At 41.5% G+C, this 69,901-nt stretch overlaps 6 protein-coding genes across 7 annotated transcripts in view; 3 read left to right on the forward strand and 3 right to left on the reverse strand.

The window, feature by feature from the left end:
• Window positions 1-8,150: 8,150 nt before the first annotated feature.
• On the forward strand, window positions 8,151-11,377 carry LOC309689644 (prostaglandin E2 receptor EP4 subtype-like). The gene is made up of 2 exons (XM_082506215.1): window positions 8,151-9,218; window positions 10,476-11,377. Exons 1-2 carry the CDS (start codon window positions 8,406-8,408, stop codon window positions 10,821-10,823), a joined length of 1,161 nt encoding a protein of 386 aa, XP_082362341.1. The 5' UTR covers window positions 8,151-8,405; the 3' UTR covers window positions 10,824-11,377.
• A 2,001-nt stretch (window positions 11,378-13,378) lies between these two features.
• Window positions 13,379-32,400, reverse strand: slc35e1 (solute carrier family 35 member E1). Its single transcript, XM_082505202.1, has 6 exons — window positions 31,973-32,400; window positions 29,970-30,040; window positions 21,191-21,328; window positions 20,301-20,426; window positions 19,972-20,217; window positions 13,379-16,806 (listed from the first exon to the last, which is right to left on the reverse strand). The coding sequence occupies exons 1-6, from the start codon at window positions 32,298-32,300 to the stop codon at window positions 16,570-16,572; spliced, it is 1,146 nt and encodes a 381-aa protein (XP_082361328.1). The 5' UTR covers window positions 32,301-32,400; the 3' UTR covers window positions 13,379-16,569.
• Window positions 32,401-33,371: 971 nt separating this feature from the next.
• Window positions 33,372-40,325, reverse strand: LOC309689506 (mediator of RNA polymerase II transcription subunit 26). Of its 2 annotated transcripts, none has more exons than XM_082505977.1 (3): window positions 39,688-40,325; window positions 36,608-36,685; window positions 33,372-36,500 (listed from the first exon to the last, which is right to left on the reverse strand). In XM_082505977.1, the coding sequence occupies exons 1-3, from the start codon at window positions 39,757-39,759 to the stop codon at window positions 34,923-34,925; spliced, it is 1,728 nt and encodes a 575-aa protein (XP_082362103.1). In that variant the 5' UTR covers window positions 39,760-40,325; the 3' UTR covers window positions 33,372-34,922. The 2 variants fall into 2 exon arrangements, with proteins under 2 accessions (XP_082362103.1, XP_082362104.1); XM_082505978.1 differs by having other exon boundaries at window positions 36,608-36,682; window positions 39,688-40,323.
• A 2,424-nt stretch (window positions 40,326-42,749) lies between these two features.
• smim7 (small integral membrane protein 7) lies at window positions 42,750-47,942 on the reverse strand. Its single transcript, XM_082504678.1, has 5 exons — window positions 47,861-47,942; window positions 47,598-47,639; window positions 47,464-47,516; window positions 47,252-47,342; window positions 42,750-43,270 (listed from the first exon to the last, which is right to left on the reverse strand). The coding sequence occupies exons 1-5, from the start codon at window positions 47,884-47,886 to the stop codon at window positions 43,255-43,257; spliced, it is 228 nt and encodes a 75-aa protein (XP_082360804.1). The 5' UTR covers window positions 47,887-47,942; the 3' UTR covers window positions 42,750-43,254.
• Window positions 47,943-48,764: 822 nt separating this feature from the next.
• On the forward strand, window positions 48,765-55,834 carry tmem38a (transmembrane protein 38A). Its single transcript, XM_082504677.1, has 6 exons — window positions 48,765-49,276; window positions 52,316-52,472; window positions 52,737-52,921; window positions 53,793-53,880; window positions 54,415-54,532; window positions 55,125-55,834. The coding sequence occupies exons 1-6, from the start codon at window positions 49,153-49,155 to the stop codon at window positions 55,329-55,331; spliced, it is 879 nt and encodes a 292-aa protein (XP_082360803.1). The 5' UTR covers window positions 48,765-49,152; the 3' UTR covers window positions 55,332-55,834.
• A 2,555-nt stretch (window positions 55,835-58,389) lies between these two features.
• The window catches only part of comp (cartilage oligomeric matrix protein), a 13,129-nt gene continuing 1,617 nt past the window's right edge, over window positions 58,390-69,901 (forward strand). The window contains exons 1-17 of the mRNA XM_082506864.1: window positions 58,390-58,503; window positions 62,278-62,351; window positions 62,468-62,519; window positions 62,750-62,898; window positions 63,119-63,256; window positions 63,442-63,519; window positions 64,304-64,456; window positions 64,671-64,775; window positions 65,000-65,107; window positions 65,196-65,355; window positions 66,153-66,271; window positions 66,558-66,610; window positions 66,713-66,906; window positions 66,981-67,159; window positions 67,264-67,312; window positions 67,524-67,720; window positions 69,451-69,623. Of these exons, the coding sequence (XP_082362990.1) occupies window positions 58,437-58,503; window positions 62,278-62,351; window positions 62,468-62,519; window positions 62,750-62,898; window positions 63,119-63,256; window positions 63,442-63,519; window positions 64,304-64,456; window positions 64,671-64,775; window positions 65,000-65,107; window positions 65,196-65,355; window positions 66,153-66,271; window positions 66,558-66,610; window positions 66,713-66,906; window positions 66,981-67,159; window positions 67,264-67,312; window positions 67,524-67,720; window positions 69,451-69,623 (2,048 nt within the window). The 5' untranslated portion in view covers window positions 58,390-58,436. The remainder of the gene's footprint in view (window positions 58,504-62,277; window positions 62,352-62,467; window positions 62,520-62,749; window positions 62,899-63,118; window positions 63,257-63,441; window positions 63,520-64,303; window positions 64,457-64,670; window positions 64,776-64,999; window positions 65,108-65,195; window positions 65,356-66,152; window positions 66,272-66,557; window positions 66,611-66,712; window positions 66,907-66,980; window positions 67,160-67,263; window positions 67,313-67,523; window positions 67,721-69,450; window positions 69,624-69,901) is intronic.

Here is a 69,901-nt window from a genome sequence, read left to right on the forward strand (position 1 = left end):
GGGTTTTCTGGAGATTGAAAGACAACAGGGATTTGCTTTTTTGATTAAGCTATCATCTCAAAAAATATCTTTCAAACAGCCCAACAAGAATTAAATAGAACCACATTTATGGATTCAGCGGATGTTCTCATCCTCATCTGCTGCTCTATGGTGGATGTTTCCTAACTACATTGTTCATCATGAATGTCTTCATGTGGTGTCGCTCTCATCGGAGCATGCAAAGATTAAGGAAGAAATTAATCATGTTCATTAAATACATCATAGTGGTTATAACTGGATGATGTGTCACAGAGAGGCTGACAGAAATATGAGCTGCAGAGAGATTAAAAGGGAGTTTTCTTTGTTATATAAATGTAAGCGAGATGGAGTAAAGCTACAGAAACAACATGTGGTTTTGCAAAAGTTGTTTTTTTTTTCAGTTGAAATTGCTTCGCATGTGGGTCAAGGTGGTTTTTCATTGGAATTGATGAATAGAGGAGTAATGTTTGCGGTCAGTTTGGTGTCATAAGTCTTTATTTAATGAATAAATAAAGAATTATATGTATATGTCATTAAGTATGTATACTTAATGGCTTGCTTTGATAGACTCCATGTCACGGCAAGGTTACGCCGGTGTGTTTGTGAAACGGACCCAAAAAGGACACACAGGAGAAATGAACTGGTGTTTTTAACAAAAAGCGAGTCTGATACAAAAAACCCAGAAAAACAAGGTGCGGTGAAACTAAACTGAAATCTACACTGGGAAAAACCATGACTATCTATGAAGACAATGAAAAGAGACAAGAACATGAAACTGAACAGGAACGTGCAACAACGTAAAATGAAATAATTCAAACTTGAACAGTGGGAATCAAAAACTCGGACTTGACATGAAAACAAACAGACGACCCGACAAGGAACAGAAGGAGACACAGGACTTAAATACACATCTGAACAAGCCCCTAAAAAAGTCAGTGATCACTCTCAAGCTCTCCTGGTTTTTGTTACCACTATTCATCTGCAGCAAGTTTTAAAGCTTAGTTTTTAAAACCTTATGCTGTAACTACAGCCCAGCCCATGCAGCAGTATATTAATGACTAACCTCATATTGATTAATTGATTGATTGTACATTTACAGCATCCTGCCACGCAATTGCATTTGTTCCTAACCTCCTAACCATCGGGAACCCTCACGTTAACTTTTTTCAAGTGGAAAAAGTTGTCGTTCACCCTCTAGCTTCACTTTGGTTATATTATGGTAACCATAGCTGTGTAGGTAGCCATCATTATATACCAGCTAGCCCAACTGCAGTAACCCGACAAATGTCACTGCTGTTTAGTTTTATGTCTTCATTTATGTCAGAAGTGATAGCAAAGCTGTAGTTAATTTTTATTTTATTTTTTTTTAGAAATCTCTCAGTCAGAACATGGTATATTATATTTAAATAAAAACAGAAGATCTGTTTCTGCTTATTTAATCATTTCAGTCCAGTTCTTGTACCTGACCATTCAAGCCACGTAACACTTCTACACTACTATTCAAAGAGCCCATTTTAAGTTATATTTTTAAGCACTTTGTTACTAGCACCTTGTCACAATAGCACATCATGTATGAAGAAGAAATGATGGACTAAATGTTTCTTAATAATAGGGAGAAATTCAGCAAAGACCTGACACAGGAGTTAAGACCTTCATCTGGACCCTCAGTTGATCCATCCACTGTTCACTGTCGCCAAGAGAGGTGCAACGGTGTCCTTACAAGGTAAGGACGTCAAGAGAGGTACAACAGCGAGTGTTTACATCCATCTGTAAAACATGGTGGAGGTTTGGAGCTGTATTTCAGGCACTGCTGTTTCAGAGCTTGTCAAAATTTATGGAATTATAAATGCTGAAAAAGTACCTTCAGATTTTGATCCGCGATGCAATACCATCTGGAAAACAAGTGATTGGCAACAGCTTCATTTTTCAACATGACAAAGATCTCAAACACACTTCCAGTGCAGTGGATTGGCCTCCCCAGACCTCAAACTTCCCCATTGTTGAAGAAGTCTGGAATCATCCTGACAGAGAATGAAACAAAAGACTATATATCCCAGAAACACGACCCCCCTATTCTTCTTCTGAAGATTTTTTTCTTTCATAATTTCTTAAAGGTTTTCTTTTTTTTCTTTGAAACTTCACACTAACAAGCAAACAAGTAATAATATAATAGTATAATTGATTAATTGATTAAAAAGAAACAAAAACAGAAAAAACTGCAGTTTCAGGTTTTGTGGGATTTAGCTAAAAAGTAAAAGTGAAGTTAGTTTCAAGCAAACTGTAAAGGTAAAACTGACATTGTGTAAGAGAACAGTGCAAACTGCAGTAATACAAAGTGTGTACACTATAAAGCTAGGAAATAACCTGAAGTAACTGTTTTCTGTATGACTTGAGCTGTCTCTTACATCTATGTGGAGGAATTTTCACCGACTTTATAAAGCCGCTCCAGTTCATGAGAATTGGGGACGTTCATTTATGCACAGCATTTCATTTGAATAGGTTATTACAACGTCTTGATTTGTTTCCCCCCCTCTCCGCTCTGGTGCACTTGTATTGTTGGGATTGTTATCCTATTGCGAGATCTGATTTCAGCTCAGCTTTCAGCTCTGATTTCAGCTCTCAGACTAGAAGGTTAGGTTAATACGTTTTTGGAAAATGTATTTTCTGCACCAGAGGGTGTTTAACTAACAGTTTAGCAGCTACAACCATTCTTATACAAAGTCTGATGTTTTCAGAGGATGAAACGTAATAAGCTAAGATCATTTAAAATATAATGACTGTTCTTAATACTTTGATGAAAATCCTTTGCAGTCAGTGACTCTGCACATGACATCACCCCTGGACATGTTGTGTTTCCTCCCTTGACAAGCTCTGCGAGTCCTCCACTGGAGCTGGTTTCAGTTGCCGCTTGTTTGTGGGTCTCTCTGCCTCCAGCTTTGTATTTAATAACTGAAAATCTGCTCCATTGGATTCAGATCAGGTGACTGACTATTTCTTTGCCCTGAGAAACTCTTATCAGTACTCTTGGGGTCAATATCAGTTTACGGTGTGAAGCGCTGTCTGATCGGACGAATCTGCTCGGGGATGTTCCACCATTGTGCACTCATCTCAGATTGCTGAGGCTCTCCTAAAGTGTTTTCTGTTTCTCTGATACGTTTATTTTGTTTTTCCAGCCTAATATTATCACCATCCTTCAAAATCTCTGTGGACCTTATTTTGGGCAATTTCAGTAAAATGCTATCAAATTCAGGTTCAACACAATGCCAGACCCTCCTTTTTACTCCTTAACTTGTCAGGCAATAACAAAGGAACATGTTTCATGTAGCCAGTCAAGAGTCGAATTTACTTACTGAGCCTCTGAAAACAGGAAAGCGTGTATAAAAACTGGATGTAATGTTCCTAAAAAGGTATTGCAATGCTTTTATTAAACCCTCTAATTAAAGCTGAAAGTCTGCACTTCAGTCACATCTGTATTATTTTTTTCTAATTCACTGAAAATGCACTGCAGCGGTGTACGAAGATGAAAATGAAAAAACTAACTGTAACTATCTGGATAACCACTCTGTCCACGTTATGGGCAGCTTTCCCCCAGTTACAGTCACAGAATTTTATATTATATTAATAAATGCTCTCCTTTTTATCCTACATCCTGTAGAGACTGACAGCCATACCTCGGCGGTCGCTTAAACATCACCACTGCATGAGCTCATATTAGGAGTATGAATGCCTTTGCTTTCCTGTTATTCTTCCATCGTTTATTTAGAACACAATACTTCAGCTAACTTCATATGTCCGTGGGGGCTGTGATTTTGTTTTCCTTGATTCCCTGATATTTATTTTATTTTTTTTATTTTTGTTACCGTGGCTAACTTAATCTAATGCTTATGTTATGCTCATGCTTATGCAAGGCTTGACCTTAACTCTGAATTCCTTTGTGCTTTCGGGGACCCAGGAGATAATCTTGACTCACTTCCAGGAAACAGCAGAGTCCAATTCTCCTCAGTTTCCCTCCCCTATAAAATCCCCAAACGCCTTTTACACCAAATACTTTGTGGGGCTTGATGAAACTATCACTTGGAATTCATTTGTTGCTGTTAGTGAGTTTACCAGCCACAATGTCCCGTGGGTCGTGTTTAGACTCGCTGGCATCTCAAATAATCAGCTGTAACTTTTGCCTTAAATCTACATATTTATAACTGTGGCACAGTGGGGTGAGTGCTGTGTTCTCATGCCTGTTAAACTCCACAAAGGAGTAGGAGTGAGGAGGGTCCAGATTTAGAAAGGGTCAGACTAAACAGATATAAGACAACAACAATTTGAAGCTAGATGCACACTTCCTGTCTGCTCCTAAAGTGAGAAAAAAAGAAAAAAAAACAAAAAAAATTTTAAATAAAGAAAACCTTGGGATAAAACCTTTCTTATGTAAAAAAAAAAAGTTAGTTAGAAGCTAGTTTTGAATCCAACACACAGATTCCGGTAACAGGAAGATCCAAAGAACTCAAAGACGCCTAATTCTGGATTATTCTTTAGTCCGTTGAGTGGACTGAATAAAATTTCAAGACTTTAATACAGACTTTGGAGACATGTTCATACTAAAATCTGATTATTTTGCATATTCAAGGGAGTATTTATTAAAAAAGAAAACACCTGTCCTGTGTGTCTGCGTAGGTCATCGGTCATAGGTAATCTTAGAAGGTGACTGGGATTCTTTAAGTTTGTCCTCGGTGCATCAACACCTGTATTGCTGTAGATGTGCAGACGTCACCAACATGGCAACAAATGACCACCACACAAGTTCAGTGTTTGATAAACTGCTAAAAATCTCATGAAAATGTCTTCATAATGACTTTTATGTACAGTGCAAGTCTTGAACCAACCCTCATTTCTTTATATTTTGCTAGCAAGAATCAATGCAGCGATTTAATGAAACGTGCAAACACACATGAAATTACAGCACCACCTCTATTCTTCAGCACAGCCTGAACTCTCTCAGACAAGCTTTCTCGCAGTTTCTTGTGATGTAGTCTTCAGGAATAGTTCTTTACTTTCAAAGCTGTTCTTTGGATGTTGGCTGCCTTTTGTTCTGTTTTATTGCGTTTGGGGTGTGTTTTTAATCTGGCATACCTGATGAAGTCAAATCTGATGAAGCTTCGGTGAACAGAAGATAACTTTAAGATACTGTTCATCTGTTCTAGCTTTTGGGCATTCTTTTATGGACACACTCCAAAGCTTGCTGAAATATTCCTGAACAACACTGTAGAAATAAAAGTACCATTTTCATTCCTGTCACACTTATCTTTGTTTTTGTAGATTCGACAAAAGAAACAGGCATACGTGACGGACTACTAATAACAAAGTGCCTAAAGATATAATTTCAACTAGTTCTTTGTTAAGTTGTCTGTTATTGTAGACACAACACTGCCTCATGCCAGTGTTGTGTGTAGTGTAGGTGACTTTTTATGCTGGAATGATTCATAGGTCAGTATTAAGTGGCTTAAAAAAACACAGTGATTCCTCTGAAATGGTCATGCTTACCGACTGGACTGAAAATGAGTGAAAAAGCAGCCAATGTCCAAAGAAAAAGCTTGAAGACCCTTCAGAAAGTCTTATTTTTTCTTAAATACAAGAAAGTTGGAAGCAAAATATGAACAAATGTGTGGTGGCTCAAGACTTTTGCACAAGGCTGGATTTTTTTGTGCTGTTTCCTTACACGGTGAAGTCACAGACACTTTTATAGCGCCAGACCACAGCTGAGACCACAGACAGAGATAATACATTTTAAGTGCATTTACAATAAATGCATTAACTTTACAGCATTCGAGAAGTCTATAAACCACTGACGTCTTAAATATCCCGTGATTCACTGTAGACTGAGCAACATTGCATCTGCTCTTGGAGTTTCCAGGCTTTGGCATCTCTTAAGTGTCTTTGTTTTTCCAGTCTGCCAGCTCCTTTCTGTCTGCATGAGCAGGCATGGGCAGCAGCAGTTTACCTCTCAGAGAGGTGTTTTGTTTTGTCTTTTAAGGTCGCCTGCTGACAGAGACCCCCTCTCCGCTGCTCCTCACTGTAAACATAAGTCACACTGTAATGAATGTGTGACGGCTGGAGAGTCGGAGCAGGCTAAGTGCAATGACGTCCCGGGTGTTCTTGCTGTCTGTCGGGGCTCTGCTCTTCCTCACTACCATTTACAATAACTTCTGTTTGGGACAGAGGTGCGTGCTGCACCCAGAGGTTCATCACTGGGAAAACAGCACCCTCAGAAACCCTATGGAACAAATGATAGACAAAAGCTTTTCCACTTGATGTAATGTTCCCGCTCATATAATTTCTTCCACTGCTGAGCAAAGAAAGAGCATCACACACAAACAGAAACGTTATTAATTAGTTTGAGTTAAAAAAGAAAAAAGAAAAATAGGAAGTAGTACAGATGTGTAGTTAATTTGCTTGGGATTTGTAAGTTCTGATGTTGTTTATTACATCTGCAATTTCTGGAATGAATTAGACCACATGTGGAAATCCAAGCCACCCATTTCTAGTTAAGAAATACTCCTCAGAGAAAGATGATGACATTTCATGGAAAACAATTGCAGTCAACGTGCTCTTATTTTAATAGCTTTCTGTGGCTGATAGTAGTTGGTGTCCAAAATGTATGGGACTTTAATCATCACTGAATATGAACCAACAAAATGGCAATGCATTTGTACAGAGTACAGTATTTATGCTTACACTCATGCACTGGACTGTTTTATGTGGTTGGCCACATACGACGCACTTTGATGTTAAGTGAGCCAGACCTGTGAAACTCCCCTTCCTGTCACTCTAAAGACAGTTAACTACACATTTACGATCCCTGAGATATTTTTTATATAAGAAACAAAAAGTGCATTTTCAACAGTAAATCCTTTTTCTAAATGACTTAAACAGCATGAAGAAATAAATGTGTAAAATTACAGAGAACATATTTATTTTTTCACGCTGCCACCATTTCTTTCATTTACTACAGAATAACAGAAAAGGGCAACATGGTGCTGCAGCACTATGGCCTCACGGCAACAAGGTCCTGTGTTCGACTCCACCATCTGGCTCGATGGCTCTCCACCATGTTTGAGTGGGTAGTCTGGTTTCCTCCGACAGTCCAAAGACATGCAGTTAGTGGGGTTAGGTTAAGTGAATATGATAAAAATTGCCCATAGGAGGGAATGTGAGTGTCTCTGTGTTGATCTGTCCCGGGTGTACTCCACTTCTTGCCCTGTAAAAGTCCTGATAGGCTCCAGCCAACCTGTGACCCTGATAAGGATAAGTGGAACAAAAAAAAAGTTCTGTAAAAGAAAGACAAAACAGAAATTTCTATAGTAAATAAAAAGGTAAAGTAAAGAAATAACAGAAACGTTTCTGTCATTTAATTATTGATTCGTTACTTTATTACTTTAGTGTATTATGATTGTCAGTGGGAGAGATATTTATTAAAAGCTGTCAAACGTATGAAAATACTGACAAAAGTTCAAAACTTAAGCCCATCATTCATTTTTAAAGCCATCCATGGGGCCAAATTGGAGTCCTTGCTGGGCCAATTCTGGCCACCAGGCCTCATATTTGACACCCCCACTATAAACGATTTTTAGTATTAAGTTACTTTAGCAAAAGGTTTACAGTAATATGTGTGGATTATTAAAGACAAAAGGTTTGGAGTACCATGCTCGTAAACATATGTTGCATTTCTTTCATTTAAATATCCATCATCCATCCATCCATTATCAATTAACCTCACATTCATAAAAACAAACGTACAGTGTTTGGGTGGGGCACACTTTAAACGTGTAATTGGCATTTAAATTTTATTTTATTCTTCAAACTGAAAACTTTTCAACAGTGTTATTGGAAGCGGCTATAGGCACAGTTATCATATTTAACTTTACTGTTTGTTTTTGCGCGCATCGAACGCACATCACTTAATCTAGCGGTTGCCTCAAACGTTTAGATCTTTGTTTGTAACCAAATGTGACTCATATCTAACACAGAAAATTCCGCTGAAGTCTCATCTGTGACACTGTCGTCTCTTTACCCCCTTGTTCAGTTCACTTCCTGACAGACATCACTGACGGCTCACTGACAAATGAGAAAGGGAACGGAAATCCTATCCATCACTTCTGTCAGACTGCTGGATGCTTCAGTATATTAGAGACAACCCACCACTTTGCCCACAACTGTGCGCCACGACCTCTCGGTAACTTCTGGATTACTGGGAAGCAGAGGGGATGAGACTACCAGAGAACATGCCCCTGCTGAGTCATTATCTTTTCTTGCAGTAGGCTGAAGAGGAACTGCGCTTCCAAACCCACAACACACCACAGGTAGCGTCTGTAACTAAGGCTATCTCGTGGATAGAAATGGAAAGCTCAAACTCTACGCACGGACCTTATTCAATAAACGAGACCACGACTCAGAATTCACAAACAGACCGTGTCGAGAAATCAATCAATTTACCGATTTTTATGTTTGCTGGAGGCGCCGTTGGGAATTTAATTGCAATAATCGTTCTTTCGGTATCAAGACAGCAGCGCAAATCTTCAGCTTTCTACACGCTGGTGTGCGGGCTGGCGGTGACGGACCTGCTGGGCACTTGCCTGGCCAGTCCGATAACTATAGCCAACTACCTTAACCCCAATGTGCTGTTGGACCAACATGTCTGCGAGTTTCAGTCCTTTTTGTTGCTGTTTTTCGGTTTGACCGGACTCAGCATCATATGCACCATGGCAGCAGAGCGATACCTGGCCATATGCTGCCCGTACACCTACCAGCGGTGGGGAGTGGACCGACGCTTCGCGCAGAAGCTTCTGCTCTTCATCTACATCAGTCACATCTTCTTTTGCTGCCTCCCAATGATGGGCATGGCGAATAGCACACTGCAGCCGTCCGAAACCTGGTGCTTCATCGACTGGAGGAAACACGACCCCGTGTCCACCACCTACTTCGTCCTGTACAGCGTCGTTAGCCTGCTGCTGATCCTCGGCACCATCCTGCTGAACCTGGCGGTGTGCGGCGCGCTGCTGATGATGCGCCAGAGGGTCGTGCAGCTGCCCGTCACCAGAGGCAGCGTCCGCGAAAGGTGGAGAGCTCTGTCCTCGGCCGCAGAGACTCAAATGATCGCGGTGCTGGTGATGACTTCCGTGGTGGTCCTGGCCTGCTCAGCCCCACTAGTGGTAAGAGAAGTCTTTAATTAACGAGTGGTGCGCAGAGAAACTTTGTTGTAACACTGCCTGGCACTTATAAACACGAGGATTACCAGTATTGTACTGATTAGTATCGACACAGCAGTGCGAAACATGCATTTTAACGTCGTTAGCTTTAATTAAAACTGGCCAAAAATAATTTTACCCACTTTCCATCTTATTTTTCCTCTAAAGCGATGCACGCAGTTAGCCTGAATTTCACAGGCAACAACTGCCTGTGAAATAACGAGGAACTACTTAAATCTGTAAAAGGACCTAAAAGTGGACGAACGTAGTGCTTGATTTGCTCAGTTTGCTTGATTCCAGCAAATATGTTCAGTACGTTCAGCATCAGATACTCCAGAAGTTCAACCTAATATAATTGGATAAATATATATCCCACACACACACAACAATATGTATCATTAAAATGACTACAACTGAAAACTTCTGGTGACAGTTTAGCAGGGCTACCTTCACATTTTAGGCATTTAACTTGCATGCCAGTTCATTAAATATTCTTGTATATTTGATGAATATAATCTATATTGTTTTCTAAAGTCCAGTCATTACCTGGTCACAGTGGTTAGCACTGTTCCCTCACACCAATAAAGTTTGAGTTTGAAGTTTGAAGCCTTTCTGTGTGGAGTTTGCTTATTTTGCCTGTGTACTGTGGTATTAAGGCTTCCTCTCACAGTCCAAAGACAGGAGGTTAGGTTCATTCTAAACTGCCTATAGGTGTGATTGTGAATGGTTGTCTGCAACAGGCTGGTTACTGGTGCAGGGTGTAATCTGCCTTTAATTGGATAAAATTTGATCATTTCTCTTCACCTCATACAGGGACTTTATATTTTGGCTTTTCAGAAAAGCCATGAAGTGTTTACACTGTGTTAAACAATGTGGATTTTATTGTGTTAGAAAATAAAGTCCCTGTCTCCAGAACAGACTTTATTAGTCATTTTCTGCTCAAAGCTAACGTTTATTTTTTATACTTACAATGTCCAGCTAAACCCAAATAGCAGAAATTAATAATGCAACAGCTTGCAAAATATTTGTAACCAGAGGTGTAGTCTACATGAGGACAGCGCCTTAATGTTGAGTTTGCTCATTCAATCCAGGAATCCAGGAATTTGATTTGATTTGACAAACTTTTCTTTTTTAAGATGACAAAACAGGAAATCTTTCTGCTTATGAGCGGTTAACAGTCTAAAGAAATATATTATAACAGCTCCTTTCTTCTGTTTTAAGGTCCGTGTGTTTGCAAACTGCTTCAGTGATGAAAAAAACTTCAAAGCAGACCTGGCTGCCATCAGGATAGCCTCAGTTAACCCCATCCTTGACCCCTGGATCTACATCCTCCTCAGGAAGTCCCTGTTCCGCCGGTTCCTCGGTTTATCCAGGCGAGGCAGCAGCAGCCGCAGCAGCTCCCCTCCTTTAACGCAAACCACCCTATTTACTACCAGCATTGTGAAGGACAGCAGCGTGTTCACCCAGCTGATGTGCAATGCCAGCATCATCACTCAGCTCCCCGCTACTGTCACATTCACTTCGCGCGACACGGAGAGAGCCTCCAGCAGACTTGACTCTGCTGAGTGAGCACATATTTGACACCGATGAATGTTTGCTGCATTATGGTGGCATGAAGAGCTTCACACGCGACTCTCTCTCAGAGCCGCTGATGATGAAGATGTGGTGGGCCCACAGCACGGAGGGATCCCCAGAGCACCTGGAGGATTATTTATTGACTGAAAGAGTTGTATGTCACGGGGCTGACAAGAAAAGAGAAACAATGTTTGATTGAGTTGTTGTTACTGAAGTGCAATGATAGATCGAGCCTTTCCATTCTGTCCAACCTCCCCTTGTGGCTTCCGCCTAGCTGAGACACTCTTTCGCTAGATGAATGTCATCTCTCATGGGGCTCACCTCCACCTTTCCCCTTCCACCTTCCTCCAGATGTCTCTGACAGTGCCAAAGAGCCATCAGATGGTTCTTGTGATGGACAGGATCCTCCCTCAGCTCCAACAGTGTTTATGGAAAACTCCCCGATGGTTTGTGTGGGTTTCGTTATTTCTTTTTCATCAAGAGAAACATATGAAATTAATAGAGCACTGACCAAAATATGCTGATGGCTGTTTGTAATAAAGACTCATGTTTGCACTAGAAAATCAGTCAACTGTCTTTGTCCTGGAATGAAATCATGGGCGCAGAAAGAGCCAAGTGAAATAGTGAGAGGTCACATCAACAGGTCACATCAACAAAGAAAAAGTACATAGGATGAAAGAGAAGCAAAAAACCACATCCACTTTATCTCTTTCTTTATGACAAATACATTGAAAACAAAACTAAAAAACCCCACCACGCCAAAAAACAAATGCAGGGAAATCAGGTCATTAGTCATTGTGTGTAGGCAGCTAAGCTCTAAAACACTTTCGCCTTAATGCTAACAGTCTGCACTCCTGTGTAGAGGAACACTAAAGAGCTGTCACTGGTGGCTAACTGAGGCTGCCAGCATCCATCATAACATGGAAAGAGGAGAAAGTGAGCTCCGTGTGCCCAACAAAGACACGCTGCAGATGTGCGTCCTCCTCTGAAAGATCACGTGGAGCCACATAAAAGAAACTTGTGCCTGTTGTTACCATACCGACTTCTTGTAAACACAGTCTGGTGTAAACAAACATGACAGCGTACACTCGGAGCTTCAAGTAAATCATTCAGTTCTACTTAAAAGTGCTGACATTTGTGCTGCATTATTAATTTGTGCCCACTAGGGGGAACTAACTGACATTTTTTTTAAAAATATATCATCAACATGTGGTTTTGCCTTTGGGAAACTGGGAGATAAATAAGGTTTTAGCTCCTAATCAAATACCAAATTGCCATTTTATTCATCACCACTTTTTATATTATCTGCACAACAGTGGCAGAGATACTGGAAAGTTTTTAAGTGAAGAAGCACACATTTGAGGCCAGGAAGAAACATACATGACAGAACAGAGCAACTGAAATGTCATGTTAGATTTATACACGCTCTCCTGAAATTAAGCGCTGCACACACATAATCAAGATACTTGGACCTGATACTTGAAACTGTGCATCAACAGGGAAGAAAGGTGATTTAAGGGACGTTAATCGTGTTTCAGAAACTGCTGATCCGCTGGGATTTTCCTGCACAAAGATTTAAAACATCCAGTCAAGGGAGTTTCTCTGAGTGTAAATGGCTTGTCAAAAACAGAGGTCAAAGGAGAACAGATGTTTTGAGATGACCAAGGTTGTAGAAGAACATGTCTGAATGAAAATTGCTGAACCCTGAGGCAGATTTTATACAGCAGCGGGACAACAGGAGACTGGAAATACATTACCTCAGGGGTGGGCAATTCCAGGCCCAGAGGGCCGGTGTCCCTGCAGGTTTTAGATGTGTCCTTGAACCAACACAGCTGATTTAAATGGCTAAATTAGCTCCTGCAGTTCTCCAGAGGCCTGGTAACGAACTAATCATGTGATTCAGGTGTGTTGAGCCAAGGTGAGATCTAAAACCTGTAGGACACCGGCCCTCGGGGCCTGGAATCGCCCACCCCTGCATTACCTGGTCATTACCTGCTGCAGTATTTGGATGGACGGGTCAGATTTAGGCATCAAAAACACAAAAGCATGGAATCATCCCGCTTGTATCAGTGGTTCAGGCTGCTGGTAGTCTAATGATCTCAGTGCACTTTGACCCCAGGAAAACCCACTGAGCATCGCTTAAACGCCACTCCCTATCCAAGTATCGTTGCCGACAGTGTCCATCCCTTCACGAGTACAGTGTACGCTTCAGAGGATAAAAATCTCAAATCGTCTCATACTGGTCTCTTGAACATGACCGCGAGTTCACGGATTCACCAGATCTCAATCCAACAGAGCATCTTTGGGATGCGGTTTCATATCATGAATAATATATTTCCCTATAACACTTTAAGCAATAGATGGTAATCCTTAACTGCAAGACACATTATCAATATTTAAACCTTATTAGAAAGAAACCTTTTTACTGCAGAGGTATTTTAAGAATATTTGGCTGCTAACACTTTTACTATACTGGGATTTTTATTCATACTATTCATTATTCATACTTCTTTTATCAAACATTTATCAGTTAAGAGAACACGCAAACATTTTCAGTCTTCAATTGTGTATTTATTTAAGCAGACAAGACTGTGCACCCCCCTGTACAACATTTCTGTACACAGACACCATAAATAAAAATCTAAAAACATCAGTTAAGTAAAAATTCTTTCTAGAGATCCATTGAAGAGACACAAAAATAATTATACAAGTTTTACAAAGTATTCTCCCCCTTTCTCGTCAACATTTAGATCCCTTTAAAAAGCTTTATGACAGACAGAGAGAGGAAATTTAAAATAATTCGCCTTTCAAACTTTCTCCCACTTTCAGAAACAGAGCCGGCATGAACCGTCCACGTGTCCTACGCGTTATCGTTTAGGAATTTCAGGTCTTGTGGCCGAGCTGACAGAAGGCCTCTCTCTGGTGGCACGTCAGCATCAGAAGGATTACACCCTTTCTTTTGGCAACAGGAAGAAATAAGTGAGGAAGAAAAAAAAAAAGCACGAAGGAAAGGCGAGATGGTCTAAAACCGTTAGAGCTGCACTCTGCATGTGACTGGAAGCAAAATATTCTTGAGCCGTGACGCGATCGTGTCAATTTCTTTGTAAATCACACTTCTAAAATTTTCTTGGCTCTTCATCTAATACGATACTTCCCATCTGAGATCTGTGAATTACTGCACCAGTCTAGTAAGAAGATGAGTCATTTTCTTAATGGGTGAAGAGTTCCCTCCTGCTGTCTGCAAAAACAATTTACACTTGTATTATTGTAGATTTAAAATCATGCCCGTGCATCTTGCAAGACTGAAACATTTCAGATTTGTCAATGTTCACATTAGCAGTGGCAGAAACTGCAAAGACATTGCAGTGAAATAATAAATAAAACCGCACGTTTCTTTATCTTTAAGCTCCGTTTTGGGCTCCACCAACTCATTAAAACATATCTGGATCTTTATTATAAACAAAATCTCCCCTCCTTAAAAACTGATTTTTATTAAAACTACTTTTTAAACATCTGCAAAACCACTGAGCGCTTCCATAGAGGTAAAGAAATGGGCTCTTTAATTTGCTGCCATCACTCCACTATGAGTGACACAATCACATTTTTCCCATCGGATGCAAAACTGAAACTATGCTGCTCAGTAGATAAAAGCTGAGATGATTAAATCTAACATTTGAAATGGACGCTGAAGTCATAGAAGTTCGAATTTATCACTTTGTTTGTTTTTATTTATGGTTACCGTTTGCGGTGGGGAAAATGTCACGAAGGCCAACACAAACAACAGACAGCCTCAAAGTGAACAACAGACAACAACACACAAACTATATTTCAAAACAATGGACAGCGAGTTTGGTTGTATTGCAATGTTTCTGATTAAAATTATTCTTACACTGAGTAGAGGACTTAAATTTCAGTATGTAATCTAATAAAAAATAAAATAACATGGTGGCAGTTAATAGCTAGTTTTCTCCATGAATCTAGAAAGGAGTAAACAGACACGTTCTGGAGACACTAGATGTGGTGGGGAAAAACCCACCAATCACTGAATACTGTGACAGCATTTAATTAATAACCCTCCCCAAAAACCAAAAAAGAAAACAAGCTCACAACCGGCGCTCGATTCGAAAGCAACAGAGTCAAAACAAAGAAAAACTGTCTTCCTGCACTTTACAGTAGTGATGATAGAAAGCCCACCTGAAATTACAGGTGAATCTTTCATTGCACAATCCAAACCTCTGTCCAGTGACTCTATGACGCCAGTGTTGACAAATTAAAAGAAAACGCATCAAGTGGTTTGAAGACGTGCAAACTCGACACGGCGTTCTGTTTTTAAAAACTGAAACATGACAGAGGAGCTTTTGGTTCAGGCTGACAGAGCTTGAACCAAAGCTTGAAGCTTCGCAGACTGATAAATACAAATAAACCAAAAAAAAAAAAAAGTCTCCATGACAACAAAAACAACTCCATTATATTTTATGTGGTGGGATACAGAAGAAACAAATACATCCTTCATGTATGAAGCTGCACATCTTTTGTTATGCAAATCTAATTTTAGGCCTTATTCATTCATTCAAAGACATAATCATACAAGCGCTTTTTCTAAGCTAACATCCACGCACACACAAACTGGAGTGTCGGTGTGTTCAGGATACTTTGACGAGCAGCCGGGAATTGAAACACCAACCTGATTAGTAGACGACCCGCTCAACCTCCTGAGCCACATTTATACCAACAAATAATACAGTAAACTATTTTCTGTTTCACCAGGGAGAAGCACAGATCTGTATGAGGTCACTGACCTTTCTAGATAACAGAAATGGTCTCGCTCTTCGTTCAACGATGTGGTTTTCATAAGTGTTTGGCTTTATTAAACATTTATGAACATCAATGGACTCATCCGCTTTTAATTTGGAGCATTTTTCCTAATTGGGCACTTTTATTAGTGGGAGTGTGGATATCGATTGAATGTATACAGTCTGTGGCTAGGCTAGAGGCTCTGTGAGGTTTTTAACTATATAGAATATCATTACAACCCATCTTGATTGTTGATATGTTTCAATCTGGACAGAAAGAATGAATGACTAACACTTGGTGTTGAAAACATTGCCAATCACAATATCAGATCAAACCTACAAAACCCACTATATTCCCAAGAACTCCCATCAGCATTAAGGCTATAATTTATTCACTGATGACTAACTCAACAGTTTGTATCTCCCCACATTGTCTCAAGTAAATTTTAAAGAGAGAGAAAAAAAAGACATGAAATGCCAAAACCTAAAAATGTTAAGGATCTTGACTGAACTAAAAGACACGACAGACTCGTAATTCGGTGCACGTCAACATTCACAGTGATGGTTACACATGACGTCCTTTCCTCTCAAAGTAAACAAACTAGAATGTTATGGCTGGTAGTGAAAACAAAAATCAAACATCTGCAAACAGTTGTGTGGAGATCCTTTTCCAGCTACCTTCCTGGCCGATACAAACCGATTCTAACCGTCGCGTTCAGTCAGTACCAAAAAAATAAATAAAGACCTACACCAAAGCTGACTCAAAATGAAGTTTAGACAGGGAGAGAGAAGGGGTGGGAGGTCACATGACTGGCCCGTGATGTCAGACACCTCATTCTTCAACACAAACAGCCCTCAGTCTCCAGGTGATTGAGACCTGCCTCTGAGCCGCCGGGCTACACGCAGTAATGTCTATGACAGCTACCAGAGTGAGGACGAGTCCTCCTTTACACCACATATTGGTGGTTGCTGCTGTAGTTTGTCGTGTAGGTCTGCTGGCTGTACTGGAAGTGGTCAGTCAGGACGTGGTTCCAGCTGTGCTGCTGCTGCTGCTGCTCTGGGCTGTGGGGGAAAGGCACTGACCCGTTGGCCTGGATCTTCTCCAGCGCCGGGTTGTCAAAGGACATCAGGTCCTGTTTGGAGCCCGGCAGCAGCTTCTTCTCCTTGTTAGCGTCATACTTGGCCTGTTGGCAAAGGACAAGAGCAAAAAGATTTGAAATCAACCAGGTTTTAAATGTTGGATCACCTGAACTGACCACGTAGGTCACAATGGTCAAAGAAGATAAATGAGTGCTGTTACACCCCGGCCTAGGCAACCGGAGTGCAACACGAAAAAAGTAAAAATAAGGCAAAAACACACGAGAAAAAACCAATACGGGCTTCCACAAAAATAATCCCAAAACGACATTTAAAGCAAGATACGACATTTATTTACATCACCAAACACAAGGCGCCAAACTATTTACAACGGGGGGGGAAGATTGCGACCATGACATACAGAAACACAGGGCTTAAATACATAGAAGGAGCAATTAGGGAATGGACCACAGGAGGGAAACACAGCTGGGGCAAATCAGACCTGACGAGACAAGGAAACGTAAACTGAACACTAAGATAACACAGACTTTCAAAGTAAAACAGGAAACACATAACAGTCACGCCAAAACAAAACACTGCCAACGCCGAACCGTAACATACGCCCCCACCCAAGAAAACAAACATTTAAAACATACAACCCCAACGAAAAATGTTTGTTCCATGTCCAGCCCATACGGCACCGGCCGCCGTCCCGCAGGCGACGCTGATGGCTGGACGGGTCCTCCAGTGGAAGCGAAGACAGACGAAAGGCTGGAGCGGTCCCACGGGTCCTCCAGCGAAGACAGACGAGCAGCTCACTAGCTGCAAACACGGACACGCAGCCCACCAGCTGCAAACACGGACACGCAGCCCACCAGCTGCAAACACGGACACGCAGCCCACCAGCTGCAGAAGGCTGGAGCGGTCTCCCGGACCCTCCAGCGAAGACAGACGAGCAGCTCACTAGCTGCAAACACGGACACGCAGCCCACCAGCTGCAAACACGGACACGCAGCCCACCAGCTGCAAACACGGACACGCAGCCCACCAGCTGCAGAAGGCTGGAGCGGTCTCCCGGACCCTCCAGCGAAGGCGGATGGAGGCTGGAGCAGTCCCTCGGACCCTCCAGCAGACGACGAAGGCTGGGGCGGTCCCTCGGACCCTCCAGCGAAGGCGGATGAAGGCTGGACCGGCCCTCGGACCCTCCAGCGAAGCCAGACGGCTGAAGCGGTCCCTCCCTCGGACCCTCCAGCGACGGCGGACGGCTGAAGCGGTCCTCGGACCCCTCAGCGATTGGACGAGCCCCCATATGTTACACCCCGGCCTAGGCAACCGGAGTGCAACACGAAAAAAGTAAAAATAAGGCAAAAACACACGAGAAAAAACCAATACGGGCTTCCACAAAAATAATCCCAAAACGACATTTAAAGCAAGATACGACATTTATTTACATCACCAAACACAAGGCGCCAAACTATTTACAACGGGGGGAAGATCGCGACCATGACATACAGAAACACAGGGCTTAAATACATAGAAGGAGCAATTAGGGAATGGACCACAGGAGGGAAACACAGCTGGGGCAAATCAGACCTGACGAGACAAGGAAACGTAAACTGAACACTAAGATAACACAGACTTTCAAAGTAAAACAGGAAACACATAACAGTCACGCCAAAACAAAACACTGCCAACGCCGAACCGTAACATACGCCCCCACCCAAGAAAACAAACATTTAAAACATACAACCCCAACGAAAAATGTTTGTTCCATGTCCAGCCCATACGGCACCGGCCGCCGTCCCGCAGGCGACGCTGATGGCTGGACGGGTCCTCCAGTGGAAGCGAAGACAGACGAAAGGCTGGAGCGGTCCCACGGGTCCTCCAGCGAAGACAGACGAGCAGCTCACTAGCTGCAAACACGGACACGCAGCCCACCAGCTGCAAACATGGACACGCAGCCCACCAGCTGCAAACACGGACACGCAGCCCACCAGCTGCAGAAGGCTGGAGCGGTCTCCCGGACCCTCCAGCGAAGACAGACGAGCAGCTCACTAGCTGCAAACACGGACACGCAGCCCACCAGCTGCAAACATGGACACGCAGCCCACCAGCTGCAGAAGGCTGGAGCGGTCTCCCGGACCCTCCAGCGAAGACAGACGAGCAGCTCACTAGCTGCAAACACGGACACGCAGCCCACCAGCTGCAAACACGGACACGCAGCCCACCAGCTGCAGAAGGCTGGAGCGGTCTCCCGGACCCTCCAGCGAAGGCGGATGGAGGCTGGAGCAGTCCCTCGGACCCTCCAGCAGACGACGAAGGCTGGGGCGGTCCCTCGGACCCTCCAGCGAAGGCGGATGAAGGCTGGACCGGCCCTCGGACCCTCCAGCGAAGCCAGACGGCTGAAGCGGTCCCTCCCTCGGACCCTCCAGCGACGGCGGACGGCTGAAGCGGTCCTCGGACCCCTCAGCGATTGGACGAGCCCCCATATGTTACACCCCGGCCTAGGCAACCGGAGTGCAACACGAAAAAAGTAAAAATAAGGCAAAAACACACGAGAAAAAACCAATACGGGCTTCCACAAAAATAATCCCAAAACGACATTTAAAGCAAGATACGACATTTATTTACATCACCAAACACAAGGCGCCAAACTATTTACAACGGGGGGAAGATCGCGACCATGACATACAGAAACACAGGGCTTAAATACATAGAAGGAGCAATTAGGGAATGGACCACAGGAGGGAAACACAGCTGGGGCAAATCAGACCTGACGAGACAAGGAAACGTAAACTGAACACTAAGATAACACAGACTTTCAAAGTAAAACAGGAAACACATAACAGTCACGCCAAAACAAAACACTGCCAACGCCGAACCGTAACAGTGCAAAAAAGGAAAGCAGCTCAAGTTGGATTGATGGTAAAACTACTGGAAGAAGTCCTTTAAGGGTGAAAGCAAAGCAGTCTGTGGACTGAAAATAAACAAGGACAGGAGTGTAAGTGGACTTGGGGGCTGGTAGAGAAGCAGATCACTTAGAGACAGTAAGTTCCAGACCCTGAACTCTAAGTGCAACATTTGTATGTTTCTCTTACCCCACGACGTAAGAAAGGTGAAATTATTTATAGCGTGTGTGTTTTGACAACAATGACATAAAACAGGCTTTGCATCACATCCAATTTAAACAACAGAAGCAAGTGCATGTTGCATCGTGCCTTAATGGATTAAATGCACATCTTTATAATGAACTTTCGCTCGGGCTGACTGACCTTGTTGTAAAGGAAGACTCCGACGATAGCCGTCATCATTCCCAGGACGTTTGTCAAACTGACGGGATTTCGCAGCATTAGCAGCGAGATGCTGATGACCATGATCCTCTTGGTGGCGTTGGCGACGGCGTAGCTGAGCGGGCTGACGATGTTGAGTATACTGAAGGCGATGACGTTCTGAGCAAAATTGCAGAACCCACTGATGAGCAGCAGGATAATGGTACTCATGGACCCCGAAACATCCGTCTGAGACGAAAGGAGTTACGTCAGATAAAGCTCACGGTCACCGAAGCGGCTCTAGTTCACGCCAGACTCTTACTGCTACTCACCAAGTCTCCATTCACCAGAAACACAGAGAGGTCCACCAGAACCCAGGTGGGCAGCATGAAGATCACAGCGTTAAAGCCCAGGATGTTCAGCAGCCTCAGGTGGTGGACCCGCGTGTCACGCAACACCTGTAAAAACACAATAAAACCTTAGGCTGCAACTCTGTTAATGCATCTTTAAACTGATATAAAGAACTCTGTAAGCATTTCAGCACACTTTCAGAAATCTCCATTTCTTTATTATACACTCAAGAGATTTAAAATGCACCACTCTATTTTTTGTCCAATCTGGGAAGACCTTTCATCTGTTAAGAAAACTATAGCTGCCTTTTTGATAACATGTGAGACTTTGTCACACCCGACTGATTATTGTGAGCAATCCTGTGTCGTCACAAAACCTTTATCCGGCTAACGCACCCAAGCCTATTAAAAAAAAAAAAAAAAGGCACCACAGGTTTGGAAAAAATGACATGTGAGATTTCCAAGACTGGGGCAACCTGAGTGGGATCGTGCCACTGGGATGCTGGAGGAAAAACCCGTGAAGTTGTTTGAATGCAACAGGACAATCCTCCTCATCAGACTCAGACACTCAAAAAAAAAAAAAAAAAAAAAAAAAGTAATACTGCGTTATTAAATCCCTTGAGTGCATTTTCATTTCCTCTCTGTTAATGTGTCATAAGTAGGAAGGAGAAGGAGATCCTACATTGACTTTTTTCCCACCCTTTGAGACTCAAAAAGTGGCAGTTAAACTGTGGCTATGATTTGAATGAAAAAACAGGAAGTCTCTAACAATGTCTGCTGGTTCATTTGGACATTTTTCAGAGAAGAGAAAAAAAACAAAAAAAATCAGCAGATCAGCACACGTGGCACACAGCAACATGAGGGTGGATTACCTTTTTGGAGAAGATGTTCTGCAGTGAGAAGCAGAGCGTGGCAGCCAGAGCGCTGATTAGTCCCGTCATATTAAAGGACAGCTCGGTCACTGTGGCCAGCAGCACCCCACCAATGATGGGAATGAGCGATACGTATACCTAAGACCACACAAAGCACAAACTGTTTCATCACTTACATCTAAAGCAACACATTTAGGAAATCTCATTTCCAGCGCAGGAAATATTTTGCACTCTCTAGCAAAGATGGCAGGTTTATAAAAATAAATTAGCAACCATGTTTGTAATCAATGAACTGCTTTAATTCATTCATAAATATGCATCCAATCAATATAATGGTCTAACAGACAGTAACAGTAACATAGAGAGAGAAGTATTTCCCATGACAAACTGTGCTGATGTACTGCTGGCAGTAACGCCTGTAGCTTATCAGGAACAAACTCAAAGTCTACAGATGACATGTGTTTATAAATATCTGTTTTGGCTGAACAGCTGGTGAAACTTTGTCTTGAAAATAGTAAAATTGACTTTTAACATAAACAAGTAGAGAGTTTCTGTTGTCTCACAACATCCAGATGATTCACTGATTGAGCTATTAGTGAATACATTTTGTAGATCAGCAGTCCCCAACCTTTTTCGCGCCACAGACTGGTTTATGCCCGACAATATTTTCACGGACCGACCTTTAAGGTGTCGCGGATAAATACAACAAAATAAAACTAGTACCGGTACCAAAAAAAAAAGATTTATTCATAACACACATGAAAAGACCCAGGAAAACCGAGTTAACGATAAAAACGATAACAAAATAACGCTGAAAACCCATAAAAGCCCTGAAAACCATACATTTCACACCTGAGCTTCAACTCTCGCAGCCCGGTACCAAATGAGTCACGGACCAATACCGGTCCGAGGCCCGGGGGTTGAGGACCGCTGTTGTAGATGAACTGAAAAAAGAAAGTAGTAATTGTAGCCAAATGAGTAAGAATGTGAGCAGCTTGGTGCCTCCTAATGATACAGTGATGTGAAAGAAACGTTTCACAGGCCTCTATACTCCATGATTTAATCGCTTATAGAACCACCTTTAATAGCAATAATTAAAAGTAACTGTTTTCTGTATGACTAGGGTTGTTCGATATAACGATATATATCGGATGACGATATAAAAACGTCTATCGTTTCATTTTACGCTATCGTTTGTTTTATGGTGTCGCAAAATAAACTTTACGGCAATATTTTTTTTTCGTTTTGATGATCACTGTAGTGGCTATATTAATTTCTTAAAGTTCTCTCTTTCTCTTATATTTAATATAACCACACTACCGACGGACAAGCGCCTGTTTTTATGGGTTGTCGTTAGCAACAACGACAGTAACAGCATCGCATGTCCGCTTGTTTATTTTCCACATAAACCTTTCACAATAAAGCTCAAGATCCTGAGACTATTCAAAATAAACGGAATCACGTGAAAGAGTATTATTGACGGATGAGAAGCAAAAAAGAAGTTGTCAGGTGCTAAAAAATAAATCTTAGACTCAAACGTTAGAACAGGCTTTTCCCCGTAGCACGCCATGTAATAAATACTCACAAAGAAAACGGCGGCCGTTACAACTTATATCTAAAAATGTGGAGTTTCATGCATTGGTTAAAACACTCGACTCCAGGTACACGACGCCCAGCTGGAAACGCTTCACCTACCCGAGATTCACAGAATTTACAGAAAATATTACATTTTTTTTGATTTATATCGTTATCAGATGATAGATGTTTTATATCGGGATATGAGATTTTGGTCATATCGCACAACCCTATGTATGACTATCATTGTGGATGAATTTCTTCTTCACAACATTGCTTCACTTCATTGAGGTGTGTGTGTTTTTTTTTTGTTTATGCACAGCTCTCTTTATGCCCTGCCACAGCACTTCAGTCAGGTTGAGGTCTCGACTTTGACTTGCGTGATGCAATAACTTGATTGTTTTCTTTTTCAGCCATTCTGCCTGTTAACTCAGTTTGGGACTGGCTTTACTGTCAGACAGGTGGCCTTGGTTCATGGTTATTGTTGCCCTCCTGTTGCTGTAAAACAAGCCTAAACCATCACTGCTCCACCACCATGCTTGACAGCAGGTATGAGGTGTTGGTGTGATATGTTGTGTTTGGTTTTCGCCGATTGTGGCGTTGTGCATTATGGCCCAACATCTCCACTCTGGGCTCGTCTTTCCAAAGGACACTGTTCCAGAAGCCTTGCAGTTTTTTTAGATGTAACCTTTTAAGTTGGGCCTTAAATTTCTTTCTCCTGGGAACCCTTCCAAACAAGTCAAAGTTGTTCAGTGTTTTGCTAACATTACTATCATGAACTGGGGTGAATCTGATGGGACTTCTACTCCTGGGAAGCCTTTGCACTGTATTAACAAACACCAGACCAGCAAATTGCCAAAATGACTGCTTTTATAGAGGCGGTCACACTTGCTGAGGATCAGTTATTGAAGGGCATTTGATTAGTAGCTCCTGGCTGCTACTTATCCTCTTAACTCCTATGAAAGCAGTAAGCGTGTAGTGCATGGAGTCATGTAAAAACTCTTTCATATGACTGGATAAACATTGGTTCGTGTTAATTTGGTCAGCACCTCAGAGAAAATGTGAAGCAACATTTCCGACACTGAATTAATAAAACCCAAACATGACCACATTTTCACCCACTGAAAAATAAAGAGATAACAAGAAGTGGAAAATTTCCAAAAATGGTTGCTGCACAAGAAGACATAATTTCACATTAATGTGTGTTAGTGTATTTCTAATCTTCAGCACAGCGATTAGTCCAGAGTGTGCAGCTGGACCTGGTAACTCTGCTTAGACATACACTTGAGGAGAACAGCTCATCTACAGATTCATTTGCATCCTGAAATATAGCATCCATCACTTGTTATGAAACCCACTTGTGCACCTACACACTCACCCACTCAGCCCCCAACAAACCACTCTGAAACTAAAAAAACAAAACAAAAACTAAACACCGAACAGCAAATAAATGCTCTCAAGCTATCAAACCACTCTTCATCTCACATGAGCAAAACGCACAAGACCAATAAGACAGCCTCCAACTGAGCTAAACCCCCCAAAATTTCCATTGGTATCATTGTGACCCAAACTGAACTGCTGCAGCACAACATACTTAAACTAGCTCCATTAATGTGTTGTTTAATAATTAACCAGTCTCTTAACTGGATGCACTACAAGGAAACAGTTCCCAGTAAAAACCTGTTCACACACCCTCATGTTAAAAGTTAACTTCTGATAACACACCAAAAGTGCAGGTGCATCCACAAAAAAAAAGAAAGAAAAAGATGCAGGTCTACTTACTGGCATCACAAAAATATACAGTGGGGACAACGTTGAACCTTCAGGGAGGAGTTTTCTATTTTGGTAAAGGCCCAGATTTGTGTCCTAATTCAGGTGCTCCAAATTATTTTGGAGACTAAAGCTTAAATTACACTCCACAGTGGTGTTGCAGTGGCCTGCATTGCATTGTGCTGACAAGGTGCTCTCCACATAAAACCCATCCAATATCATGTAGTCTACCAATTTTACCTAAATTATAACCATAAGCATAATTAAAGTCCATGTTTTAAACATTACACATTGATAAAGTGTTTTATGAGACGTATTATAATAAGTCTCATACAACTTCAGTTCTCACACGGTCATCAGAGCCATGTTGCCTCCCGTCTCAACACTGAACTGGAAGATAAACATTACGTGCTAATCTCAGACTCTGAAGACTTTCACATGACGCAAACTCTGTGTAAACATTTCATTGCCATGGATCCAGTTAGGTTTTGAACACTGCATCTATGTTTAAGTTTAGACTTAAAACTTCCCTTTTTGATAAAACATATAGTTGGGCCTGAACAAGGTCAACCTGAATCCTGCCATAGGCTCCTGCTGCTGGGAGCTTCTCATGATGTACTTAGTGTGTCTTATTTACTCACTGTGTGTTTACACATCAATTTGCATTTTAATAACTATTAAATAACTGTTTTACTAACTATTAAAATGCAAAGTGATGCATTCTGGCTCTATACCACAGACCCGTCTTCCCCTTCTCTTTTCCATTGTCGCCAAGAGCTTCCTGGTTGTTGGGAGTTTCTATATATTATTCTATGTTCTTGCAGTATAAAGCTCACTGTTGTTGTCATTTGGTGCTATAGAAATAACATTGGATTGAAATGAACTGAAACTAAACTGACAGCTCAGTCTAAAGTCAGTAAATGGATGCTACACTTGAAAGGAATTCTGGGATTTGTGATACTGGGCAATGTAGATCCCACTATCAGTAGTTAGAACCTAACTACTAGAGTTAGGGTTTTTTTTTTTAGATGTTATAGGGTAAATATCTGGTACTACAGGGCTAGGAATGTAGACTCTTAGGAGTGTCTGATCTCAGACAGCAGATATGGAAACCAGTAGAAACATGTTTTCCAGGTAGGGGACTGATAGTATATTTATTCTCATATATACAAGGCATAGAACATTCCTTAAAATTATTACAATTAAGCGCCTGGTTTTTATGTTAAAGCCTGAATGTAGAATGAAACACACACACTTTTATATCCAAGTTCAATGTGATATTGAAATTAATATTTTTCAAAAGCCGACTTCTGTTGTTATTACATCCAAAAGTTTCAAGGTATTATCTCTAATGTTCCCAATATGAATTTTTGAAATACTCATATTTATGTACGGCAGGCAGAGCACAAGGTTTTAGTTTGATTTATGCACCTTCACATCCCTGCAGGAAGTTTATCTTTTACCAATAAGAAGACAGGATATGTGCTGGGTGCCATTACAATGTGTATTATAATGGTTTCTACAGACCTTCAAATCTGCTGCCAGAGATAACAGATCCAAATATTCGAAGATTTCAAGCATCCATTATTCTATGTCTGCAAGCTGCACTCCAGAGTGTCCGCAAATCACATTTAAAATACTTGAAGCACGGAGCTCAAGTAGTTTTATTGATAATGGAATTTAAAATAGTCTTAAAGTGGATCGTTTCTTTTGAATATAAAAGATTTATTTGATGAAGAAATATAAGAAACTTGATCGGTGTTTCACGAAGGGAGTTTTCTCATTTAACTCTAATTTAATACAAGTCTGATCAAAGTCAATGCAGCTTTCTCTTTTTCTAAGGAAATATGAGCTCAGCACTAATATGTTTATATGACACATCAACCAAACAACTAATTACTTAAAAACGTCATGACATTAAGGACTCCAGGATAACTCCCAGAGGTGGGACCAAGTCATTGTTTTGCAAGTCTCAAGTAAGTCTCAAGTCTTTATCCTCAAGTCTCAAGTCAAGTCTCAAGTAATGTCAGGCAAGTCAGAGTCGAGTCTCAAGTCACTGGTGTAAAAGTCCAAGTAAAGTCACAAGTCTGAAATTTTGAATTTCAAGTCATTTCGAGTCTTTAAAAAAAAAAACGAAAAAAAGCATGTTGCAGTTTTATGCTAAATGTAAATATTAGACCATGTAATTTTTAAATCTGTGTTTTTCTCAACACATGACAAAATAGTGAACTTAGAAAATATACACAAATTGTGAAATTGCACCTCTTTAAAATGCAGCTCAATTAAACCTAGCTCCAAGAATAATTTTCACCAACAGTTCTGAGATAAGCTGCATGTTATTCTTGGATGCGGTTGTAGGACCGGCTTTAAAATCGCATGACAAAAATATCATACACATTAAAAAAAAACTGTATCACCAACGTAGCCTGGACAACATTTGCAAGTTAGATGAAGTCAGCTATCTCATCTTAGCATATTTATATGCATATTTATAATTATACGCTTCTTGGTGTGAGTGCATACACTCATGAAGTTTAGTAACTTCAGGTCACTGCAACAAGCCCAGGTACAGTTTACCGACGGATGGGTGCAGGACCTTGAAATGCACCGTGTAGAAAGTAAAGACCATCGTACATATCATAAGTTTACCAGTCTCACAAATCGTCGTCACAAATACACATTCGTTAACCGTTTATTAATAGGACCTTTGAGCTCAATGGTAATTAATTAGCAGTGGAAATAATTTTTGGTAGCATCACAGAAATGTAGCAGTGACAATAATATTGTATGCTGTAATCCTACTGTGCAATTAGTGATACAAAACAACTGTTTTATCCTGTGAATAAAAGTATATGTTTTTGTTAATGTACCATAATAACAGAAGCGAAACGCAATATTGTGTCAGGACAATTCACTATTTATGCACAATAAACAAAGGAGCATAGCGCGACCATTTCTGTTCAGCGCCAGACTTGCTTGTAACCTATATCACCAATTATGTTAAAAAAAAATGATGTATTAACTACAACAGCAGACTGACCTGTGTGTAAATGCTTGGAGCAGACTAACCTGTGAGCTGGAGTGTTCTGGGACGTTATATTTTGTCTTTGAATGGCTGCAATCCAGTCGCCTCTTTGTTACTTCGGAAACATGGCTCGAACAATTTCTCTTCAACGACATAATCCGATAACAACCGATCTCTTTACCCGTCGGCTTCCCGTGGCTGTCATGCGACCGGCTATTGCAGTTAATAATACAACGGCTTCTTGACATTTTTGTGTTTCTTTTTATCGCTGTGTGACTGATTTTAATTGAAAGCCTGCGTGCGCTAGTACCGCTTGCCACGAGTTCCCAGAATCCTTTGCGGTTCTATCAGTGAATGACGTCACATTTTCAATCTCTATATAATATGCATGTTAAATTTTATATTTGGGGTAAAATATCAAGTCTTTTCAAGTAAACCGGTTCAAGTCCAATTCAAGTCCCAAGTCATTGGTGTAAAAGTCCAAGTCAAGTCACAAGTCTTAGAACATTTTTTCAAGTCAAGTCTAAAGTCATAAAATTAATGACTCGAGTCTGACTCGAGTCCAAGTCATGTGACTCGAGTCCACACCTCTGATAACTCCCACATTACAATCAACAGTTGGACAGCTTACTGTACTCCTACATTCCCATCATGCTTTGTTTATTATTAAGAGCTGTGTATACTTCGTCATGAGCGAGGGGCGATTCCTGCACCAAACTATTTTAATCATTGCTATGTGTCTGTCAGTGAGACTTTGTGGAAAGGTGGAGCACAAAAACAATGGAAAGTTGTTACAATTTGGAGGGGATTCATCTCCTTTTATTTGGAGGATGCACTCTACATGTGTCCTACTAGTTTGTTCTTTGCCTTCCACAACCAGTGCAAAAGAAGAACCAGGCATTACTTGTGCTCAAACGCTAACCAGTCGATTCTGAATTTATGCTTTGGATTTAAAAAAAGAAAAAAGAAAAATTAAAGCTAAACTAAATGCTGAACAGAAACTGCTTCCAGCATCTTCATTTTGACTCACCACTAGGGCTGGGCCATATCATACCGTTCACGGTAATACCGGTATAATGTTGGGCAATGATAAGAAAATGAAATATCGTGATAGAATATGGGTAAAACGCGCATGCACAGTGCCTTTGTTTTCATACGCACATGGCGGAAAAAGCATGGCGGTGACGGAGAATGAGAAGGGCGAAAGCGGATCGTTGAATGAAACAGATGAACCAGAATTGGTTTGTAAAAATGCTGCAACTTCAATGGTGTGGAACTGGTTTAGCTTTCGTCCGTCACATACACATCAAAGCACTATTTTTGGTAGACCATGCTAGTCGTTATTACCGTGTTTTTTCGGAAACTACGGCACACTTAAAATCAATCCTTTGATTTTTCTGAAAATCGACGATTTTCTGCGGTACACGTCGCTCGAAAATCTGTCAAATGTTTTAGTACGACGATGCTAAGCTACGAACCCGCACCGCTTGATGGATTGTCGGAGCATTGCGGCTATCGTAGGCAGGAGCCTCGCGGAGTGATACGTACTGCGCTTCAACATAATATTACCATATTGTGTGTGTATAACCTCTTTTTAAGTTTTGTGGATATTATACATGGTTATGCTGAGGATATGTCCGCCAATTTCCACTGTCAGCAAGGAATTTGCATTTGCACTGTTAAATTTTTATATAACTTTACTGCACATAAAAAAACAGTTGCTTGTTTAAGTGAAAATACATTGATGAGGTTTTTTTGCACTAATAAAGTTGTGGAGTTGTAAAGTATTTTGTCTAGTGTCAGTTATATCGTTATCACAAATTTTCAAATGTATATCGTGATAAATATTTTTGGTCATATCGCCGTGCTCTACTCACCACTACTGTCTCACGTTTCAAAGCGCACTCGATGAATGGCAACAATTACCAATGCAGATCATCTTTAGTTGCAGTGCAGTTCAATCATTTTAATTGTGATATTAAAGTGCGACAATTTGTTGTTGCACAGACTGAGACAAAAAACTAACAAAAAGCCTTAATGCAACCTTGCAGTGAAATGCAATCCAAGATATATTTAATTGATATTAGTTGAACTACCAATTGACGTACTGCTAATGCACAGTGTTGTGGTATGCATGGCCCCAAACACAACTGTCTAAATAACAGAAGAAGTGGGGGGTTAAATGGGAATTTATTAGGCGAGTGTGGTCACCTGGTATAAGAAAAAAAGCCCCTCTTCCTCTCTCACCTCCACCCTCCCTCAGAAGGTTTCATCAACTTTGTGGACAAAAGCCCCTACAGATGGCTGTAATATGAGATCCAGGACAGACACAGCAGCACTGTGCCACATCACCACTGCTGAGTCTCAGACAGAGCAGGCCTTGTCGTTAGCCGTGCTCAACCTACTCACCTTTGTGGTCTGCTTCTCTCTCATGATAATTCTCGACAGCAGCACAACCCATATCGGCATTGTAGCTTTGACTGTAAAAGACATGACAAGGAACGACGTCAGTTTCTTTTTTCTTGAACAAACATGAACTATTAACAGGCAGCAAGTAGGCACGGTACGTCAGAGCTAGGCCCACACCTCTGTCAAACATCCAACCTGTCACAAACCTTGGGTTTGCACACCTCCCTCGACTGCACTTGTTTCATTTAAACACAGACTAAAGCGCAACTCAGTTTATCATTATGTTTTTTTTTCTTCTGAAGAACAATGCCAGAGTAGGCGCTCAGTACTGGCGTCACACAAAGTAGATAGAATGATCATTGTGTAGGTTCACAAGGTTAGAAGCTCATTCCTAAAGTAAAAACACTGATGCAACTGCTGTGGCTCCAAAACTCAGGTCAGAGGCGACAAAGATATTTTACAGTGACATTTTATTTACAGACTTGCTCTAAATCAATTGTTATTAAGTATCTGCTAGACTTAATACAGAAATAAGTAAATAAAATTGAGACTTTTAGAGTTGTTTCAAGTTGGAACGTGTAGCTACATTACAGTGCCGTGGAGTTTGAAGGCGCAATTAATGAGAAATTCAACATGTGTTGCTAACTTGCAGAATCTGCAGGTAATAAGAGAGAGAGTGGAGAAATCAGAGCTGATGAAATTCATCTGCCACAAGTCCCAGGAGTCAGTGGAAACTAAATTAATGGAATAATCTTTAAATGACACAATAGATGCAAAAGGTGAAAGTAGTTCAAAAAGGTGCAGTTGATACATACCACGGGAAATATTTGAATTGAACTTGAGGAGGGTTTAATATGTGTATTTCCATCTTTCACAGGATAAGAGGCACATGCTTCCTGCTTTTTTTCTTAAAAATGCAGATCAACTATATAGTTCTTTTGGGGGCTGTAATTTGCGGTCCTATTAAATGAGAAGGTTCACCTTTTATTTGCAAAAAAAGAAAAAGAAATAGGGTGGGGAAAAAAGACAAAAGTTCCATACAGGGTTTTTAAATTTACAACATTTGTTTGATAGCTGTCTGTAAAGATTAGCCTTGTGATTCAGATTAGTATTAATACTTTAATTTATGCATCTTGCACTATATTTTTCTTACATGTGCATTTACTTTAGTTTTGCATGTAGAGTATATTGTGGTTTTATACAGTTAGTTGCTGTAAATCCATTGTGCTTGTATAATGTGGTTGTAAAAGTCCAACCAGAAACAAGGTTGAGTTAGCAACAGATAATAACTGTTTTTCATGCTTTGTACTGGAAGTGCCAAATGGCTCTGTCCCTTAAGACAGGGACTAAGAAAACATTCAGATTAGTGACATGATAGTATTATTATGATACATTTTTATAGATTAAGCAGCCTGGTGTACATTTCCTGGGTGCAACATAATCACAGCCGGATCTTAATATTTCCTTTACGTTACCAACAGTATTCCTACACTATTATATAGTGGCTTTCGCTTCTTTCAGCTCAATAACAATGTTTAAAGGACTATGTGTTAGTATTAGCCGGTTTTTTTTTTACATTTATCAGCAGGTAGCCTCACAAAAATGTCACTTCAGCTTGTTAAAGGAGAAAAAATCAGTTGCAGAGGCTCGCATGTTACATGGTGGTTTAACATCTAAGTTAGGGAAGCACGGCGGCTCATTAATGGACCCTCCCCCTTAGCTATGAAGCTAGCAAACAGCAGCTCATTAGTAATTCTTTGGAGAGTCTAAAGCTAATTAGTTTATATTAAGAGGACACGAAGCGAGATTAATTAGCCTCATTAAAACAAGACCTACAGTACACAGATTCTACGTGGGGCCCACAGCCTGGTTAAATGCCGTGCCACCCTGCGTTAGCCGCGATGCTAACATCGGCTGACAGGACGGACACATCATCAAGTTACCCCGGCTGACAGGCTCCAGGTGGCGGCGCATTAAAACGAACACAAAGCCGCTGTACTCACCGGTATGCGCGTACGACACGGGCACTTTCCATATGCTGAAGTGAGCCGACACGGAGGCAAAGTATTTTCCGAAAGCTAAAGGCAGGATGTACCACCAGTAGTACCTGCTCGGCAGTTCTGTTTTGGGGACTCCCCAAGCCCGCAACAGCGGGGGGAGGAAGACGACGATAGAGATGATATGAAAGAGAGAGACCGTGACCGGGTACGGGAATCCATTGAGGATGATTTTGTTGACAACATTTCCCCCCGAGCTGACCGTGTACCAGCACACACACAGCGAAACTATCCGGATCCCTTCCCTGACCGGGGTCCGCTGCACCGCAGCCATCTTCCAGCGCGGAGTGACGAGTCACCGGTGGTGTGGATGCACCGGAGAAGCTCATCCGTCACACTCACAGCCGCGAACGCTTCCGGGCGTACCCTTCAAAATAAAAGACAACAGTGTCCGTCGAAAGATGTTCACCGTGGGCGGAAGTGTACAGCTCACATCTGTAAATACGCGTTAAAACCAAGGTTTTTATAGTAAGTTTTATACTATAGTTTTAACTTTAGTATTATTTAAATTAATTTAGTGTTACTTTGGTTTAAAAAATCTTTCTTACTACTTGCTTGATTGATTGTCGTGTTTATTGAGATTCTGGATGAGACTGTGAGTTAAGTGCTTTCAAAAAGTTCAATGTTTTTATTGCAATACCTGGATTGATTTTTCTAAACCTTGCCTCTGACATATGGTCTCGATACATAAAAATTAAAAAGACTGAACATTTTCAAACAATAAAAACTAAACTGAAACAAATGTAACTCTGGAAACAAACTGAATTAAAACCAAGAAGTCAAAATGAAATAAAAATAAAAGCTAATTTAAAAAATACAAAACTACGATAACTCTAGTGAAAACTTTAAAACAAACACAGCTCTGTGCCTTTATCAAAAAGTACTGTCATGCTGAGTATAGACATTTTAAACATAACCCATTATTGTACATGTTTATTGTAAAAAGTAACGTAGCAAATTCTTGTAACCAAGATTTTTTTGAAATTACATGTAAAAAAAAAAAAAAAAAAAAAAAAGAGAGAATTATTCAATCAGTTGCCAGTTTTTTTTTGTTTTTAACTAAATGATGAATCAGATCAGTTCCTTTCCATTTATAGAGGACAGTATCAGTTAATTTTATTAGGAACTGTCCAGTTATATTATGAAAATATCATGGAAATCGTTTCTCTTAGTGATGAATGGAAATGTACATAAGTGATTTACATGCAGAGACAGTACTGAACTTGTTCTGGATTTAATTGGTCAGGAACATCAGTAACTGCAGAGCCCTTAAAAAAGGAAAAAAAAAGGAGTGAGTGTGGGTGTGAGTGGGGGGGTTAAAGAGATGACATAATAACAATTCCTTCATTTTCTTTTTATTAACACATTACATGTCCATTGAAAAGGACTAGGTAGCAAATATATTGTCTTTTGCATTCAAATGAACACAAAAGGATCATACCTGTACATTCACTAAGGCTCTGTCTTTAGGGAAAACACGGGTTTCCATAAGGCAAATAATATTTAAAGGAATGCTATTAAGTATTATCCAGCATGTCAATTTATTTCTTACTTCTTCCTGACAGTACAAGGATGCAAGCTGGTAGCACAATCTGCTCTGCCGTGCTGATTCATATTTTACAACCTTAATACACAGTAAAGGGAAAAGGCAAGCCCAAAAAATAAAAAGTACACAGTATCAGGATGTGTTATTTGAGTGTGTAAAGTACAGCATGTTGATGAATCAGTAGGTAAAGTCTGGAATGTCAATTAGTGAACTTATTCCTAACCCTATTATGACACTGCAACAGATGAGATGCCAAAGTGTTGTCAAATCACAAACCATCAATGAATCTGGCCCCTCATTTTAATGTCAGCTACACATCTGTAAAATCTTGCACTACTGTGACGTTGCCGCTTTGACAGCATTTGCCTACAGATTGATAAACGCCCGCCAAAACAGCCAAAGCCACGTTTGTGTTAGTTCCTGTGACGGTAGGTGTCTTCGAGATCACACAACACCGTAGCAGCCTCACTGTTGTTGCTTGCAAAAAACCCCAAAACAAAACAAAACAAAAAAAACTAACAAGATGATTCAATACAGTTTAAACATGTATGCAAATCTCAATATGTAAATAAATATACATACAGCCAAATTTCTCTATCAGCTTGTATGCAAGCCTTCTCCCCCTCTCACCACAAACAGTGGTCACATCTGGAAGTTTCACATCACATTAAAGAGCAAACAAGAAAAATATTCAAATGTTTTAAAACCGATCCGTCGGTTCAATCTGCTAGAAGTTACAACGAGAGGCAGGCGTGCAGCTGCGGGAAGCAGCAGTTTTAAGAGCTCAAACGCTTTGTTCAAAAAGCATGAACAAACGTTCCAATGATGTATCGTGCTACTGCCTGCTGACAAAAGCAGCAACCCTGATTTAGTCGGTTAATGCATAAAAATTACATAATAACAATTAAAAAAAAAAAAAAAAAACTATGAATGACTGCATGAAATGCAATAAAGTCACATTCTGTGAGGCATGTGGATAGAATAAGATAACTTAAGATGGATAAAATGCATCTGTATATTTAATCTCCTCTCCAGTATATAAACTCGTGGGTATCAGAGCCGCTCGTCTCCCTGCTTTGTAAACTCACTCTGTACACTTGTTAAACATTGACATCTAAACAGTCAAAGATGCATAGCCTTTCCCCTTCACACTGTCCTCACGTTTTGTTCAGACTTTTTCAAAATAAAACACTGATTACACCTCCTGTGCTCCAACAAACACTCGAGCAGGCAGCGTATTTACTCCAACAGCAGCATACACGGTGAAGAAGAGTCTTCACGCATCCCGGCCCGCTCTGCCGCGCAGGGAAGGCAAGGATCGACGTCTCATTTACCGACCTGACTTCAGTTTCAATCCAGGCAGACGTAGGGCAGTATGTTCAGCCTGCTCTCATCTCCGTGCGGGTCCAAGGAGATGCACTCGGTCCAGTCGTACCATTTATCCATTGTGTCATAGCAACCATTTACCCCGGACCAGTGCTGTGTGTGTAACCTGCTCAGGTCTTTGCCATTCACCTCTCTGCTGACTCCAGGGATCTCTCCAGGTGGCGAGTCTGAAACCAGCGTGTGTGTTTTCTTAGCATCTTTGCTCCGGTGCTCCTCCTTCTTCAGGAACTCTGACATGAAAAAGTGTGCACCGGGGGTGTGCGCGCCCGACGACGTCAGCACATTGCTTTGCTGGCTAAGGTACGACTGGATGATTTCGCTCCTCGACAGCTCTTTCCAGTCCGTCTGCTGGAAAGGACTGGGAGGAACTGGCGGATTTTGCTTCGGCTGTTCTGACCAGTTATTCTCAGGTTTGTGATTCGGTCTGTCCTCGCCCTCTGGGAAAGAATCCTTCTGGAAGGAGGTTTTGATCTGCCCCGTTACAGGATCGAACGTCAGCCTCCTGTCTTTTAACCTCACTGGTTTTGTTCTGTCTTCTACAGTCAGCCCTTCTAAATTAACAGAGCAATCCTTAGGTCTGTATTTCTGTCTTTTTCTTTTCCCTGTATTAAAAGAAGGACCCTCATCTTCCAGACTCTCCACGCCACTGCAGGGGGTGACAGTGGAGCCGTGGAGAGACATACTAGGAGGCAGGTGGTGAGAGTCCAAATCAGCAGACCCTGAACCGTCAGTGTGAAAACCCTGAACAGATGCGCTGAAAGGCTGAGGAGACAGTCCGAGCCCAGAGTTATCTACAGTCCCAGGTCTCACGCTGGGGGTAGGAATACTCTGTGCTTGGGGTGCAGTTTGTTTCACAACAGCTTCCTGTTTTAGAGTCTGAGGACTGTGCAAGGAACAGCGTGGGCTTCTGGGTCGACACTTTCCCCCAGAGGCAGCTTGCTCCTGTCTGGCTTGCTGCTGCAGAACTGATGCTTTTAGCAAAGAGGAAGTGCTAGGAGGCTTGCTGCATCCTGGGAAATTTGAGTGAGGTTTTACAGCATGAACAGGGATTTTATTTAGCTTGTCGTTGTCCAAAGCCTCAGGAATGTCCCTGTCCAAAGACTGATGTGCACGAATATCTGCAAAAATTTCTGTGCCGGTACCAATTCCATTGGTTTGCAGCTGCTTTGAGTTTTGGATTTTATCATTAAGAGTTGTTTTAGGTATCTTTGCTGGTAAAATCGGTCCTTCCTTCTGCTCGCCCTTGCGTTTTTTGTTGCTCGGTTTTTCCACTCTCAGGGAGCAGTTGTTGAAATCATTTCTGTTCTTCAACTCTGGGCCCGTTTTACCCGACGGTGGGTTGGTGGCTGGAGCAGAGATGCAAGGATGAGCACCGCCAATGGAAGACCACGACGCACTGGTGCCGCCTTTTGACAACACCTCAACCTTCCCTGGTTCGATTAGCTTCTGCCAGTTCCGCAGAAGCTTCTTGGCTCTCTTTGCGAGGTCCTCGTTTTTGGTTTTCTTCCGGACGTCGTTGATGAGCTTGCCCAGGCGGGTTTCCTTTAAGAGGAGATAAGATTGATGATTGTTTAACAGCGGATGAAACTTGACTGCTAAAAATCTGCATTTGATTGCTTTATTTGCTGATGGCACATGTTGTAACTTACCTCCAGTGCCTCTTTGGTGATAGGATATTTCTCCAAAAAGGAGATCACCTCCACGACGACCACCATGTTGCATATCTGCTGGAAAAGAAAGACCAATTATATACAAAAATACTGAGAGACAGGGGTGGGCGGTAAAAACGGTATATGGTAGAAACGATATAAATTTGGCCAACGGTAGAGATTTTGACTAAACCGCTCTACTGCGACAGCGCATGTTGATGGTGTCATCAAGCTGCGCCTGTTTTGGTCGAAAGCATTGCAACGGCTGCAAACAACATCATCTGCAAATTATGCCGGGCGACAGTAACAGCAAAGAGATGAAACACTTTTGGAATATGGGGAAAGCCAAAAACTGCGCTTCCTCCACTTACCTACCATTGATTCATCAATGCTGAATTCTCTCGCAGCTGCCCTATTCCCATGTTGTTGCAGTATTAACCTCAGTTGTTCTCCTGACTGAAGTTTGGTCCGTTTACAGCATCCTGCCATGCAATTGCATTTGTCCCTAACCACCAGAAACCCTCACGTTAACTTTTATCGAGTGGGAAAAAGTTTGCGTTCATCCCTCAGCTTCACTGTGCTAATGTTATGCTAATGTGGCTGTTTTGCTAGCGATCACATAGGACATCTTTATATACCAGCTAGTCCGACTTCAGTAACCCTGTAAAAGTCACTGCTGTTTAGTTTTCTGTCTTCATTTATGTTGGAAGTGATAGCAGAGCTGTATTTTTTAATTTTTTCAGAAATCTCTCAGTCAGAACATGCTATATCATGTTTAGGTGGAAGCTAGCGAGCCAACTTCCTGCTCCGTTAAATTTAATAAATTCTGTTTTCATGGATGCCTGGATGGGGTTAGTAAGCACAACCAGAATTCATACATAAGGCACACTGTCGATTTTTGAGATAATTAAAGGATTTTAAGTGTGCCTTACAGTGTGTAAAATACGTTATACAGAAGAAAATAATATATCGTGATATATATCGTTACCGCACATGCTTCAAATTATACCGTGATATGGATTTTAGGCCATATCGCTCAGCCCTACTGAGAAATCACAAAAACAGCATTAAAGGAAGACATGTCTGTATCTAGATGTTGCCACTCCACCAAACACATTCCTCAGAAGGGGAAAAAAAGAACTTATCAAAAGGTCGAGAAATCATTTGAATAAACTTTCAAATGTGCACCTGTACGTTTAGAAAACATTTACTAGTTTCGGGCTCAGTTTGTCAAAACGAGAAAGCATGCAAATGTGCCGTTTTAGTCCACCAAAATAGTAGAAAGCCCACGTATTCAGATGATTGTTGTCTTTAATCTGCAGCCACTTCTGCAATGATCAACAATGTGGTTATTGGTTAACATGTGTTGCAGCGGAGGATTTCCTTTGCAAAGCCAAAGCCCAACTCTAGCTGTAGTGTGCCTGCGATCAAACTTATGACATTAAAAAACCCCTGATCGAAAAACGTTGAGTGAGGAGTCGTTGGCAAAAATGTAACACGTAGATGCTTCTGGAATAAAATGCGTTACATCACTGTGGACCACAAGCCCTGACTTCTGATTGATGCAGTGAATCACGGTCAGGTCTGCTCTTGCGTTTGCATTACGTGTTATTTACCGCGTGGTCGTCTCCCGGTGTTTTATATTTGGTGTCAGCCGATAGAAACTAATTTTCCGTCCTAGTGGAAAATTCTCTTTGTTGTGGTCAGTTTTATTTGGTGGCAAGCTTTTCTTTGTACATTCTCTCACATGCATCCAAGCAGTTTCAGCAGTCTGCCAACATTTGTGAATCTTTATACTGAACCTATGATTATTATTCTTCATACTATGGCGACGCATCTGAACAGGCCAATGGCAATAGTTGCGTCAGCCAACGTGTAGTTACATTACTTGCGAAGTGCACATCAGGTTACAGCATTGATATCCTGCTGAAGCATAAATCAGGTGTAAACTGTGTGTGGGATGCTGGGCATTTCAAGGCTTTCTGGCAGGATGTCACAGAGAGCACCCCCAGTGCATGACTGCAGGTAAGCATGTTGAAATAAGAAATTGTAAATAGGGATGTCAAACTTATTTTACATTGTGGGCCACACACAGCCCAGTTTGATCTAAAGCGGGCCAAACCAGTGAAACCTCTCTTTCTGTCAGTGTAAAGAAGTTTAGCTAAACATTTAATCCCATTTAATAAAGAAATGCTGCTGCTGCAGTAAATGAAAGGCACCTATCAGCATGTCTAAAATTACAGAAAAAGATCGTTCACCCTCCACCAGGCAACCACCTTAATTATTTTAGGTGTAGTATGAATGACAACAGGGGAGGTGCTTTATCAGTAGGACAAGCTGTAAAACTCATGAAAACACAGTTAACTCATTCACTGCCAATGGCTGGCAGTGAATGAGTTAAAAGCCCTCCTTCACATTTTCCAAAACCATCCAGTTTGGCCGGATTGGAATCTTTGCTGACCGATTCTGGCCCCTGGGCCTTATTTTGACACCCCAGGCATGTGGATGATCAGGCGTGTGTTGGACACTCAGCAGTAACACACTGGGAGTACTTAAATGACACTGTAAACAACAACAGCTCTGAATCCATTTGTTTGTAATGGTCGCTGGTGCTGGGTAGCTCACTGAGAAGCCATACATGTTTGTAGGTTGCTGACTAACTCGGCTTGGCTGTTTATACTGCTGTAACACACCTAAAGTAATCCCGGGGTCATCTTAGATAAAGGCGTTACAAACCTCGGAGCCCTGCTGGAGGTCTCCTCTCTGCAGAGCCTCTGTGTCTAAAGGGAACTTGCACTACATTCAGCACGTCCCCCTCTCTTGCCCTGATGAACTCTACTGTAAGTGCACACAATTGTCGCCAGCATCAACTTAACCGGGCTCTGGCATGCCTGCTTCATCACTCACTTTCGCTAACTAGACGTTAGCCAGCTAATTAGCAAGCAAATACTAAGTGTCCAGACGCTGAATGCCTCCACTCTGTCAGTTCCCCTATAGCGACTCGAGGCCACCAGCTCGACCACCATTGTCTGCTCTTCTCCACCCAGTTAATTCCGCTTAAAACCAGTGGACATACTCACATTGCTCTGGCCGTCGATGGCCTGTAGCAGCCGGTCTCTCATCACCTGCGGAGTGGCTGTAGCCGCTGTCATCGCCTGGCGGTGTCGCGGGTCGGGACGGAGACAGACAGCAGAATCCCCCGAAGAGCCGGCGATGGGAAACCCGCTGACACTCACAACTCCGACGGAAGCTCCCCCGAAGCAGCGGGCATCATGCTTTATGATGCTTCTGTCTTTGTTTCCAATCGCCACCCTCACCTGTTTGGTACCGCTAACTGCAGGAGACGGAACACCCTCTCCGGGAATCGGCTACCCCCTCGGCTGGTAGCCGCCTCCTTCTCGGCCTTCTCACCGAGCTTTTTGTGAGGCAGCAGAGCATTGTGGGAAATCTTTACGTAACCGGCTTCGACCCGCGTCAAATCCACGTGCTCGCAGCAAGCTGTAAATTTAACAAAAAAAAGAAAGACAATAAAACCGGAAAGGTGGTCCTAAGAAATCGATTAGAGCAGCTGTCGCTAAAACAAGGATATATACATATTCTGGAAATCTATCAAATGAGTGTAAAAGAAAAAACTGTATTATTTATTACAATCATAAGAAACTGAATTCATGTCAATCCAATGAGTTGTTCATCGCCACACGGGGCTTCTCTTAGAAGTCAGGAATTATATTAATAAAACATAACATTCAACCATTTTTTCTACGCAGGAATACAAGTAAATATCTGTATTTTGTATCTTAATGTATCGTAAAACAATAATTATATTTTAGCATTAAATACATTCTGTTAGATTAATCATGACAGAAGCATAACAAATGGAAATGACAAATACTGTTAGAGCATCTGTGTAATAAACCGTATACTAGGCGGTGGTCTAATAAATTTAAAGATAGAAAGCGAGACTATGCTGTATATAAAAGGACTCCATAGTTAAAATTTTCTTACACAAAAATAACCTTTAATAATACCAAATTCATATTTTTGTCTCGTCTGAACGTCCTCCACATCTAACTAATAAATCAAGGTGCCTTCCAGTTCACTTGAAACTGAAGCTTGATGTTGGAGCCACCTTTGATGATATCTCTTCTGTCAGGGACGGTCATCAAAATCTCACCATACAAAACAAGTCTTATTCACTAAAAAATGATTATGGAAAATACGTATGGATATTTCAACTGAAAAATACACTAAATTTCAAAAATCTTGTGCATAAACTATTTATAAATGAGAAACAGTGTATGCCACATGATGTTGCCATATAGTTGATAACCAAAAAAAACCTCCTCACCAAATCTCTTCAGTTCTCTGCTAATAGACAGGCCGAGTTTGCAGTTGATTAAATCAGCATTGTTGAGAAAGGCAAAGAACAGAAAGAGTCATGAACACACCCTTAAAAAGATTTCTTAATTTTATAAACACATGATTGCTTCAGTTTTATTCAGATTAAGGTTGATACATGTTTGTTTTGTTAAACTAAATCTTTTCCCCAAAACAGCTTAATCTCTTTAAGCTGGGATAAGCTTTGTTATAGTTATATTTTAGTATTTAAAAATGCACAACTCTCTATGTTTTCCAAAACAGATACAGTCCTATTAAAACTAACTCCACCCTTACTGCTTCCACTGGAATTAAAAAGGCAATTAGCAGCAAACTGCTGATAATCAAACACACTTGATTATCTGATCATCAGCAAATGTGAGCACCTATGTAAAAGCAGACGACTCTGGAGCATTCAGGTGTGTTAACACAATGCCAAGGAGGAATGACATAAAACCCTGATTGTTGCTGGCTGTGTCAAGCCTGCTCAGAGGCGATAACAACCACTTGTCTTCTCACACGTCTGGTAAGTTACTTGTGGATTAGAAGAGAATCTCACCAACTGTTTGAGTCACTAGAAGTACACAGAGACGATGGATTCTTTGGGTAGTAATTTTCTATTTCACCTAAGATGAAGAGCTGCTGCATGAGGAGAGTTTGCTGGTTGTTGGTCACCATAACATCTCCAGAAACTGGATTTCTAGCCTGGATAAATATCTCTTCAGACATGCTGCAGCATGACACTGAGACATGTTATGGTTTAAGATGTTTTGAGTTTTGTGACATGGTTGTTATCCTGCTGGATGGGCACGGTCAGCAACAATACTCAGGTAGGCTGTGGCATTTTAATGATGTTCAGCAGGTACTACGGGGTCCAAAGTGGCAAAAAATGTCCCCCCACACCATCAAACCACATCTAATCTGAACTATTCATACAAGGCAGAATGGGTCTGTGCTTTCATGTTGTTTATGCCAAATTCTGAGCCCACAGCTTGGATGTTGCAGCAGAACTTAAAACTCATCAGACCAGGCAACACTTTTATAATTTTCTATTGTTTAAATTTGATTTGGTGAGCTGCTGTGAACTGTAGCCTCAGTTTCCTATTACTGGCTGACAGGAGTGTGGTCTTGTGTTCCTGTAGCCCATCTGCTTCAAGGTTTGATGTGTGTTCAGGGATGCTCTTCTGTATATCTTGGTTGTAACGACAGATTTTTTGCGCTGCATTGATTGCATTATGTTTCTGCAATGTGACTGGCTGCTTTAACAAGCCTCTTAGTTGTGTCTAATGAAGCTGCCAGTGAATGAATATTATGCTGGTCTGTTTTGTAGCTGAAACCCGGATGCCTGGAAGCATCGAGTCCACAGGCCCACTCCAGATGTCATGCAGAATCGCACATTAACATGTTAGCAGCAGGTTTCAAGGGGCCTCCATGAGTCTGACTTGTATTTCCCATACCCCTTACAAATGCTCAAACTGAGATATGGGCGGGGTTGAAGGCCAGGACAAGACCTTGAACTCTTTATCTGTGTTAAACTACTCATGAACAAATTCTGCAGTGCGACAGGGCACATGATCCTGCTGAGAGAGGCCGCTGCAATCAGGGAATACTGTTGACTGGATGCAGGTGGTCTGGAACAATGTTTAGGCAGGTGCAGCATGTTAAAGTAACCCACATGTACACCAAGACCCGAGGCTTCCCAGAATATAGCCCAGAAAATCACATTGCCTTTTTTGACTTGCCTTCTTTCAAAAGACAGAACATATTTGATAATAAAACTTTATTTTTTATTAAGAATAAGGTCACATTTACAGTGAATATATATTTAATTACAGCACATGTGCTGCTGAATAAAGAAAATAGCACAATTTCCCCCCCTAAGAAGTTGAAAACAAACACATAAGTGAGTAAAATAATCCTATTTATAACTCACAAATCAGATTCAGATTTTTCTGTGGAATCTGGATGAACTGAGCCTGTGCAGGAAAAAGGAATAAAATGATGTTTCTGGTGTTTCTTTACCACTAACTACAAAACCACAAGTTTCCAGCAAAGGTGTTACAGTTAAAGAAAGATCAATAAAAATGTAACAAGAGAAGAATAAATACAGCCATTCATAAATTCCTGTACAGCACAAAGGGTTGTAAACCAAAAGGAGTATAATTACTAGTAAAAGGGTCAAAGAAAGAGAAAAAGGACATTAAGGAGAAGCTGACAGCATCCATCTGGAAAGGGAAGCATCTTGGAGGAAGTCCACTGGCCACACACGATCATGATCCAAACAATCTGTGCAGATTGAAGACATTTGGCTAGTTAGAACAGCAGCACACTTCTGCTAATTTCAGGAGAAGCAGCGCACATCTAAAGGGCATAAAAACGTTTGATTTACACACACACACAAAAAAGACAGGACAGCACAATCATCAAGCACTTTATAGGTTTAACCTCAGTAATGCTGAGTTGGGACTTCATTCACTCTCAGATGGACTCATGGATTATACAAGTTGTAACAAAAGGACTCCTGGTCCATGTCTACATGATTGCATCACATATTCTGTGTTGATTTATCAGCTGTGCAATCATGGTGTTATCCTCCTGATTGACCACATCCTAAAGGTGCACCACTGGATTTAGATCTGGGGATTGGGGAACCCATCATCAGGTTTATGAAAGCATTTTGAGGCAATTTGTTTGGTATGTTGGCACATAAGAAAACCGTGGTAATAACAAAGTTAGACGTGGTCATCAGAGATCCCCAGAAACACTGACTGATATAAACAAGTGTCTGAAGTGTTCTCAGATTGGGTCCACGGCTTCATCCTTTAAACGCCAAATTCAAGTTTCTTCACACCAAGCTTTGGTTGTTCAGTGTTTGTCCAGACTGCAGACTCAGACTAATAATGTGAATTGTAAGAAGTTTCTTCTGCTCCCAGTTGTAAAGAATTGGCTTCTGGATTACTTTACCCCCCTTCAAAGCAGTAAGACTTCATTGGCAGCAACAGTCACATTTTTTTCTTGTTATAATGTTTAACTTGAAAAACATGTGAAGGTGCTGACTCATGTCTGCAGCTTACTGCTACCCCACAACCGTATTTTACCTTTAAAAGCAAACATGGCGTAATCCTTAAATATCCTCCCCAAATATAATGCATTTATATGTGTCAGTGAAAACTAATACAGTATCCCAGAAAGTTGAATTTGTTCACATGGACTTGCATTTTCAGAAGGAGAAACGTTCTCAGTAATTCAGGTCACAGTAGTCTTAACTGGTTGAAAAACAAGGCAACCAGACTTTAAGTTTGTGAAGATGTTACACCTCTCATCCAAGAGGGTTCTTCATTTCTAAAAACAAAAGGTTAAGACCTAATTATATAATCTATGCATGGCACACCATAGAAGAGTCAACTCAACAGGACAGGACTCAGCTGTAAATCTATACCGAAAGAACAAAGGTCACTCTATCCTCTGATTGGCATCGAGGATGCCAATGTTCACACTTTGGACAAAGAAGACAACTGGTACACATCCTGGACAGGGAGGAACGTTAGTTTGAGCACATTCCCTATTCACCCATTTACGTGAATAGGGAAAGACCATCTCTGAATTGAGGAGGTGGCCTATCTTTCGCCATCTTACAATGCACACACTGGTGATGGAAAGCTACATTGTAGCCACAGCCACCCTGGGGCGCACTGACAGAGGCGAGGCTGCCGGACACTGGCGCCACCGGGCACTCTGACCACCACCAGTAGTCAACGGGTGAAGTGTCTTGCCCAAGGACACAACGGCAATGCTAACTAATGGCAATGCCAAGGACACAACGACCGAGACTGTCCAAGCTGGGGCTCGAACCAGCAACCTTCTGATTAAAAGGCGAACTCCCAACTCTTGAGCCACGATCGCCCCCACAATCGTGATGAAGAAACAGACCTTCCAGTCCATTGTTCCTTCTGTGGGCTGGCTTCAGTCATTATGCAAATGTACTGTTTATATGATTGGGGAAACCTGCAGTCAGCTGAGAAGTCACTTGGATGAGTAACGAAACGTTTCTCCCACTGAAAACGCTACGTCCAGATGAACAGAAACAACTTTTGGAGAGGCCATGCATGTCCACTGTGAACGACCATCACTTAACAGAGGTGGTGACAATGACAGCAGCTATCAGCCACCTACAATTCAGTTTTGATTATCCTTCCCAGGTGCATCTCCGCCCGTTCACACCTCGTCTCAGTTGACCTCAATAGCTTCCATGGTAGGGCAGGGCAGGGTGTCACAGTGGTTCCACTCAGCCTTTTTTTTTCCCTCAAACCTTGTGATGTGATGACGCACATGATCAATAGTGTCAACGGCCACCTCCTAAGGGACAATCTAGGGGTTTAAATATCTGCGACTCCTCCACCTTTTGTTTTTAGAACTGAAGTGCCCTCTTGACTGAGAGGGGAAAAGTCTTGACGAACTTCAGCTGCCTTCTTTTGTTAAGCTTTTAGGAGTAGCACCATTGCCTAACAATAGCTCATGAGGTCAGTTTCATGATCATTGCATGATCATATGCAAATTGTCATGACCGTTGATTAATGGCCAGAGAGTTGGGAAGTAGCTGCAACACACTATTAGAGCTACAGCACTGGTAAAATGCTGTAGCTGTAACAGTAACAGCTCCAGAGTGGTGAAAGATGTACCCCTGGGCCTCCTCCTGGATTCAGAGATGGTCTCTACCTTTCCATGTAAAGGTTTTTGCTTAGGTAGTGACTGTCCTTCTCCCCTGAATTGCCTGCAGCTATTTTTAGGCGCCTTCCCAGCTTTGACAAATGTCCAGCTGGGACAACCACATTCCCTCAGGGCCATTTTTCATACGATGACCTTCAGCTTCCCAAGCCGGTCTGTGTGGTGATGGTGTTCGCTCTGTGTTGTAGTGTCCTGATGACACCCAGTTTGTGTTTTAATGGAGAACGAGAGTCAAGAATGAAATACTGATCCGTGTGCATTGATTTAAAGTACATGTCGACTTTTAAATGTCCCCAATTACTAATGGCAATTTGACAGTCTAAGAAAGCTAGCCTGCCATTTTTCATTTCCTCCCTGGTGAACTTGATAATGTGAGAAATGCTTTGTGGTACATCGTGAAATTTGATTTTTCACCCACGTATAATCCACATACCTGAACCAATTGCTCAACAGTGTTCCAGGATACAATAACAGAGCCCTTTATTTCTCCACTTTGTTCTTTTGGCTACAAATTAGCCAAAGTCGGTGAAACTGGGGATTTCACTGCAGACCCGTGTTTCTGCTTCTATGTGAAATATGTGGAATGAGAACAGAGTTCCAAGAGCAGACACTTTGGCTTGGTGCTTAGAGTTCTTCCTGTTACTGAGAAAATGTACTGTTTACAAAGTTCAGAAAGAGTGAAAAAAATTACTTTGATGAGCAACTAAACTATTTGTCCCACTAAAAAAAAAGCAACGTCCAGATGAACGAAATGAACTTTCTGGGATTTTTTTTTGATGTGTGAAATGTCAAAAAACCTCAATTAACAAAAAAAAAAAAAAAAAAAAAAAAAAAAATCTAATCCCACAAGAAGACCAAACTCAAAACTTCGGACTTTTTTGTCGTGGCAACCATTACTGTCACTGGTCTAGGTTTCTGGCAACAATTGGAATCTGCGTCACAAAGAAAGCTTATGTGGCTCAACATCAGTCTTCAGCACGTTCTCATATTTGGAGCACAACATATGAAACAAATATCTATGCATCTTCCTATGCTTATCCAAGTCGGTGCCCAATTCAGCAGCTGGAGCCTATCCCAGCTGTCATAAGGTTGGCAGGGTACAGGGAAAGGTTGCTAATCTATTGCAAGGCTAACACTGAGAGACAGACATTCACACTGGTGTTCACCTTTTAGGCCGATTTAGAGTCACCAATTCACCAAACCCATGCATGTCTTTGTGCAGCTATGGTGGTGGTTGTCTATCACATGAGTAAGATACTGAATCGCGAGCTGCTAACGATGTGAGAGTGTCAGAATTTTAGAAAGCCTTTAGTCGTAGATAAAAGTATAAGTATAAAAAAGTATAACTGAAGTACACAGTGAGAACCCATGCAAGCATGGAGAGAACGTGCAAACTCTACGTTCTCCACGATTTGAACCATCATGCTCCCTATGAAACAAACACTAGGATAAAAATAGCTAAAGCCCACAGCACAAGTAATTGAGTGCCTCTCAGTAAACTGCATCTGGTCCATCAGCATCGACTGACACAGTCTTACTCACAGGATCATGCAGAACATGATGAAGATGTTCCACAATGCGATGAAGATCCGGAAGTACCGCAGGCTGAGCAGAAACTCTCTGATGTTGTCCCCTGAGAGATAGACTGTGAATGTTTGTGGCAATACTACTCACTCTCTCTCTCTCTCTCTCTCTCTCTCTCACACACACACACACACACACACACACACACACACACACACACACACACACACCTGTTGTTGGTGATCCAGAGTCATCTCCAAATCCCTGCGACTCCTTCCTTTTGCTGAAAAAAAGACACCCACAGTTAACCTTCAACATTCTGCTAACACACAAACCTAAACTAATGACTGAGTACAATACTCACAGCTTGAAGTTCAGCACAGCCCCTGCGTTCACCAGTAAAGTCCTGCAGAGCACAAACACGGAGAGTTTGGTTGTCAGCTCAGCAGCGTATTAGCTGCTGAGCTGGCATTAGCACCAAGCTAGTTAGCTTGTCATTTTACGCCACACACGGCTGACTGACTAACACAAAATTACACAGCGACACATAAAGACACATAGAGAACTTATTATCTCAATACAAGATGTGATTCCGTGTGACATCTGCCACACGACTCGATAAATTACCCGAATATCAACAGATCCCCGATCATCTTGATCAAATCACATCAGAAGCGCCTCACTTCCGCGTTCGGCACGTAATCAGAAATGTGACCAATACAAATCCGGTATCCAGAGAAATACGAAGTGTTGTTATTCCCCGGGTTTAGACTGTAAGGTGCAACCTTACCAAACACTGATCGTCTGCCAAAATTGATTTTCAATGTTTTAGTGTATTTTTATGTGTAATGTCTTATGTGTAAATAGACTTTGGTGAACAGGATTTATAAAGAGGTTATAAAGAGATTTATAAGCACTCAAGCACTTTAAAAACGACCACGCACAGTTAGCCAATTAAAATATGTTTATAGAACTGTTGTTGTATTTGTTGAAAATTTTCTGCTGCCCTCTACCTCAGATCTCTCTTTAAAAAGACATTTTTGACGTAATTGTGACCTTTTATCTGGGCAAGTAAGAGATATATAAAAGCCACTTTGCCAAAAACTGATTGCAGCTTCTATTGTGACAGGTATGTGTGTTATTGTTTTTTCTGTTCCTTCCTAGTGGGATAAATAATTTCTTTGGTAGCTCTCGAACTTCGTAGGTTCTTTTGGGTGTTTTTGTTTTGGTGAAAGGAGCTTTTTTTCGTATGTCTTTGGCTCCCCTTTTTGGAGAGAGTAAGCACTACATCCATTATCGTGTGAATTTAAAGCAAATACAGAGAATAGTAAATTAAAAACCATTAAAACAATACATACTTGAAATCTTGATTTACTTATTAGTGTTATTACGTTTACCTCGACATCTCTGCACTCCCGATGAGTGTGAACAATGTTGGGATTAATTAAAGCATCATCTGGCCGTGAGTCAGAACGGCTCCAGGATCAGATCAGGATTGTGGGTGTTTTCATGAACGAGTGAATAAATATTTGTTGATATGAAGCCTTGACGCTTTATTTTTATATATTTATTTTCCCTCCTGCTGTGTCTCAGAGCTGCAGTAAACCCCCAGCAGCGTCTTATGGCTCGGCTGAGCGACGATCTCGATGAAGACAGCAGAGCGAGCCTTTTGTTTTTCAGCTGAAGCGCCTGAAAGGTCGCCTGAAAAAGCGGAGCAGCTGGCACTGAGCGCAGATGATGATGACGATATGCAGAGGCCGTGGAGATGAGTGGTATTAATAGGAGGGCTTGAGTGTCACAGGCTTTCACAGTCGAGACCAGGGGGGCTTTCTGTGGCGGACAGTCGGCGGAGCGGGTTTTGGGGGGTCTTCCAGACTGCGCAGTCGGAATAAAACAGAAACGCAGCTCAGACTGGCAACATGGACGTGCTGGCAGTTCTTAATTTGGGCGATATTGCCCAAGCTTTCTCCAAAATGGGAATGTTTCCTGTGTTTGATCTGGCTTACTACATCGTGTCCATCCTCTACCTCAAATATGAGCCAGGTGAGTGTGCTTGACACTTTTCTGCTTATTATTCATGTCATAAGTATGTTAGAATATAAGTCTGCGTGCTGTTTGTGCAACAGTCCACAGGCTGTTAAGTAAAATATATCCAGAATAGTACGTTTTATACACCTGTGACTGGAATTTAACCAGGAAGTAACGAATGAGGCGAGAAAGTCTATGACTTGCATGATGTGTAATTTCATTGTGAACAGAAGGCTTTATTTGTATTACATTTAGCTCACACTTTGCCTAAATACCCTTACAAGGACTTTCTCTTGCAGTTATCCGTATAGTCCTTATAAAGAATGACCTGTTACATAAACTCCAGCAGCAGCTCTGCAGCTCTGCTTTGCTTTATGTGAGGGAATGTGTGTTGCTGCAGCAGCCTGACCTCCTTTAGGAAATCACTGGAGTAGATTAAACCCCCCAGCTTTGGTTAAAGCCCATTTTTTCCATTAAGATTTAACTACTTTGAGTAACAGAGCCCGAGGAGGATGAAACCTGAGGCCTGTGCATACCAGTGACTTAAGCAATAAATAGAAGGGCCTGAAATAGACGGTCAGTAGGACCTCCAGAGCCAACTCCCCCGCCACCTTTGCTGCACACTTGTCCCTGGGAATGTGTGCGTGTATTCTTTGAAATAACACATTCGCCTCTCCACAGAGTAAAACACGCACTGTGATATTGATATGATGGTTTGGTCTTGTTGGCAGGTTTCATCCTTGATGAAAGGAGCACAAAATGCATCTCACCCTCATAATAAGTTTAAAAAGAAGCCCGCCATGCCCATCGAGCCCATTTAAAACTGTTTGCACAGCATGATCAGAACAAACGCATCATCTCTCACATTTTCCTCAGCTGGAGGAGTCACTCGTCACATAAGCACAGCTGTAGGCCACTTGGAAGCCTGTTTTAGACTAACAACTTGGATAAAGTTAATCGATATAAATGTTTTTATCAAGTTTAGTGAAGTCAGCATGTTGTTAAAAGTCTGTTGTTGGGGGACCAAAGTTTTATATGTATGCTGTATAAGGTAGATCAGGGAATCTCCCAGCTGGCTCAGGGTCAAGATGTACTGGCCAAAAGACTGCAATGTGTGGAGTAAACGAACATACTGCAAAAACGTAAAAGGCAGCCAAAGCAGAGGGACTGCAGTTTGTGTGTATTTTAAAGTTAGAAAGTACCAGCCAGCACGAATCAGGCCGACTTCAACTGTAAAGCTTGCCTTATTTTCATGCATGCAATTTCACAGTCAAATGAGTCCTGCTGTGGCTCCCACAATATCACATTTATCCTGCACACGTCTGTGCCTAAAATTGCACCAGAACTTTGAGCTTTTTTCTTTTTTCGGTTTATGTGACAGGAGAAAGGAGAGAGAAGTGTAGGGTCAAAGGTCACGAGTGGCCTGTCAAAGTTGCATACAGGAGAGGCCAGTGAGCAGGATGTATTTATAGGGCAGTATTTCTCAGGATCAGGTTGCCTTCAAATTGAGGAACGGTTGAACCGCTACACCCCCACCCACCTGTTGGTGGAGATTTGCACTCTCATCTCGACTTACTGTAACAATGCTGTAACGCCGTCGAGGCTCTGTCCCGCACGAAATGTGCGTACAGTCTCAAAACTGACATGTAACCTTTTGTGTGGTCACACGTTTGCAATTTTTCCACTTTTGTATTTCTTACTTATAGCTGCATCTGTTTTCTTGTTGCACCTCCTGCATGCATGCCATGTCTAACTTCCTTTTCTTCTTTGAAATCATTTGGGCACCTAGTTTTGCTTTTGTCCCGTTGCTTCACCAGCTTCATCAGCTGTAGCACAACATGAAGCAGAAACATTTTTAGCTGCAGCGTCCTGAACACTGGACACTGATTTAGAAAATGTGGAAAACTTATGACGGTGTCAGTTCGCAGAGTTTTAAAGTTTAATTGGCGCCTGCCTTGCTGTTACTCACATGGATACAACACGTGAGTCCACAACATGACTGTTTGTCATGCAGGCTTTCTTTGTAGCATCTTTTAAGATATATGCATCCAGTATATTACAAAGAGCCGCTCTAGTCTGTATCCTTAAGCAAAGCAGCCATATGTCAACTCAAAAGTGACTGTAGTTATCCTGAGTCAACACTGACTGATGATAAAGATGTGTACTATCAGGGCGTGACCTGGAATGATAAACTGGGTGTGCACAAAGATACAGCACACACGGGATCCACTGATATTAGCATTTGCAGGCTGCTGGTAACAGTTAGGTCTGCAGGAGCTGGCAGAAATGATCAAAGATTAATATAGTTAATAAGTTAACATTCTGCCCAAAGTGCTGACTTTAATTAATTTAATTATATGCACATTTTACACAAGGAATCAGGAATCTGCTCACATGACATTTATTTGACTGGTATGCATTCGGTTTATACTAAGCACATTTTCCTCTGTTTGAATAAATAAACCTTTGATTTTATACCTTTCAGTGGTGTTTTACTCAAAGTTATTGTTTCATATTGACTGAGTGTTTTAGAGGAGCAGGGGGTGGTCCAACACAGCCTCCACGTTTTTCTCACTTGACAATTATAACAAGTATTATTGTCAAGGACTTTTTGCAAAGCATTTAATAGATCAATCAACTGATCAATCAACATCATTTTATTTCATTTACAAACAGATAAAAAAGGATAAATAATGACTGTATTTTTTTTTACCACCACCAGGAGTCGCCAAAGTTGAATAATTTTCCTCTTTTTCTAAAGAAAACTATTGACTTCCAATCAAATATATAAACTGTTTGTAGATAAATCACCTGACTGATCCTATAGTTACTTTAGTTGGTGAGTTGCTTAAGTTTGGAGGATTTTGTTAAGTTTTTCTGTTTGTATAATCTTGGAGAAAACAGAAGAATGCGCAGCATCTGACTCTTTAATAAAAGCACAGAACACATCATCATCATCATCAGCTTCATGCGCACACTGAGAGCACTCATTGACCAGCTGCTGTGATGTTTGGATCTTCACACCCTTCTGACAGCTCGTCCTCTGTGTTGCAGGCTCGGTGGAAGTTTCTCGCAGGAGTCCCGTGGCCTCCTGGCTCTGCGCCATGCTCTACTGCTTTGGTAGTTACATCCTGGCAGACATCATGCTTGGAAGCAGCCCCGTCGACTATTTCCAGCACAACAGCCACATCCTGCTGGCCTCAGCTGTCTGGTGAGAAAACCCCCAGAACCAGTTTGCTCATCACTCGTGTTTTTATTTAACTTTCAAGATGACATTTATGATACAAAGATGTGTCTCTTCCATTAGACATCAAGGATAATGAGTTGCAGCGTGGTCAGGAAACCAAACGCACACAATGGATTTATCCATTTATTTTATTCACAGGGAGGAGATTTATATGTAACAGGAATAAAAAAGTAATGTTTTATGTTTGTTGAGGAATAAACTCACAAAGGTTGTCAATCTCAATTGCAGGTACCTCCTCTTTTACTGCCCGCTGAACCTCTTCTACAAATGTGTGAGTTTCTTGCCCATCAAGCTGGTGTTGGTCGCCCTGAAGGAAGTTGTGCGCACTCGTAAGATCGCCGCAGGGGTTCACCACGCCCACCACGCCTACCACCACGGCTTCTTCATCATGGTGATCGTTGGATATGTCAAAGGTCGGTGTGACTGGGCTTTTGGTGCGTGTATAGTCCCTAAATCACCAATGTTTACATTGTGATGGAAAGGTGATTATGCTTGTGAGGAACAAACTAGTCTGTAAGTGAGTCGTGGCAACTGCCAACTACTAATTTAGTGACGCATACATAGATACACATACTCGATGCATCTACAGTCTTTGTTACTGTGGCTGTTGGATCATCAGTCGCATGATTTAAACATGCATTAGTTGTACTTGTGCTTGCCTCTGTGGATGGATTACCACCAAGGCAACTGTGCCTTGAAAACTCCAGGCTCAAGTGGTTTTCACTAATGTGATAAATAATTCACTCAGGAGTAAATGTCCAGTGTAACAGGATCATAGCTAGGGTTGTGTTTTGTGGTTAACCATAATGTGGGCCATGCTTTCCGAGCCAACCTTTGGATCCTGTGTGGAAACAGAGATTTATTATGTGTTTAAAAAGGGTCAGGAAACTATTTTAGTAGATAAACTGTGCACAGTCTGAAGAAGAGGTTCCAGCAACTCCTTTTTTTTTTGTATTTTTTGTAATATCCAATCACAGCTGCCCAACAGCTAGAAAAGCTGCGTATCAAATGTTAGGTGTGGGTTCATTCTGGTCTAACTTCTTTTCCAGACATGAACCTGCCAAAGAAAGAAAGAAGCAAAGCCTGACAGATGCGGTTGTGCAAAATGTTAAACCGCATTTCTACTTTGGCTCTTTATCATGAAAGCCTCCTGTCCCAGTTACAATAAGGAGGCCCTGCAGGTGTCCTTGTTGAAAATGGGCGTAAGAAGCTGAAGTCAGATAAGAGCAGTGACTCACAACATAGACTTTTTTTAAATCCTCCTTTCTATTTTTATCCTCACAGGATCTGGAGTGGCTCTCATGTCCAATTTTGAGCAGCTGCTGCGTGGTGTGTGGAGACCCGAGACCAACGAGATCCTCAACATGTCATTGTAAGTCTGGGGGGGAAATACAATGATCAGTGTCTCCTCAAACACAAAACCTAAAGCTGAACTGCACACAACGCTGAGTTTGCTAAAGTCATTCGTGTGGCGCTCTAAACATGTTCTGACTTCTGGTGCCCTCTGGTGGTGGGACCTAAAAAGGACACTCTAAACACCATGGTTCCATGGTGAGTGGGTAACCTGTTTGCTTTACATGTGAAATACCCCCCACTTTAGACACAAACTGAGACTTAGGAGTCACAAGGTAGTGTAGTCCTAGTGACTTCCCCAAGCCTGAATGAAAATGCAGTCAGGGCGTAAAACCTGTGCCAAATCAAAAATGTGCTCCAATCTGCTGAGGTGACCCCTCGTGAAATAACGTAACAGCAGAAAGCACCCACTTACAGTGTCAAATAAGAGTTGAATTCAAATTAAATGGCAGGCTTTGCGCCAGCCTCCACTCCAGCCCTTTCTGCTCTCTGTTTTTGCTGCCAGCGTTCGTTTTACCACCAGTTTGTGTTTTTTTTTTTTTTCTCTCTACAGCCCAACCAAAGCCAGCCTCTACGGTGCCATCCTCTTCACCATGCAGGAGGCCCACTGGCTGCCAGTGTCCAAGAGCACCCTTATCCTCATCTTCACCCTCTTCATGGCCACAAGCAAGGTACGATCAGCAATTCAATGACTGAACTCAGAACCATCCACCTCTGTGAACACATCTGCACTGTGTCAAAACACTCTCTTTTGCTTCGTTGGACTGATGAAACATGTTTTGTACTACACAAATCAGGGTTTATGGGAAATACACAACTAACCTGTTGGTTTTAATGTGAAATACATAAGTGTTATTATCACAGGAGATCTTTTACCTGTAACATCAAGTGTATCACATTTGAAACACTTAACCTTTGGCACACTTAATCAGTGTGATAAATTGCGCAATACATTTTTAACCAGCCAAAGTAAAACAAATTAAATGTAAAATTAACATTTTTTCGTATTATGTGGTTAGTTTTTTCCGTTGGAACTTTTCACTTAATAATTCTGAAACATAAAACTCTAAGGCTGCTTTATTGCTGAACTTAAAGAAACAAATTAACACCAACTAGGCACAATGAAGGAACACAAAGCAAGAGGGAGAACCCGACAAAGAACAGAAGCAAACTGAGGGTTTAAATAAACAACATAGATTACTGAAGAGCGGAAACACCGGGGGAACACTGAACAGAATTTATCAGACTGTTCTCTCCTCTCAGGTGGTGATGACCGCCCGGCACTCTCACGGCTCCCCCTTTGCTCTCATTGAGTCCTGGATCTGCCACCTGCTGTTCGGCTCTCCTCTGGCTGGTGGTGAGGAGGACCACCATCATCCTCCTCCTGCAGGTGCTCCATCTTCACCTCTCAAGACCAAGGAGGATCTGAGCGAAGGTGCTCGCAAGAGGAAGGTCAAGAAAGCTGAGTAGAGCGCCGTGCTGCACTGCCGAAACGATCGGACTTCCCATTCCTTTCTAAGACGAGGGGCAGTTTGATGATGTTTGATGTTTTGCCAAGTGAGAGCCTTTCTATTAGAGCAACATGGTGCTTTTGACATTTGACATCACCCGAGGACTCTGTAAATACCACAGCAAAAGCTTCACACCCAACCTGGACCTTTGAAACCTATTTATTTATGTGTCTGTGAACATCTGCATCCGTGCAACACTGTGTGGCGATCCACGGTCAGGGGCTGCAGCGTGCCCTTAGGACAGCTTTCGTTCCTCATCAGTAGTTGTTACCAGGAGCAAGTGGTTTTTATTTAGTTCACCAATTCTTATTTTCATGAAGGAAACAGCAGAAAATGTTAATTAATTTGACTCTTAATCTGAAATTCTAATGTGAATAAAGCATTATGTGAAAGAACACGGATGATTTTTACACTGAAATGAAAGCAAATTAATATCTTTCAATAAAATCAGGAGAAACATGGTGTCTGTTTCGTGTCTGTGCCATTCGTATCCTCTTAATGCACAAGTGGATCTGCATGTTCTGACTCTAATAATGACCATGAAATCCATCTATCTTATCCAGGTCTGGTGGCAGGTGGAGACACCATCACATCACACACTAAACCATAACTGTAACCCAAACTGTAGCCCAGTAACCCTAACCTTAACCACAATCACAACCTAACCCCAAACCCTAACCAGTCCCTTTTTGTATTTTTTTCCTAAATGGCCATCAGCAGGGTTTTTTTTCCAAGTTGTAAAGCTACAACAAAATAACAATGAACTTGGTCAGATGCAATGTTGATCCACAAACAACACAAGGACATCAGCTGTATCATCCTGGGTCTATCACAGGTCCTCCGCTTGGAAGGACACACCCAGATCACCCTGGAGACATCCTAGGTGTTCAGGTGATCCCTCTGAAAAAAAGAAAACCAAAGGACCAGGGTTACTGGGATTGATCCCAGAGCCAGGCCCGTGGAGGGAGCCTGAAGGAGAGTCTCTGGTAGAAGAGGCCTCAGCCCATGTGGCCTGCCCTGGGGGTCTGATCCCTGGCTGTTGAAGCTAGCTTGAGGGACAAAATGTACTTCAGTTTATTTAATGGGACATGAAACTAACGACTGAGCCCATAAAACTGTCCATGAAGTGTTTACTGAGGTCAGACAGCAAGGGTTTTAGATGCAGATATATTTTACTGCCAGCAGGTGAGGCACTTAGACATCGGCTTCACTTTTCTGGAAGCTACATCCATCTTTTTACCCGGTCTTTAGGAGGTAACAAGAAGCATTTTAGGCTTTCGATGTTACATATGTAAGGATGTGACACAGTCAGGCTTCAAGTAAACTGTCCTCAGCATATATTTTGAAATAACACAGTATACAATGAAATGGTCTTTTTACTATGAAAGGGAATTTCCTCTCTGGTGGCAAAGCCCCATAGACAACTGTACAAGTGATCAACTCCCATATCAACTCGAGCTTTAAGACTGCAATTGACTCGACTATAGAATGTTTCAGAAGCTCTGCCCTAAGCAGGGGCCGGTCCATGTCGAATTTTGGGAATTCTAATTCAGAGGTACACCCTGTTTCTCCATGTGAAGCTTTTTTGTGCTACAGCGTGGTGCAAAAGCCAGTATTCATTACTATTATTCCTTACCTTAGTTCTCATCATTTAAAGACATGTCCAGGGCCAAAATATAATTCTTTTTACATGCAGCATTGGCACTCAGTTGATATTATGTAACCCTGAAGCTGCTGGAAGGTTAAAAAAAGAAACAAACAAACCCAAAAAAACAAGAAAGAGAAAACAGAAAAGGGCAGAGGTGAACCTCGAGTCATGTCTTCAGAAACTGAGAAGCCCCCTGATGTGTTCACAAACTGTTGTAGCATAGGCAGCAAACCATCACTAATGAAGTTTGCAGGAGGTTGTTCCACTCGGCTTTTAACCCTAACATTCCTCACATTCCTAAAGATCAGAGACGTAAAATATCTGCTCGATGCATTTTCTATCTATCTGTCTGATTTCTCACACATACAGACTAGAACAAGCAAGCATTCGTATTGTGCTTTGACTGTATGAATGTAACTTTGACTGCTGTCAGCTTTTAAGTTGATCTGGAGCAAAACATCCAACATCTGCTGATCTCATTACTGACAACTAACCCTACTGCAGGAGTAAAACAACTCTGACAGTCATCAGTGATGATAATACAGTTCCTGTAGACGTAGCTGATGTCATTGCACGTAATTATTAATGATGAAAGTGTTGGTGTTTTATTCTGCACGTGCTTCCATGTATTAGGATTGATTGCTAGCTTTTAATCTCATCTGCAGACCATTAGAGGTGTCTGTGTAAGTGCTACAGATTAAAATGGTACTGTGAGTAAATGTGCTGATATGGTGACAGCCTGGGGTGTTCTGTGGGGAGATTACATGTTTGATCACCGTACTGAAATATGAAAATGGATGGAAATTTTAATTTCCTAATAATTTAACTGATCTTGGTGTTTTCTTCTTTGGAGAGTTTCTTTCATTTTGTTCTAATCACAGTTTAAACAAAGTTTGAAAAAATGTTGACCTTTTTTGTAATGGAGCAATCCACAAAAGTGTTTGGACCAGCTTCAGTACATCTGCTCATTTCTTTTCATTGTACTCATTATGTGGTTAGTTGAACCTTGGATCCTTGGATATTCTAGAAACATTCAGCCATTTAAGGAATAATCAACACAGAAATCCAAAAGCAGCAGCCAAACAACCCTCGAAACACTTTCTTCAGCATCTTTACTTGTGTCGTTTTGGAGTGACGTGACCAAAAAACACAGCAAGTAATGCCGCTGTTACACCGCATTGTGGGGGTGTATTTTGTTGTGTAACCAGACGCCTTCTTCTTCCTTTTTCTTGGAGCTTTAAGGGAAGGGATGGAGATGTAAACCACAGGAGGGGGGTAGAAGGTGGCGTATAAAACCTAAAGTAGAGAAGAAAATACCCCAGAACCTTTGTTGGGTTAAGGATCGCAGGAGGAACAGAGGGAAGGAAGAGAGTAACCTGCTGTACCTGAACTGGTGCTTTTTGCAGAGGTGAAGACATGCTGTGGTTTCTGGGGCTGACCTGTGTGCTCTGCATAGGAGGGAGCGCTGTTGCAGGACAGAGAGGTGAGAAATACGTTTGATATCGGAAGATTAAAGAGCATTAGCAGTAAATATGAGTAAAGGGTAAAGTTTCAGAGTTTTAATTTGAAAGAAACACAAACAATATATGACGACTGATGTGGAGACGCAGCAGAGAAAGAAGGCATAATTTAAAACATTAGAAAATATAAACTGATTTATCCATCTGGGGAAGATGTTACAGCTTTTGGTAGTTTCTGGCGACAGGTTAGTGTTTTCTTAAGTAATTAATCTGATAAATGAAATGTTATTAATGGAAACTGCTATGCAGAACAAGAGAAAGGGGTGTTACATAAGACAAATGACAAAAAGCTGCAAATGAAATGAATTCAAAGCCAGATTTTATTAATTATTTCAATATGATTTTTTAAATTAATTATTATATTTATTTTTAGGGGAGGTAGAGCTTTTTGTTATGAAAAATTAGAAAAATAGTCGGGCAGGAACACAAATTGACTTAAAGGAGCTCAAAGCTCACGAGGGCTGGAAAGTTCTGCGCACACAACAAGGGAAAACAATCATAGTGAGATTCCTGTCGTCCAGGACTCAGCCTCCTTTCCATTAGCAGAGACAGTGATTTATGTCGAGTATCTCTTCTCTCTGCTGTGGAATTCATTCGGTAAACACAGTTGCCGCTAACGACAAGAACACATTTCCTGCTCTACACGCTCAGGAGATTTCTGCTTTTGGTGCCCGGTACATGCGGCTGAACTGACCTGCAAATGGTATTTTTAAAACAACAATAAACGTATGGATACAGTGTGTCGTCGCCTGCATTATTATTCAGACTTATTATCAGGTCTTTCTGTCTTTTAGCCGCACTTTAATGTTTTGCTTCACTCTCACGGCTCTCATCGTGTTATTTATGGCCCCAGCAGGAGGTTGTTTTGAGAGGAAAGCCTCCAAAAAACACATTATAGAATTTGTTCAAGACAGATGCTGTTAGTAGATGAATGTTGTGAAGAATCTCAAAAGCTGGATATATGAAGAATCAACTGCTGATCAAAGGTTTGAAAGATCAAATTTAACTAAAAGTTATAAACTGAATTGCTTTCACTGAGTGAAAGTATTTGATCCCCAAGCAAGCAGGGTGTCCAACTCCAGGGCTCAAGGGCCGGTGTCCTGCACGTTTTTTGTGTCCTTAATCCAACACAGCTGATTTTAATGGCTAAATTACCTCCTCAACATGTCTTGAAGTTCTCCAGAGACCTGCTAACTAATCATTTGATTCAGGTGTGTTGACCCAGGGTGAGATCTAAAACCTGCAGGACACTGGCCGTTGAGGCCTGGAGTTGGACACCCATGACTTAATACTTAGTGGAGAAACACCTGCTGGTAACCACAGCTTTCAGATGTTTCTTGCAGTTGGTCACCAGGGTTGCAGGAGCGATTGTGGCCCACTCTTCTTTACAAAAACTCTCTAAATCCTTTAGGTTCCTTGACTTTCTGTAGGACTGAGATCTCTAGTCCTTCATGTCCTTAATCTACTTTTTCTTTAGCTCCCCCCTTTGTTGCCTTGGCACTGTGTTTTAGATCACTGGCATGATGGAAGATCCATTCACAAACTCTCTTCAGTGTTCCCAGAAAGTTGATTCTGTTCATGTGGATATATGGTTACCTGGATTACTAAGCATGCATTAAGACATCTTCAGTGAGTTTCTCATCCCGGATTCTATGCTTCATGGCCCCACCCATTGTCCCCTCAATGCGCTGAAGTCATCCTGGACTCCCAGCAGACAAACAGCCTCAAAGCGTAATGTTTCCACCTCCACGCTGGACTGTGGGAATGCTGTTCTTTCTCCAAATACAGCGGGTCAAGTTGAGCACAGCACTTTCTCCCAAGCCTCCTCTGAATCGTTTAGATGTTCACTGATGTAGATGTTAAGACAGGCCTGTACATGTGTCTTTCTGAGCTGGGGGAACATGGAGGCTTTGCAAGTTTCAGCCGATCATGGTGTGGTGTATCATCAATGATGTTCGTAGTGTCTGTGGTCCAAGCTTCTCTTGTGTAGTTTTGAGCTGATATGACACCTTTATCATGATCACTGTCAGTCCATGAGGTAGAATCATGCATGGATGCATTAAGGGCAAGTAATAGCCATTTTATATTTCTTCCATTTCCAAATGATCCCACCAACAGTTAGCGCCTTCTCAACAAGCTTCCTGCTGATGGAGTTGTAGCTCCTTCCAGCCTTGTGCAGATCTACAATCTTGTCCCTGATATTCCGTCTTTCTCCAATAAATGAAAAATTATAGACTGTTTTTTTGTGAGGGAGTAAATTTACAAATTCAGCTGAGGATTAGATAATTATTTCCCCCACTGTGAAATTTTGTTAACTAGGCTTTGTGAAAAAGTGAGATCAAGTCACTATATGTATCCTCTAAGAGACTATCAATATTATCAATACTGCTTTGGCTTCATCTTATTGCCTCTGAATGAATCAGATTACAGGTTCTTAATTAGGTTCTTAATTAGAGAACAGAAGTTCAATATAAGTATAATAAATATTATATATATATACACATACATATATATACCACTGAGTTTCAGTTTGATAGACATATTAGACTTTAATATAACTATTCCACAAACATAAAAGTAATTCAGAAACCTATAACTTCTTATTCCTGCAGTTAAAGTCCTGTGATTATATCTATAAATTAAGCTTCCCACTCGATAGTTGATTTGTAGTTAAATGAAGGCAATTTGCACCAAAACTACAGATCATACTGAAACCAAGCATCCCAGGATACCCATAAGCTTAATTCCAGAAAGCATGTGAGCAGGAAAAATGTCCCATATCTTCCGGATAATCTTGTGTCATTCTATTTCTCGGAATATTTTTTTTTTTTTTGACTTCTGACTCCAGTTAATGTGTGGGCTGTGGATTCGAATGAGTCCTGTGGTGGTGGAGGAATGCCAGGCATTAGACTTTGGCATTAAACACGCAGTGGATCATGTTGTACAGGACCCTCCACACACATATCAAAACACTGCTCCCTAGCTAGCTGCCAGTTCATCCAACAAAACAATTCCACAGAAAAAGTGAAGCAGTGCAGCAAGAAACCAAACCTGCTCCGTGTAGTTATAACTTGAGTTCTTGTTTTTACTGCAAAGTTCTTATTAACTGTTTCTTCGAATTTGTTCTGTATATAAAATTACATTGTCTAAACTTTTATGTTTTCATTATTTTTAAAGGTTTTCTGCTTGTATTTGTTCGTGATTATTTATTCTTATTTTTTCCTTTTGTTTTTAGTTTCAGAGAATCAGGTTGTACATTTAAGGTCACACTTTTTTTTCCTAGATCATGCTCCGAATGATCAAAAATCAAATTTTTATTTAAATACAATACTTCAGTAGGTAAATTTTAACACTAGTTATTTCTAGCTAACTGATCTGACTAAAGGTTAGACGAGAGAAAAATGGGTAATTGAAAACAAATTATTCCTGTGAATAGGTAAAACAGGAGAAACTTTGAAGCACTGTAGACAATGTTGGGCAAGTTACTTTGAAAAAGTAATTAGTTATAGTTACTAGTTACTTCCTCAAATTACTAGGAAAAGTAACTATCTAAAATAAGACAAAAACATAAAATCTGAGTAGAAAAGTTATATTTTTTACTGTAACAACCACAAACATGTTTAATGAATTATTTTCATAACTTCAAATGCAAATATAAATTATAAATTTTAAAAACCTTGCATGGGGAATATAAAAGATTTCCTTTACTAATTGGTTTGTTCTCTCTTCAAACCCAGATGGAGAAATTATCAGTCAGATTAAAATGACTAATCTCGTCTTGGGTGAGATTAAAGAGCTTTTGAAGCAGCAGGTAATGCTCTGTCATAAAAATATATTTAACTACCTTTACTTGCATTTGATAACAGTTTGACTCAGGGTGCTGAGGAAATGCAAAAAGGTATTTAATCTGTTGGTTGTACTTTCCAGATTAAGGAGATTGTATTCTTAAAGAACACAGTGATGGAGTGTGAAGCCTGTGGTGAGTTCACAAGCTCGCTTATCAATGATGGAATTATGTTTATGTCTGAGAATACACACATTATTACATCATTATTGAAATTTAATTATCTTTATCGAAATTGAGCCATTATCCATAATTTTCCACAACTATGAATATTATGATTATGTAGTCCATTAGAAGAAATGGGAGAGAGATTTGAAGACAAAAGGAAACAACTAATAATTTGCTTTGATGTAATCTTTTCTCAGCAATGGGGGGTATGCAACCTCAACCCACCTGTGTGCCCAACTCCTGCCACCCTGGGGTGAGCTTTGTGGAAACACCAGAGGGTGTAAAATGTGGACCCTGTCCTCACGGCATGGAAGGAAACGGTACCCACTGCACTGACGTGGATGAGGTACGAGCAGAGATTTGATAAACTGTTGCTGACAGTACAGTGTTACAGGTATAACCATTGTAAGGTCAGAAAACTCTCTGCCTGACTTCGTCAACTAGAAGGAGACGAAATGGCTAAAATTTAGACTTTACTAGAAACCCAGTAAAGGGCTCATCTAAATGAATGCAGGTCCTCATCCTAAAAACATCCTGACGTGTGTGTGTCTCCTTATTACGAACAGTGCACTGTGAAACCGTGCCACATGGGTGTTCGCTGCATCAACACATCCCCAGGTTTCCGCTGCGGCTCCTGCCCCGCTGGATACACTGGCCCGCAGGTCCAGGGCGTCGGTCTTGCCTACGCCACTGCCAACAAACAGGTCGGCACCATGCAGCAGTTTATGGTTCCATTCAACATGAGATCAATTTGGACTTTACGTGGCCGCCCAAAACAAACTTCCTTCTCTCTCCGACTTATTTTTCTTTTTGCCTCCTTTTTCAGTCTTAATGGTAAAGACCATTCAAGTGACTTTGCATTTGTCTTTAAATCTCTGTCCTTTTTAAGGTATGCAGAGATATTAATGAGTGTGATGGTCCCAACAATGGAGGCTGCGTGGCGAACTCCGTGTGTCTGAACACCCCCGTAAGTATGAACAAAGTGAATTTCCATGAAATTGCTGATTAGATCTAAGCCTCAGTTAGAGTCATTCTTTGTGTTGGCTGAATATTTTATTTATTTTCATCCTTAATCACTTTTGGCCGTAGTAGCAGCAGTCCTACCTTACAGCTGATACAGTATTGGAAACACAATCCTCTGGGTTAACTGCATGTAACTGTGTCCAAGACGAATTGCAACAGAATGTTTTTGAGCAGTCTCTTAATGGTTTAAACTTTATTCCTAAAATGGTAATTTAAATAGAAACAATTTCCATCCATCTATTTTCTTAACTGCCTACTCAGTTCACGGTTGCAGGGGTGCTGGAGCCTAGAAACAGGGTACAGCTTTGGCAGGTCACCAGGACTAATTTGTGGTTGTGCATGTGCTTCAGCTTGAACGGAGAGCGGAGAGGGGTTTTTACTCACTGCAAACATCCTTCTAAAATTCCCAATGCACATCGCAGGATAGTGATAGCTGATAATTGGTCCCATGGAGAAGGTGTACACTCCACATAGAAAGGCCCTAACCTGTCATTAGTGGATATGCATCAAACTCCAGTCTAGGGTTATCAGTTAGGGTTAAAGATTGCATAGTGAAGCCCACGGTGAACTCAGTGTTTTGTATAAATGCAGTATATCCCATGCCAAATGTATGTGTAATCTTAGGACCAATATTTCTCCTTCGTTTGCTGTCTGAAGCACTGTGTTTTAAGTTCCATGTTAACACTACCAATGTGGGCACCTGTGACTTGGTGGGATGGTTCTATCAGGGCTCTTTCAGATGTGGTCCCTGTAAGACAGGCTACACTGGGGATCAGCAACAAGGCTGTAAGCCTGAGAGAGCCTGTGGCAATGGCCAACCCAACCCCTGCCACGCCAGCGCAGAGTGCATCGTCCATCGAGAGGGGACCATCGAGTGCCAGGTGAGCAAATAAAACTTTTATGTTTTAGCTCCTTGGATTTAGCTTTGATGGGTTATCAAAGCTATTACAACATTCCTTCCTCATCATGTTATAACAATAATAGCAGCTATTGGGAAATAGCTGTTTGAGCACTTATGCTCATGTTGTGCAGACCACAAAACAGAGCCAATAAAAGCATTATGTACAGCTTCTAAAACATTTTCCATCCTTATAGTGTGGAGTCGGATGGGCTGGCAATGGCTATGTGTGTGGTCCTGACACCGACATCGATGGTTTCCCAGATGAAAAACTGGACTGTCCTGATAGTAACTGCAACAAGGTAAATCTCCTTCATATCTAAGAGAACTCTTTGAAAGTTACCCATATTAAAACAGTTTATTTAGCTGTGAAGAAGATCAAAGATCTTATAAAAATGTGACATAAAAGAAGATGTTGTCATACTTTAAATTCAAACCTCAATCCCAGATCAAAGAAGGTCTTTATCACTTTATACAAAACAAAAGTATTAATTAAAACTTACCCATCTGCTTATGTTTCTTCCAGGATAACTGTCTCACTGTTCCAAACTCTGGTCAAGAAGATGCTGACAGTGATGGAATTGGAGATGCCTGCGATGAAGACGCAGATGGGGATGGGATCTTAAATACACAGGTTCATACACAAAGGATACTGAGGTTGAAAGAAAATATAGTAAAATCATGTAACTTTGCTCTCAGGGACTAAAACATCTTTTTCCCAGGATAACTGTGTGTTGGTGCCCAATGTGGACCAGAGGAACATCGATGAGGATGACTTTGGCGATGCCTGCGACAACTGTCCTGCCGTCAAAAACAATGACCAGAAAGACACAGACGTGGACAAATATGGAGATGAATGCGATGAAGATATCGATGGCGATGGTAAAGACTTTGTGCAAATAGATTTTAAATCTATATTAATTACAAGACCTATTTACTCTGGCTGTTAATTAGAAACACTGACATGTATTGATATGCCTTTAATTTGAGATGTGATTTGAATGTGAATTTGATACATGAGATTTTTACAACCTATCAACTGGAATCATTTTCATGTTATGACTATGAGTGTGTGAGTGTGTGTGTGTGTGTGTATGCACATGCACTTGTTTAACCATCTTAGTGAGAACCATTTTGAACTTTAGACAGTTAGATTGGTGACATTTTGGAAAATAAGGACCTGTGGGCCACACACACTCCTGTAAAGGCCTGGTTGAGATTTGCTTTAGGTTTAAAATTAGAATGAGGTTTTAATTTATGGTTATGCACGTAGATGGGATGGTTAAGATTACGATAATGGGTCAGACAAAGATTTTGTATTTATTTATTTATTGGGTCTGTCATAGTCAAATGTGTGGAAATGTCTTCGTGTTGGTAGGTGGATTTGGTTTCCTTTAAACATACTTTATCAGCATGGTGGTGCTACAGGTGTGTAGTTGAGAATGAGTATGGTCTGACCAACCAGACTGAGTAATCGTGAGCATTAGAGATGCCAGCAGGGTCAACGAATTAATCCACAAGGCTGGAACCATCACTGGCCAGAATCTGGAGACATCTGAGTCAATGGTGGACAAGAGGACAGTGAACAAACTGCTGTCCATCACTGACAACACATTAAAGCTATGTGCCTGTCTTCGGGTTACTATAATATTTTCTAACATTCCCAATGTTAACCCCAGGAATTCCCAATCACCTTGACAACTGCAAAAGGGTCCCAAATGCTGACCAGAAAGATCGAGACGGTGACAAAGTGGGAGATGCCTGCGACAGTTGTCCCTATGATCCCAACCCTGACCAGGTGAGAAATGTCTTCACACGTTACATCAATATCTTGCAAAAAGGCACGAGAAGTTAAGCAGTTAATCTTAAGTAGAAAATCTTTCTTTTAATGGCCTCTAGTGGTTTAACTTTTTAGTCTGCAACAGTAATTTGGTATAGCGTGTACTCCAGGATGTAGCATCACACTCATGGTGCATTATTCAGTCCACATTGTCTTTCCTAGCTGGGATTATCATTGCCATTGTCTGCTTGTTATTCTTTGGAAAATTTCATATCTGAAATTCGACTCAACTTATGTTTCTCAGATGGATGCGGACAATGATTTGATTGGCGACCCCTGTGACACTAACAAGGACAGGTATTGTGTGAGCTCATCAGTCAAGTCACTTGTATTTATCTGGATCTGTTTTCATTCTCCAAGTCAAATTTGCACCAGCTATAACATCTGTCTCTTGTCCAGTGATGGCGATGGTCACCAAGACTCTCGGGACAACTGCCCAGCTGTCATCAACAGCTCTCAGTTGGATACTGACAAAGATGGAAAGGGAGACGAGTGTGATGATGACGATGACAACGATGGGATCCCAGACCTGCTGCCACCTGGTCCTGATAACTGCCGTCTGATCCCCAACCCTCTACAGGAGGACTCTGACGGTGTGGGACACTGTTGACATATTAAAATAAAAGTTTGTGCTTTACTTACGCCTAATATCTACCTATCCTCCCAGGTGACGGCGTGGGTAATGTATGTGAGAAGGATTTCGACAACGACACCATAATTGACCCAATAGACGTCTGTCCAGAAAACGCAGAGGTCACCCTCACTGACTTCAGGGAGTACCAGACAGTCGTTTTAGATCCAGAAGGAGACGCACAAATCGATCCTAACTGGGTGGTGCTGAACCAGGTCAAGCGATTATGGCTTCTTTGATTTTTGCTGTTCTATTTTTTTGCCAGAATAACATGTCATGAAATAACATTTCTCTACAATCCACTGTTCTGTTTGTACAGGGAAGAGAGATCGTCCAGACTATGAACAGCGATCCTGGATTGGCTGTTGGTAAAAAACTGTTTGACATTTCAAGAAAATATAAAATATAAATATTAAACTGCCATCTGAAATGACCGAAAATGGCATGGATTTGTTTAAAGGAAACCAAATTCACCTACTAATAGGCCCCTGGCTGTTGCTTTAATTTACTGCACATAGAGCTATACGTCTATACTACATTTTAAAAACAAAATCTGATGTGAAATAATTTGTCCTGCAGGTTACACAGCTTTCAGCGGAGTAGATTTTGAAGGAACATTTCATGTTAATACGGTAACGGACGACGACTATGCAGGTTTTATATTTGCGTACCAGGACAGCTCCAGCTTCTACGTGGTGATGTGGAAGCAGGTGGAGCAGATCTACTGGCAGGCAAACCCATTCAGAGCCGTGGCAGAACCAGGAATCCAACTGAAGGTATGTCACTGCCGTACTGTTTGCAAGAAATTCCAGCTCCACTTCAGGATAACGGATTAGTCGTAAAGAGACTTTGAGCTGTAACTAGTAGTTGTATTAATATTTAATCTATGGTTTAAATGCTTTATAGGGTCAAGGTTTTGCAGCACAGTCCATTTGAAGAAGTGTCCATAATGAAATAATGAGCTAAAAGACGATTATTTTCACTGCCTTGTGGCTTACAACCAACCAGTTAAACCTTAAAAACAATTTTAGTTGCCATGGTCAGAAAATGGTAGTAAATTTGTTGATAATCTGTAGATTTAGTAGAGGCATACAAACAGCCTCTTCTTTGGCTCTCGGAGGAGCCGGACACACTTTTTCTCCTCTCCCTTATCTTCCCTGCTTATGTCCTTGTCTAGTCTCGTTTTTTTTTTGTATTTTTGTATTTTCCCTGGAACATTCTCTCACAGTCTGTTCTCTAAAACCTAAAAGAGGAATTATGGATTGGATCAACTGGTCCCTAAATGCAATTGACACCCCTTTCTCAACGAGAAGTTTGGGCTTGGGTGAGCCTGAGTGCTGAAGATATCTACCTATTCGGAACCATGGTAACAGGGTTCTGGCTGATCAGAGCTGGCTTGGCCCTGACTTATCGAAGAATTAAGGAAGCGGAACCGGCTGTTCAAACCCCCACAAGGCTGCCCGCTGGGATTGGAACGATGGGAGAGGCGTGAGTTTCTCAAAATGGGCTCATTGAGTCAGCACGGATAAGATCTTGGAGAGGCTACGGGTGCTGTGAATACTCAGAATAAGATCTCTGACTGCAGACTGGATACATCTCGGAAGGGCTAACCCGGAATAACATCTCTGGGCGCAAAATTGGATGACATCTCGGGGAGACACACTGCCGTGAGTTCTCAGAAATCGGCTCCTTGAGCACAAGAAATGACAACACAGAACGCAAGTATGGCGAAGCTCGCGGCTCTCCAACGGGAGATTGAGAGACCAGTGTTGGACTGTAGAACTGCTTTGAAATTCATATGAGCTGTTCGCACTAAAGTAAAAAATACCATCACTTATGCGGATACCCTCTTGGCGCCAGCTGCAAGGCCGGAGCTGAACAAAACACCCTGATAACGACTGTGTTTAGTCTGTTTCTTCCCATTCCATGCAAGGCCACCAGGGTTGGCTGGAAGACTGTTTACTTAGCCTAGCAGGGCGAAGGACACTGTCTCAGCTGAACTATGGACACGCACACACATACATATACTGATAAGCACTCACCGACGCATCACCCTCCCTACCCCGGATCCAACGCCACCTCCAACGCTTACCTCCCCTCTGATGTGGACATCGGGTCAGTTGGAGGCGCAGTCGAAAGATTGCAGCGGTCCCAGATCAGATGTACACACTGGAACTCTTTCCCATGTTGCTTGTCTGTGTTTATTGTGCTATGGTGTGTTGATTGATATCTGTGCATCTTTTTGCGTTACACATTTCGATGTTTTTTCCTCGCTACCTAGCCTGACCTGTCTCCCCAATGTGATGTTTGTGTATTGTATGTATGGTCGGCAAGGTCTGTCATCTCGGTTGTGGGCAAAAGACCTGCAACTGACAAATAAAGGCTATCTCTCTCTCTCTCTCTCTCTCTCTCTCTCTCTCATATGAGTTGTGAAATAATCTATAATAAAAAAACAAAAACAAAACGTGATCGCAAACACGTTATCCCTTTTTTTACTCTTCTTAAGGCAGTGAAATCAAACACAGGTCCAGGTGAAAACTTGCGGAACGCTTTGTGGCACACGGGCGACACCACCGATCAGGTGAAGCTCCTGTGGAAAGACGCTCGCAATGTTGGCTGGAAAGATAAGACCTCGTACCGCTGGTTCCTCCAGCACCGGCCTGCTGACGGCTACATCAGGTACCGTGACACACAATTAACGCTGATGTTTTGTAGGAGCCACAGGCTGGAAAATAACATTCATCTTATGATAGAGAGTGTGTGTGTATATTTGTTTAATCATCTTAGTGAGGACCAGTTCGAGCATTGGACCATTAGAATGGGGACATTTTGAAAAACTGAGGACCTTGAGATTTTCTTTAGGTTTAACATTAGAATAAGGTTTTAATTTATGGTTATGCATATAGATGGGATGGTTAAGAGTACGATAAGGGGCTAGACAAAGGTTTTGTATTTAT

This window comes from Aulonocara stuartgranti, assembly GCF_965226115.1.
Source record: "Aulonocara stuartgranti genome assembly, chromosome: 15".
Taxonomy (NCBI): Eukaryota; Metazoa; Chordata; class Actinopteri; order Cichliformes; family Cichlidae; genus Aulonocara; species Aulonocara stuartgranti.

What these genes read in the sequence shown, in the direction of transcription:
- slc35e1 (XM_082505202.1), bottom strand. Translation starts at nt 32,300, where the DNA reads ATGGCTGCGGTGCAGCGGACCCCGGTCAGGGAAGGGATCCGGATAGTT. An exon ending in AGAACATCTTCTCCAAAAAG is followed by an intron (nt 20,427 to 21,190) that starts GTAATCCACCCT and finishes GTGTTTTTACAG; the next exon opens with GTGTTGCGTGACACGCGGGT. An exon ending in GAGTCTTCCTTTACAACAAG is followed by an intron (nt 16,807 to 19,971) that starts GTCAGTCAGCCC and finishes CTTTGCCAACAG; the next exon opens with GCCAAGTATGACGCTAACAA.
- tmem38a (XM_082504677.1), top strand. Translation starts at nt 49,153, where the DNA reads ATGGACGTGCTGGCAGTTCTTAATTTGGGCGATATTGCCCAAGCTTTC. An exon ending in CTACCTCAAATATGAGCCAG is followed by an intron (nt 49,277 to 52,315) that starts GTGAGTGTGCTT and finishes TCTGTGTTGCAG; the next exon opens with GCTCGGTGGAAGTTTCTCGC. An exon ending in GATCGTTGGATATGTCAAAG is followed by an intron (nt 52,922 to 53,792) that starts GTCGGTGTGACT and finishes TTATCCTCACAG; the next exon opens with GATCTGGAGTGGCTCTCATG.
- LOC309689644 (XM_082506215.1), top strand. Translation starts at nt 8,406, where the DNA reads ATGGAAAGCTCAAACTCTACGCACGGACCTTATTCAATAAACGAGACC. An exon ending in CCTGCTCAGCCCCACTAGTG is followed by an intron (nt 9,219 to 10,475) that starts GTAAGAGAAGTC and finishes TTCTGTTTTAAG; the next exon opens with GTCCGTGTGTTTGCAAACTG.
- LOC309689506 (XM_082505977.1), bottom strand. Translation starts at nt 39,759, where the DNA reads ATGACAGCGGCTACAGCCACTCCGCAGGTGATGAGAGACCGGCTGCTA. An exon ending in CCATCGACGGCCAGAGCAAT is followed by an intron (nt 36,686 to 39,687) that starts GTGAGTATGTCC and finishes TTTCTTTTCCAG; the next exon opens with CAGATATGCAACATGGTGGT. An exon ending in TCACCAAAGAGGCACTGGAG is followed by an intron (nt 36,501 to 36,607) that starts GTAAGTTACAAC and finishes CTCCTCTTAAAG; the next exon opens with GAAACCCGCCTGGGCAAGCT.
- smim7 (XM_082504678.1), bottom strand. Translation starts at nt 47,886, where the DNA reads ATGATCGGGGATCTGTTGATATTCGG. An exon ending in GGGGATCTGTTGATATTCGG is followed by an intron (nt 47,640 to 47,860) that starts GTAATTTATCGA and finishes TGTGCTCTGCAG; the next exon opens with GACTTTACTGGTGAACGCAG. An exon ending in GCTGTGCTGAACTTCAAGCT is followed by an intron (nt 47,517 to 47,597) that starts GTGAGTATTGTA and finishes TCTTTTTTTCAG; the next exon opens with CAAAAGGAAGGAGTCGCAGG.